This window comes from Nuphar pumila, chromosome 15, assembly GCF_984573655.1.
Source record: "Nuphar pumila chromosome 15, dmNupPumi1.hap1.1, whole genome shotgun sequence".
Taxonomy (NCBI): Eukaryota; Viridiplantae; Streptophyta; class Magnoliopsida; order Nymphaeales; family Nymphaeaceae; genus Nuphar; species Nuphar pumila.
The window spans coordinates 23,912,739-23,984,827 of record NC_143263.1 but is presented as its reverse complement, the minus strand read 5'-3'; the positions used below and the strand labels follow the sequence as shown (position 1 = coordinate 23,984,827).

Genomic DNA, 72,089 nt, shown 5'->3' with positions numbered 1-72,089 from the left:
GCACATCATAAACATATTTTGAATCATAGGCCAGGTCAACAAGACAACAACAGACCTGTTTCCAGTGTATTGTTGCCTTTCCAGCACGATCTGAAGAAAGACTGCAAAAGCAATGTAATTTTAGGCATGTAATTAGTGGAGATGTTTAATAGACTATCAACAATAAAGCTTTTGAACTTGATCCAAGTTCTATGACAAAAATGCCATTTTGAGATCAAGACAGAGAGCATACTTGAATTTTTCCATCAGTGATTGATAAAAGTTACAATCCAAAGGCCTCCCTCCAGCATCATGAAACAACTTCTCCATTTGCTCAATCTGAAAAGAAGCGAAATAAGAAAAGGAACAAAATTATTAAGAAATGGTTCTGTTGTCAGAGTAGCTCAATTGGAGCCAACATATTGAATTTCAGTTTTTAATGTGATTTAGTTGCTCCTTTCCTTCCGCATGTTCTTTATGGTAGTTCTGTTGTGTGCATGTTTACTTGGTAGTTGTTTTTTAATATAATATTGGTCTGTTAATTTGGAATTGCTCTTCTTCTATGCCATTAAAAATTTAACAGATGGGTTCCCATTTGGTCGTTTTCCCCCCTTGCTTGATAAAGTCTCTATATGGTGTTCTATTTAATTATCTGATGGCATCTGTCTTAGCAGATAGACTGTGATATGTGCAGAGCATATTCCTGTATTGGACACACATATTTATTTGCTAGATTAGATGGACAGTTCAATCTAAGGACTTGAAAAAATGGAAGAAAAGAACTGAGTTAGGATGGAATACCATTTTATTTTCACTGTGAAGTACTATGTAGGATTTGGGGGAATTGATCTTTCAAATGTTATTATAAAGAACTTTAGCATTTGATAGGAAAATATTCTCACACAATCACAAGGTTTGTTGCACCCTATGTCACATGGGTGAGGGTGCGGGGCTGCGGCAAAAAAATATATATATATATATATATATATATATATATATATATATATATATATATATAGTCCAAAAGTTGGACATAAATGACCCTGGGTGTGTTGACTGCACCCAGGGTCAGGTTGACTGCATCGGGTGCGGGTGCGACGCGGTTGCGGCACCTAGTTGGTGAGTCCCTGTGACATAGGTTGCACCCTATAACTACAATTGTCCGGGTAACACAGCAGTAATTTCTGATCTGGTATTCAGTAACCTAAATCATCAAAAAGGATTTTACTAGCAGATTGTATCAGCTGGTTTATCACCAAAATCTCTGTATTTAATTGTCTTGGTCCCTAGAAAACTAAAGGCCAGTGTCCACAATGCAGTTCATGAATCAGAAACTGCATAGGAACCGAGAATGCTATAATACCAGTAACACAGCAAGAATGTGAGGCAACCAAGAATACTTGTTTGTGCATGAGTCCATGTCTTGGTCATGGTCATGATATCATTTACATGTGACATACCAAATACTCCAAAGCACAAGGTTGCAACTCAAAAAGCTGTCATCTATGGTCCACTCATTACATTTACTAATCAAGCTGTATAATTGTATCAACATAGACTGACGACTGAAGTAGCGAGCAGCAATAAGCAAATATGGGGGAAGTATACATGATTTGCTTACATGAAATCATGTACAAAATTTCAATCACATAGTCCATTGGCAATGCAATCGCAAAATGTGTCCAACAAATCAGAGAGATGCAACACTCTGTTGTTTGTAACGTATTCAAGTCGTTTTCTGGTGCATGCATGCATCTCTTAAAAGCAATGTTTTTCTTTAACAGGATCCATTAGATTGAATTGATGATTGACTTAGATCCTCCAGTTCATTTTGAAAGCTTACCCAAAAATTCAAATTACGTAGATTTCTGGCATCAGCAGTTCAGTGATTCCATTAATTGAAGATCATTACATAAACGCATCTCACTGTGAGGCACCATCCCTGCCCCAAATCAAGATTTCTAATACTATAAGATGATGTTTGAACGCACCAACTAATCCAAAAAGGAGAGAGTTTAAGTATAAATATTGCATTATGCTCCATAGTTCAAAATCTCAACTTGTCCCACTTTTTCAGATACATGATCCCATTTACAGATACCAATTTTTCACAAAACGATAAGTTGGGATATTGCATTACAGCCCAGGATGCGATATCCCAACTTATCCCATTTTTGTGGATAACTGGGAGCATCAACGGCACCAAATCCGGATAAGTGGGGCATAAGTAGGTACATTGCAGTATGTTCCAGACTGCAGCATCCTAATTCATCACACTTTTTAAGATAAAAGGACTGCATTTACAGCATGGTAAACTTTCTCTCGCTTAATCGGTGTTTGGACGCACCCACTTTTCAAGAAAAAAAAAGAGGGACAAGTTGGGATTTTAGCATTAACACAAAACAAAATCCCACATTCAGGGACAAGTTGAAGCATCCAAAGACCGCCTTCGGAACGCGCCAAAGATATGCACTTCATCTTCCGAAAGACTAGGGTTTCACAGAGCCCATCGATTGAAACAAACAAGAACCCGATGACCAAAAAAAAAAAAATCCGAACCCCAACAATGAACAAACTCGCGAAATCGAAAAAACAACAAAAAACAAACTTTAACGAAAACGATCGACAAGAACCAAACAGGAAGAAGAGAAAACAATAAGGAAAAAGAAACTCCGTCGGAATTCCGATTCCTTGAAAGATGAAAAAAACGAAAAAGTGAATCTCCAAACCATCCTCACTCTTGTACAAGATTGACAAGGGAAAAGAACGGAAGAAGCAAGGGGTGGAGCGGAAAAGATGGAGGGTAGAATCAGAAACTCAAAGTACCTCCGAGGTCGTAAACAAGGATTTCTGCCCCATCTCCCCGAGACGACGGAAACAAACAAGGGAGAAGCCTTACTCAGGGCGCCACTATCGTTTTCGCCCGGAGCAACCTGAGAGAGAAAATGGGATGGGAGTTTCCAAAAGTATCTCTCTCTCTCTCTCTCTCTTCGGTGCTCTGTTTCAAGGAGAACTTTCCCCAAATAGGGGCTCGTATGTATGGTCTATTTACTATGCACTCCTCTAAAGCAAAAAAAATGCTGATTGCCCAATGAATCACGTTGCAAAGAAGTTCTTGCATTTCCTTTTCACGCCGTGTAAAGATTCAATACACACACGACATGACATGACTGAAATCTATTGTCTTAATCCTTTTATTATTATAATCCTTTTTATTTAGGATGAAGAAACCGTCGCTAATAGTTTGGACATCCTGATGCAGGCACGGTGACAAAATTTTTAAAAAACGGCAAAATATGGGCAGCCAAACACTCGTGAGAAATAAAATTGTTTGAAAGAACTGGTTTTTTAGCAGCAATAAAAAAAAATACAAATACAAATTATTTAAAAAATAAAAAATACATGTTTTTTTTACAGTAAATAGCTGATAAAAACATAATTGTCTTGTTTAAAACAAGATATTTATGTTTCTACAAAAATTTGTGATATTTTTGAATTTTTTTAGAGAATTTAAAGTTTAAACCTTTCAGGTAATTTCTCGTGATATTCTCAAGAGTTTTTCCATAAATCTCTCGATATTTGTGGCATTGGTTATAGGCAGAGAGGTATCAAGCTGATCATCGATATGAATGGGTATCTGCTATGTAAAGCTCCACCAGTACTCTCTCCACAGTCACTAGATTCATTTCTCAGTTGGCTTAGGCCTTGCAACAAAGCACCCACGTTAAGCTCTCAACCTCTTTCAACTTGGAGGTCTTTAGCTCTGTAGTTGTAGTCAGGTGTTAGAAGTCTTTGAATTATTTTACATATTAGACGTGTTTATAAAGTAACCTTTTTTGGTTCTCATAAAAACAAGTAAAAATATATTAATATCAATGTTGTGAAAAGCGTTGAGGGAGGCACTCCACAAAAAACTGAGGCGAGGGGTAAAGGGTAAGCCTCAATTTTTTTTTTGAAAACTTAAAAAAAAATTATGATGAAGCAACATACAATAAAAAATAAAAAATCTTAAATAAATAATAAAAAATATAAGATTAACATGTAAAAGTAGCTGAGAAACTGATTATATAACTTAGAAACAAATTATATAGCTGTGAAAAAAACTACACAGCATAACAGGATTAAAAAAATTATAACAAAAAAACTAATTATACAACTGAGAATTAAAAAAACTATAAAAAAGTAACTAAAAAACTGATTATATAATTGAGAAACTAAAAAAACTTATTATTATTATGAATGCCTTGAGGCATAGAGGGTCTCTCCTCAAGGTGAGGTGAGACTTAAAAGGCACGCTTTTAACAACACTAATTAATATACAACGATAACAACACTAAGGTACGGAGTTGCGTCAACTTAAGATATAGAAAAGGCTAAGGAACTGAGTAAGGGTTGTGGCTCGCACAACCAAGACATCGGTTCGAAACTGGTTTCATCTGCATTAAAATGCCTGTCCGTACGTCTTAGCTAATGACTTCTACATAGAACTGTAATATGTGAACAGGTTGTATTACAATGAATAATATATAACAGATTTGCCTTTTCTCTCAAAAAAAAAACAGAAGCTAATTGAAACTCTAGTTACACACCTACACACCCACATGCCATTTCAAACCAGGATTCTCTTACTACCCAGCCATCGAATTAAACCCTTCTCTGACCACTTTCTTTGGACTCTTCTCTTTACTTTCAATTTCAGCATAAAACCATTTTTTCTGAACTTTGATGTTTATCGTTGAACAGTCTATCATTCCTCTCTAACCGAACCAGTTTTTGTGTCGACAACCACCAAACTCTCCAAACAAACCTCCACTCCCCACCATGAAGCCAAAGATGTTCAACAATTAACACTCCCTCAGGAAAGTCTAAACTCCCCCAACCAATAGACAAATCATCACAAACCTGGTTCCTCGAGAAAATAATGAAAGAACACACACACCTTTTCTTCATGACATTGTCAAAGATTACACCTGCTTGCCAATTGATAGCCTTCCTTTTTCAACCAATTCTCAGTTTGCATTTTTACCATTAAGAATAAACCAACCTAACAATCATATTAAGCAGATTTTTAGAAAAATAAAAAAAAGGTGTTGAGATAATTGAGGAGATATGTGTATTTTTTGATGAAAGGCATCGGTTGAGTAGGATGGGTGAGTAACAATTTTTCTACCATCTTTGCAAGGGCCAAGCGAAGTAATGCTTATTTAACTGTAATGTCATTTTGAAATTGTTATAAAATAAGTAATTTTTATCACCAACGTCCTATGTTTTTTTTCTTTTATGTGATGTACGATATTGAAGTATAATAGAAGGGTAATTTAGTAAAGAGTAATTTACAAAAAATCTATCTAATTTATCACCTATACAAAAAGATGCTTAACGTTTGGTTATTTATGATTAGCCTGCTGATTTTATAGTTTATGTTTCAAAGACAGTTCGTCCTAAAATGATTCAATTAGCCTCTGTTTATTTAAACAAAAGTAATAAAAATGCACTCGTTTTTTTTCGGTTAACAAAAGACCATAAGATAACACAACACTCTGTTGTTTTATAAAAAAAATAACAAAATTGCTATTGTATGCCTCAACAGGTATTTTAAAGGTGTATAGATAGAATAGGCAATGGAACGTAATAATCCAAACATTAGGTGGGTTTTTGTAAATATCTGACACGTTAAGCATTCTTCTCTAAATTACTATTTAGTAAATCTCTTTTACGTAGAATGACACAATAGCAACCTCTTCACAAGCTGATATTTTCAAGCAGCCAATTATAGCCCCAGAAGGGGTTGGCTTGCTGGGTTGGGGCTCTGGCTAGGGATGCATAAAGAGCCGAGCTAGCTCAGGCTCAACTCGAACTCGTTCTAAAAAATAAATGAGCCGAGCTTGAACACAACTTCGGACTCGGTGTGGATAAAAGAGCCAAGTTTGATCAAGTCACTGAGCTAGATTAAGCTCAAAAGGCTCGCATAAGGTACATATGAAATATGTTTGCAAAGAAATTCTCAAGAATTATTGTTTCCAAAAGATGATGAGTCCAAATATCATGCCCTGTAACTTTTTTTTGTGTGCACTATTTTGAGAGATCAGGGATCGAATCTCACTTTTTCATGACCCTGGTAAAAATTTTTTGGAACAATAGTCAATCTCAGCTTGGCTCGAGCTCGGAACCAATCCAAGTCTGCCATAGCAAATTAGGATACTAACTCAGTAATGATAAAATATTATTAACTACGACCAGAGGTCTTAGTCAATGATGACTATTATATACGACCAGAGGCCGTAGCTAATGACAGTAGTCACTGATGACATCATTTTTTTTACATGTGCAGCTGAAAAATCTAGGACTAGTTCATAGTTATTCATATGACAAAATGCAATACAAACCAAATAAGAACTAAGAAAAACAAGAAGTCTCCAATATTTTAGAGCAATTGATACTTTTAGACTATTTAGCTCAAATAAAACTTATGCAGGAGGAACAATAAATCTCCAACATCAGTATATATCCTATATTCAAATGGTCATAAAATCCTATTTCAGTGTAAACAATATCATGATGAGATATTACTTTGATGTAACAATATAATTGAGTAAAACAGGCCAATGAATAAGTGCATTAGCAGAAAATTTAGCCGCAACTTGTTTACGGAAGAAAAGGGAATATCGCAGTCTTTCACAAAAGATAAACAAAAAAAAAAACAAATCCCCACTGTGCTGTCATGGCTACCACAGATTTTCAATGCCCCTAATCAAAACCCCTAACCAGATCGATAGGTTAGGGGTTTCTTTCTCTGTGGCCTTCTTGGAACCCTAGCACACAGAGAGAGAGAGAGAGAGAGAGAGAGAGACTCACTAAATGTCGAAAATGGTGATGAGAGTGACGAGAGGCGAGGCGAGAATGCGAGGTGAGGGGAGAGTCATGCATGCTCCGAGAGTTGAATGATTAGTAGAATGGGGATGGAAGCAAGAGACAAGGAGGGCTTGTATGCTTCGACACCATTGTCGCCGCTCTACAAAGAAAGAGAGAGAGAGAGAGAGAGTAGAGTTTGAGGAAGAACGAAAAAAGGAAAAAGGTGGAGAGGGTTTTTTTTACCTGCTCTGCAAAGTTTCGCGAGAGTGTTATGCTCATTTACTACAACTATATTCACTATGACTCGACCATAGTTAGTGGTTATTAAACATGGCACTATCCACTACGACCATTGGCCATAGTTAAATCTTATTTACTATGACTTTTTATCATTAACTACGGCCAACAACCATAGTTAATAGTATAAAATTTTGCAGTTCCCTCCCACTCTCTTTGTGTTCACTGACTATTAAAACCTCTAAAACTTTTGAAGTTGACAATTTAGAAGAAGGCTCGAAAGGTAGGTTCGAATTTTCAATGGATGAATATTGTAATTTGAGTCTGGTGAATTCAAGAGGAATGAACCTAAGATTTTTAGATCGTGGGACCTTAGGTACACGTGCCAGAGGTGTAGAACCATGCTGAACATGGCGGAGAAGAGGTTTGAGGTTTCTCATAGTTATGGATTGGGCAAAACAGTGAAAACCTGGTTAAACGGCTAAATCGAGTATGCACAGTCTGGACCTAGTAAGCGTTTCAGGTGTAGTTTTGGTCCAAAAATGAAAGGCTGTGGTCCAAGAGTTCTAGGGACATTCAAGAACGTGTGTGAGGGTCTGAGATATGACCTAAACATAAGGAGAGGTTGTTGATGGTCAGAAGTTAACCGTTTAAACAATTCAGGAGTTTCAGGCACCCAATAAGATGCAATTTTAGGTTTCGAGACCTAAGAAGTCAACACAAACTAATCTAAGGCTAATGAAGTGTAATAAAGGTACCTTGAGGTTTGTAGCAGACTGGGATGAAGTTTCTCATGTTTTAGAACTCAGATACACAATCTGCAACACGGATAGGCCACCTGACTCATTGGGAAGGAAAAATGCATAGGCTTGAGTGAAGGGACTAGACATTCATCCCTCGTATGATTGAAATGTTGGAGGGCTCATGGAGGACTAGAGGTCATGAAAAAAGAGGGAGAATAGAAAGATAAATGAGAAAGAGAGAAGAGAATTGAAAAAAAGTTCAATTCTTATTAAATTCAATAATGAAATAAGTTCCCTCAGACATCCTTATATAGAGAGAGCTGGGGTTGTCATAATTATCTAGTACTCCATCTAATTAGAAAAGTCAATAACTCATCTAAGTTTAGGATCTTACATAATTAAGAACTTTATACTAATTAATCAAACTAATTAAGGACTCTTAATTAAAAATAATTAATAAACTTCTAAAAGGGGGAGGGTGGGACGTCCTATTGGACTCTCTGAATTTATGCCTACTCATGTGGGACCTTTCTACTAATTGGCTTGTCTCCTAGTAATGCCATGTGTTCGGCATCTCCTCTTCATGACTAAGACTCTAAACAACTAGCTTTTCCTTAATTAGAAAAGCCACATTCGTTGCCATGTCATCACCCTAGGACCCACGCAATGTTGATCGACCCTCTCAGAGCTCTTAAGGTGGTGTCTGAATTCTGGGCAATAGATCTAGATCATCTTCTAAATTTTGGGTTCTAATAGACCACCACACTCTGCACCACTTTGCCTCCAAAGTGGAGACCACAACCCTATGAATAGCCACACCATTTGGGTCAGAGAGTATTGCCTATGCATCCTCCATCAAGTATTTGTGGATATGGCAATCGAAACATTCAACCCAATTAGTAGGAACATTGATGGCATTCAAGGAAAAAATCGGCTCTACCGCTTGGGCAGTGAATAAATATGCATAGTGGGTGCTCTGAGACAACTTCAATGGCCTTCTTGGTTGTACCTTCTTAGTTGTTGGAGGTTTGATGGCAACTAGTATGACCTCCTTTTCATTCTTACAGAATGACATCTCCATGGAAAAGAAGTTTTAAGCTAGTTCACCCAACATCTAAAGCCACTGCATATTGAAGATAATGTCCACACCATGGATGGGTAGGATGTATAGGTCTAACACATACTTTGGTCCTTGGAGCTGCATACATGCATCTGAGCAAACCTCCACACATTGAATGCATGATTCATTTTCAACTATAACATCAAAATTTAGGTGTTATTTAATTTTGCAACCCGATTTTCCAAACTACACCCTTAAGAAAGATGTTGTGGGTGTTCCACAGTGTCAACAAGCATGATCACCTCCTATCTGCCTTGCAAGCTAATTATCTGCATGTTATTGGGTGTAGTGGCACCCAAGGGTGCAAGGTAGGAGACCCCATGGCAAGGTCCCTCCTCGTCCAACAGATCTTCTTCTTTGGAGTCTGAATTTGCATTTATCATTGTAGTTGAAGCATAAACCTTTTTTAAGGTGGTCTTCATGTTGTGCACTCGTGATTCGTTGTTGCATTTTAGAAGTTGACGTGACCCCATTGGTTAGCTCTAGTTTGGGTGGTTCATCCGAAGAGCGATCACATAGATCAGTTGGCCGATTCGGCTTCTGCATCGCTTGGAGCCGGTGTTGCTTTTCTTCATGGAGCTTGGCCACCTTGTAAGACTCCTCCAGACTCCTCACGATTGTAGCTAGGACTTCTATAAGAAGGTCCTCATTCAGCTCACTGATGTAAGACCTGAGCAAGGTCTCATTGTCAACTTGGTGCCAAAGCTTGCAAAAATTCTCATTGCTTGAAATTTTTTGAGCTCTATATGGTGATTAACCAATACAGTGGGCCCAAGCCTCTCCATAATGCACTAAATAAACACTACAACAGAGCAGTAGATTAGCGACGACCACCTTCCGTCGCTAATCCGTCGCTAACCATGTTAGCGACGGATTAGCGACAACGCGGCGACAGTATGCTTACGTCGCGAATATTTCGACGCTAACTGGCGACAGAATAATTCCGTCGCCAAGTCCGTCGCTAATTGCGACGGAATAACGAGCGCTATATTCCGTCGCCAATCCGCCGGTACTAAACGGCGACCACAGCGTGGCGACGGATTTAATTCCGTCGCTAAGCCGTCGCTAGATTAATATGAATAGCGACGGAATCATCCGTCGCTAATCCGTCGCAAAAACGAAAAAAAATAAAAAAAAATTTATTTAAAAATTAATTACGGAGAACTGTACAATTTATATTTCCTGTACAATTTATATTTCCTGTAAATAAAAAACAAACCACACAAAAAAATTCATATAACAAGTATCTATAATAATTAATCGTTCCACCTTAAAACTAAGAAGTTTAATTATTTACAATTCAACAATTACAATTAGGAAAAATAAAAAAATAGAACTTCTTCAACACAGTCCTCTAATCATCGCCAAGATTTTGTGCGTCTTCTTGTTCATTGTCTTTATCTGTCCCTTCAGCTCCACTACCCTGATTATCGCTAGCAGCCTACACAAGAAAAGAACAGTCAGTATTGATAAACAAAATATAATGAAATAAATTACACACTATATGTGATTCTATCATGTGCTCATGTGTGATCTAAGGCAATAAAAAAACTCTATATGTGATTCTATCATGCTCATATGTGTGCTAAGGCAGTCAAAAAATTGAATATGTGATTATAGCATGTTCATATGTGTTCTAAGGCATATAAAAAAACTCTATATGTGATTCTACCATGCTCAGATGTGCTTTAAGGCAGGCAAAAAACTATATATGTGATTCGATCATGCTCGTATGTGTGCTAAGGCAGTAAAAAAATTGAATATGTGAATATAGCATGCTCATATGTGCTCTAAGGCAGGCAAAGCCAAAAATTTTATATGTGATTCTATCATAAATGATATATAACATGTTCATATGTGTTCTAAGGCAGTTAAAAAACTCTATATGTTATTATAGCATGTTCATATGTGTGCTAAGGCAGTCAAAAAACAGAATATGTGATTATAATATGCTCATATGTGTTCTTAGGCAGTAAAAAAACTGAATATGTGATTATAGCATGCTTATGTGTTCTAATGCAATCAAAAAAACTTTATATGTGATTCTATCATGCTCATATGTGCTCTAAGACAGACAAAAAGTTAAATATATATATATATGTGATTCTATCATGCTCATATGTGTGCTAAGGCAGTAAAAAAATTGAATATGTGATTATAGCATGTTCATATGTGTTCTAAGGCATCTAGAAAAACTCTATATGTGATTCTACCATGCTCAGATGTGCTTTAAGATAGTCAAAAAAACTATATATGTGATTATACCTGAGAGGGACCTGGAATCGAATATCCCCTATCCTGAACAGCGGCCTTGATCTCATTTCGGAGAAAGGGGGCGACGGTGTATTGGAAGTAGTTATTCAGTGATTCATTAATGATCTCGCGTACATCATCACCGGAAAGAATAGTCGGCTGCTTGGAGCTTATGTCGGCGCAAGAAGTTGGTGAGCCGTAACTGGAAGAACCAATAACTGGTGAAGTGTTCATATTACTCCCAAACCCGAACACGCGACCTTTTTTGGGTTCACCTGCTGCAGTCACCCATGCTGTAGGATCAAATGATGGATGCTGAGTAGCGTCTTCACCATATCGCTCTACCATTTGTTGCTCATATGCCTCCTACAAAATAATGTTTAAAGTATTCATTAATAATTAATGATAACATTATGATGACTTGCATATATATTGCAATGATTATTAATAGAATTAATACATACCGTTGTCGTTCTCGCCTTCTCTGATACGAAGACTCCCGTGGTCTTCCGTTTATGTGTTTCTACAAACACATCCTTATATGGTACACTGCCTCCTTTTTCTGCTTCCTGCGAAGTTAAATGACAAAAGATTTAGTACACAAATTTGCAACTATACTTATAAAATTAATATTATATATTGATGAGTTACCATTTTCTTTAGGTGGCTCCCAAATGTCTTAGATCCACCTGTGTGTAGATGGGCTTCGGGCATCTTCGATCGATTTTGTGAAGCCTTCGCAGAGCGATTTTTAAATGCATCTCCCGCCCACATATCGCACATTTCATCCCAGTAATCTCTCCTGATAGTAATAGGACCATGGCCCTTCCACAGTAATGGATCATCTACTACGCCAGATGCTTTTTTTGCTGCAGTCTTCATAGTGTGCAGCATATCTGCAAATCGATTGGCAGCCACCTTCTGCCACACCTTCCTTGCATCATTTTCTTCCACCGTAGTTGCAAAGCGATTCGAAGCCTACAAATATTTTCAGAAAGTTAGTAGACATTGTTTAAATAAATTAAATATGAAACACATTAACTATGAGGAACAACTGTATACCATGAATGAGGACCACAATCTGTCTAATACCTCCTTTGGGTACTCTTTCCATTGAGCAACTGGTCCTGGTAGATGTTGAAGAAGTGAATTCCTAATCTCCCGTACTACTTCTTGTGGCTCAAACCTCGTGCTGCACATGAATTGTTACACAGTAAATATCAATATAAAATATTTAAAAGATATGCAATAATTGAAAACAAAATACTTACGGTCGATTATCGATATACACTATTCGAATGAGTCTTCTTGTGCCAGCCTGTGAAGACCCTGTTTCCTGTGTTGGCTGTTGACTTGTGTGATCAACTGGTGTAGGTGGGTCGTGTACAGGCGCAACATCATCTGTAAAAAAATACACACCAAGTTCTCAGAATGTGCATTTGAACTAATCAAGTATCTAATTAGTTATATGATATACCTATCACAGGAGCCCGTGAAGATGAAGGTTGAGCCTGGCTACTACTGGATGAGCGACCACTATAACCTCCACGAACCATATTCTAACAAATAACATATGTCATACAATACATTCAAATAATTCACATCAAGTATTACAATGCATTCAAGTCATTCACATCAAGCATTGCAATGCATTCAAATAATTCAAATCATTGACATCAAGTATTGCACTAATTCAAATCATTCGTTAATTGCATAAATTATAATACATTCAGATGAATTACAATGCATTCGAATCATTCGTATCAAGTATTACAATACATTGAAATAAATTTTTTAATCATTCACACCAAGTATTGCAATACAACTCACATCAAGTATTACAATGCATTTAAATAGAGGTTTGTAGTATAAGATTTTTTTCACTAGCTTGAGAATTCTTCCTCGTCACTAGTTTGACTTTCTTCTTCTTCTTCTTCTTCTTCTTCTTCTTCTTCTTCTTCTTCATTGTTTGCCCATCCACTTGGTACATCATTTGGATCACATTCCTCTATGAATGTTTCATCAGCCAATGGAGATATGACATGCATATCATGCGCAACATCGTGACCATAAGCGAAGTCACAGACATCATCTGATTGATAGTAATCACTGTCTTCAGCTAACTCATCTTCTTGTAACTGATCATACTCGGGGTATAGTTTGGATTTCACCTTGCAAACTGCCCACCATTCATTTCTATCTGACTTTTTTATACTCGGATATGAAGTATAATAAACTTGTTGAGCTTGCGAGGCTAATATGAATGGTTCATATGTTCCAAACCTGGATTTATGATTCACCTCCACAATGCCTGAAGCTTTGTCGAGTCTTGTTGCAGTTGGATCAAACCAATGACACTTGAATACCGTAACCCTGTTATTCATGCCTAAGTAAGTCAACTCCATTATTTCCTCTATAACACCGTAGTAATCATGTTCATTTTCACCGTAGCTGCTACCCTTGACACACACGCCACTATTTATCGTTGATTTGTTTATACCGTAGTCTTTTGTATGAAATCGATAACCATTTACGATATACCCGTTGTAGCATTGCACAACTTTGGTCGGACCATTTTCTAAATCACATATTTCTTGATCTTTAACATCACCATGGCGAACCTACGCACAGACATAAACAATTATTGTGATCACGATCAATTAAGTAACTTAGTGTTGTTTATAAGTACAAAATTTATGTTAGCTTCTTTACCAACTGTTTCAACCACTCCACAAACTTAGTTTCACGTTCTTTTTGTACTATCGACACCATCCATATATTCATGCGATAACTCATTGTCCACTATCCTACGGTACATCCATTCACGGTTTGCAGTCATTCTGTCGTATGATGTTACGAATAGTATCCTAACGAATTAAGAAAAAAACAATCAGAATGCGACGATGAAGAAAATATCAAATTTATCATGCAATATACTATGTCAAACAATAACAAAAATTTTGATGCATGCATTGATAACTTAATATTTTCATGTGCAAACTATTAATGACATGATACAATCATTTGAAGCATGCTTTTATTATAAAATTTCACATGGAAGTCAAAATCAAATTGAAAGTAACTACATGCAAGCATGGATACAATTACATCAAACATTGCAATACATCATAATCATTCATATCAAATAAATGGCAAACATGTACCTGCAGCAAACACACTTCAATATCTCACTAACTACTACCATGCTTAGCATGGACTCCTTACTCCAAAAATAAGAACACTTCCATATTTCTACATTAAAATCATGCTCAGCATGATCTCCGAACTCCAACAAAGCAGTCCTAGATATCAACAACTAAGTGAGTGTGTGAACAATAAAGTGCTGCATTCAATAAATTAAATAACATGTGATACGTTTGCATCACTTACTCACCACGGGTATTTACCCGATTTGCATTGTTTTTGTCATTTACTTACCACAGGTGGCCGAGCACGAGTTGGTTCCGTTGAAAAATCTGCACAAAAACAAAACAAATTAAGTAACAAACTAACTAATCAAGAAAACAAATTGAAGTAAAACTAACTACCAGTAGACATTAACAAACTAACAAATTGAACAACATGGACAACTTGTATATATACATTACAAAAAAAATTTCAACTTAAAATCCATATGGACAACATATATGCAAACTACACTTAAAACCATATGGACATCTTATATACACATATTACAATTTTTTTTTCAAGCTAATCACATGGACAACATAGGGATCACATAATAACTTTTTTTTTTTTTAAAAAGAGATCACATGGGCAGCATAGGTATCCATAACAAAAATTCTTTTCAAAACAGATCACATAGGCAACGTAGGTATCTCATAACAAATTTTTGTTAAACCCAGCCGAGTGGAAGAGAAAGAGATAGACTAAGAAGGTTGGAGGCCTTGTGCTCAGCCAAGCTCCCTTCCACAGCCCCTTTTCGCGTTTTTCTCTCAAGGTACGGGTATTTTCTTATGTGAAACGTTTGAGAAATCGGGTAGAGGTAGGATTTCCATGCATGTTTTGATGGAAATCCATGGCGAATCAGTGGATCTACGAATCCACTATGTTATATTGATATTTTTCCTTGTTTTTCATTTTTTTTTTCAAAAAGAAATCCATGGCACGATCGATGTGGTATGGGTGTCGGCTGACAGACCAGCCGAAGTCAAGCCGTGAACCCTCGTTGTTGGCCCATCCGAGTGATCGGCTGGGTATGATCCCTTTATTTCAAAAAAAAAAATCTTTTTATTCACGTTGGTGGCTGTTGGCTGGCTGGCAGCCAGCCGAGTAGCACTCGGCTGACTGCCAGCATGCTGGCAGGTGCGCCAGGCCCAGCACCCAGTCGGCTGGGTGCTAGGCGAGCCTATGACAGGGCCATAGCCGGCCCAGCCGGCCCAGCCGACAAAAATTCTTTTCAAAACAGGGAAGGGGGTTAAACCCCCTGCCGGAAAGGCAGTTCCGGCATGGGGGGTTGACCCCCTGCCGTGCCTTTACGGCAAGGGGGTCGACCCCCCATGCGTTTCCGGCAGGGGGTCGACCCCCCTTGCCGGAAACGCAGGGGGTCGACCCCCCCTGCCGAAAAGCACGGCAGGGGGTTAAACCCCCTCCGTTTCCGGCAGGGAAGGGGCGTACCCCCTGCGTTTAGAAGAAGAAGAAGAAGAAGAAGAAGAAGAAGAAGAAGAAGAAGAAGAAGAAGAAGAAGAAGAAGAAGAAGAAGAAGAAGAAGAAGAAGAAGAAGAAGAAGAAGAAGAAGAAGAAGAAGAAGAATATTACCTGCGCTTCGCCGGACGGTGGCGGGAGGTTGACGGGGAGCGGCAGCTGGCGAGCGCCAGCTGGCGAGCGGTGGACGGGGAGCGGCGGCTGGCGAGCGGCGGTGGCCGGACGGTGGCGAGAGCCGACGGGCGGCGGGAGGGAGCAATACAGCGAAACAGGGAAAAGAGAAAGAGGGATGGGATTAGGGATTTACGCGACATTTAGCGACGGCTTAGCGACAGCAAAATTCCGTCACGAAGCCGTCGCGAAACCCAAATACCAAAAAAGCGACGGAAAATATTCTGTCGCTACTCCGTCGCTAATTAGCGACGGAGTAGCGACGGCAGAGTTCCCTCTCTAAATCCGTCGCTAAAATGGTGTTCTTGTAATCAAAAGTAGCGACAAAAACATGCAGTCGCTAATCCGTCGCTAAGTAGCGACAGATTAGCGATAAAAATCGTTTCCTCGCTAATCCGTCGCAAATTAGCGACAGATTCTATCTCTAGCTAATCTGTCGCTAAGTAGCGACGGGAAAAATCCGTCGCTAATTTCCGTCGCTAATTAACAATTTTCTTGTAGTGAAACTCCTTCCAATATGGCTTCTTGTGTATGATGTCCAACCATTCGTACTATCGAAGGGTGCCACCTTCAAGACAGGCGATCGGTTTGGCAACCTTGCCTCTAGGGGGACATTGTGACAAGTGAAAAAGTGCTCGAGTTTAAAAACCTCTTGTGCGTTCTCACCCACAAAGGAAGGTATTTCAAAATGAGGTTTTTTACCCGTACCTTATACAAAGTTGTGAGTCAACTACTCAAGAATCGAGTCATTTGGTCCTTTTATGCGTTCATCAATGAATACAAAGCCCTAGGGTCCTGGTTGCACCAGTATGTTGAGTGTGAAAGCCTCAATGAGTCCTACAAGATCCACCATTGATCGATGTATATGCTTCAAGCGGTTGTCGTGTTTCATGCTCGCTTACCCTTGCCAAAAAAGTTTGGCTTGTATTTGCTTGATAATCGTCTGAGCTTGTTACACATGATTGCAAATTTCTTCCATTTTATCAAAGTTAGAGTGGTGGATCTATTTACATATGTTCGCTCTGATACCACTCTGTTAGAACTTTCAAAACTTTTGAAGTTAACAGTTTGAAAGAAGGCTCGAAAGATAGGTTCAAATTTTCAACAGACAAATATTGCAATTTAAGCTCAATAGACTCAAACGAATCGAAACTAAGATTTTTAGATCGTGGGACCTTGGGTACACGTGTCAAGGTGTATAACCTTGCTGGACACGGTGGGAAAGAGGACTGAGGTTTCTTGTGGTTACAGATTTGGTAAAACAGTAAAAAATGGTTAAATGGTGAAATCAGGTAAGAGTGGTTTAGACCATGTAAGTGTTTCAAGTATAGTTTTTAGGTATAATTTTAGTTCAAAAATGAAAGTCTCTAGTCCAAGGGTTTTAGGGACACCTAGCGACATGTGAGGGTTTGAGATATAACTTAAATACATAGAGAAATTACTGATGGTCAGAGTTTATTGGTTTAGGGAATTCAAGAGTTTTGGATATCTGACAAGTTACAGTTTTTTATTTTGAGACCTAAGAAGTCAATGAAAGTGAATCTAAGCTAAAGAAGTGTAATAGAGGTACCTTGGAAGTCGATAGCAGGTTGAGATGGAGTTTCTCATATTCTCAAACTTGAACACATGATCTACAATGTGGAGAGGCCACTTGTCTCATCGAGAAGGCAAAATGCACAGTCCAGGCATTGGGGGAACTCAGGCTCAAGTGAAGGGGCTGGGCATTCAACCCTTGTGTGACTAAGATGTTGCAGGGTTCAGGGAGTACCAGAGGTTGTGACAGAAGAGGGAGAATAGAGAGAGAAATGAAAGAGTTGAGAAAACTTCAATTCTTATTCAATTCTATAATAAAATAAGCTCCCTCAAACCTCCTTATATAGAGAGAGCCTCAATGCATCCTATGAGGTCCACCATTAACCGATCTATACACTCCAAGTGGTTTTCTTTATCCATATTTGCTTGCCGTTGCTGAAAAATTTGGCTTGTGTTTGCTTGACAATCGTTCAAGCTTATTTTGCATGCTTGCAGATTTCTTCTGTCTTATCAAAGTTGGAGGGTGGAGAATCCATTTGCATGCTTTCGCTATGATATCACTCTCTTAGAACCTTCAAAACTTTTGAAGTTGACGGTTTGAAAGAAGGTCCAGAAGGTAGGTGCAAATTTTTAATGGAAGAATATTGCAATTTGAGAATGAGAGGATCAAACATGAGATTTTTAGATCGTGGGACATTGGGTACATGTGTCGAAGGTGCAAAACCCTACTAGAACCTCTATAAGAAGGTCCTCATATAGCATACCGATGTAAGACCTGAGCAAGGTCTCATCGTTGACTCGAAGCAAAAGCATGCAAAGATTTTTAAATATTGCTTGGTACTCATCTAAACTACTCCATTGAGATTTTTTGAGCTCTACATGGTTATTAACTAATACAGTGGGTCCAAGCCTTTTCACAATGCACTCAACAAACTCTTCTCAAGAGGGTTTCTCTTGTACGATGTTCAACCATTCGTACCATCGAAGGTCGCCACCTTTAAGGTGGGTGACTGCTTCGATAGCTCATACCTCTGGGGACACGTTGTGATAAGTGAAAAAGTGATTGCGTTTGAAAACCCATTCTCAGATGTTCTCACCCACAAAGGAAGGTTCTTTGAAATGAGGTTCATTACTTGTATCTTGTGTAAAGTTGTCAGGCAACTCCCCGAGAATCGAGTTGTTCGGTCTTTCCATGTATCCACCGGCGAATACAAAGCCTTGGGGCCCTGGTTGCACCAATATATTAAGTGTGAGAGCCTCAATGCATCCTACGATATCCACCATTGACTGGTCTATATGCTCAAAGTGGTTGCTTCCATGCTCGCTTGTAGTTGCCGAAAAAGTTTTGGCTTGCATTTGCTCGATAATCATCCTAGCTTGTTCTACATGCTTGCGAAATTCTTACGTCTTATCAAAGTTGGAGGGTAGATCTCCATTTGCACATATTCACTTTGATAATGCTCTATTAGAACCTTCAAAACTTCTGAAGTTGATCGGTTGGAAGAAGGCTTAGAAAGTAAGTCTGAATTTTTAATGGACGGATATTGCAATTTGAGCCTAACAAACTCAAGAAGATCGAACCTGATATTTTTAGATCGTGAGACCTTGGGTACATGTGTTAGAGTGTAGACCTCTATTGGACATGGTGGGAAAGAGGCCTGAGGTTTCACATGGTTACAAATTGGTCAAAATAGTAAAAACAGGGTTAAAGGACTAAATTGAGTAAGAGCAATTTGGACTTGGTAAGTGTTTTAGGTGTAGCTTTGGTCTAGAAATAAAAGGCTCTAGTCCAGAGGTTCTAGGGATACCTAGGGATGTGTGAGGGTTTGAGATATGACCTAAACATAGGGAAATGTTACTGATGGTCAGGGGTTATTGGTTTAGGGAATTTAGGAGTTTCTAGCACCCAACATGATACAATTTTGGGTTTCGAGACCTAGAAAGTCAATGAAAGCTAATTTAAGGCTAAAAAAGCGTAATAGAGGTACCTTGGAGATCTATAGTTGGTTGAGATTGAATTCTTCACGTTCTAGAACTTGGGTACACAATCTATAATATGGAGAGGCCATCTGGCTTGCCAGGAAGGAAAAACACATGGTCTAGGTGTTGGGGGAGCTCGAGCTTGAGTGAAGGGGCTGAACGTCCATCCCTTGTATAACTGAGATGCTGCAGTGTCCAAGGAGGACCAAAGGTTATGAGAGAGGAGGGAGAATAGAGAGAGAAATGAGAAAGATACGTTAATTAAGAAAACTTTAATTCTTATTAAATTCAATAATAAAATAATTTCCCCCATACCTCCTTATATAGAGAGAGTTGGGGGTTGAGTCCTAATTATTCAGTACTTCATATAATTTAAAAAGTCAATAACCCATCTAAACTAGGACTCCTACCTAATTAAGAACTCTACACTAATTAATGACTCTTAATTAAAAAATAATTAACGAACTTCTTGACAGAGGAACGTCTCCTGAGACTCTCTAGATTCACAGCCCCCTCACGTGGTCCCTTCTGCTAATTGGTCGGTCTCCTAGTGATGTCATGTGTTTGGCTTCTCCTTTTCCTTACTAGGACTCTGAACAATTAGCCTTTTCTTAATTAGAGAAGCCACCTTCGGTGCAATGTCATCACCCTAGGACCCACAAACTATTGGTCGACCCTTCTGGGGCTCTAGAGATGGTATAAGGATCCTGAGCATTGGATCTGGATTATCTTCTGAATTTTGAGATGTAATACTGATCACCATTGTGTTCATTGACGCCTTGTCTAACTGTCTGTCCTCCATCACTGTCAGCATTGTCTTTGTGCTCAACTGCCACCACCATAGTCGGCGCCTTATCCGATTGCTTGCCACCACCACCTCACCCAAGGTATATTTCTCAATTTTTTTGTAATTTATAATTTTAAGGGTTTTATATTTTAATTGCTAATTTTGTAATTTATAATTTTAAGGGTTTTATATTTTAATTGCTAATTTTGTAATTTATTTAGTGAATGCATGATAAACCTGATTCTTTTACTTATGTATGATTTAAATTCAAGGGGTTTTATATTTTAATTACTAATTTTATAATTTATTTAGTTAATGCTTGCTAAATCTAAATTTTTTCTCATGTATTATTTAGATTTTAAGGGTTTTAGATTTTAATTACTAATTTTATAATTTATCGAGTGAATGCATGCTAAATCCAAATTTTTTTCTCATGTATGATTTAGATTTTTAGAGTTTTTTGTTTTAATCTATAATTTTTTTATTTATTGAGTGAATGCATGCTAAATATAAATTTTTTTCTTATGTATGATTTATATTTTAAGGTTTTTATATTTTAATTGCTAATTTTGTTATTTATTAAGTGAATGCATGCTAAATCTGATTTTTTCTGGTGTATGATTTAGATTTTAGGGATTTTATAGTTTAATTGCTAGTTTTATAATTTATTGAGTGAATGCATGTTAAATCTAATTTTTTTCTCATGTATGATTTAGATGTTAGGGGTTTTGCATTTTAATTGCTAATTTTATAATTTATTTAGTGATTGCATGTTAAATCTGTTTTTTTTTAATTATGATTTAGATATTAGGGGTTTTACATTTTAATTATTAATTTTGTAATTTATTTATTTAAAACATGCTTAATCTGATTATTTTCTCATATATATCTTAGAATTTGTGGGCTTTGTATTTTAATCCATATTTTTATAATTAATTTAATATATATAACTAAATTTTCAAGATTTTCTAATTAATTTAATATATGTGTATATAGTACTTTAATATTGTTTACATGATATCTAGTTAGACAATACTCTTTGAAATTGCGTATATTTGAAGAAGTGTGCAAGCATTATGAATGACAGAAGTTGGATCCAAATTGGAAGGTAATTTTAAGTATTTTTTTAGTTGCCTTATTTGCAAGTTAATATAGAATTTCCATGCAATAGTTGATGGCGAGTTTTAGGGAGAGCAGATGAGAACAAATCAGCTCCAAGGCACTATGGACAGAAAAACATACAAGGATGAACAACAACCAAAAGCCTACAAATAAGATGTCCTTGAAACATATCTGAATTGTTTATTTACAACCACTGATGCCCTTCATCTGGAAGATGTATATCATGAGATTTTTTTTTGGGACCCATCTGGGTTGGGCCTTCTTTTTGGTTGTCATTCATCTTAGTGATGAACTGTATCCAAGGAACCTTTGATGCTTTTCTGTCCAAGGTCTCTTGGGCATGATCTGCTGTTAAAGTGGATGATGAAGTCCATGAAACCTTGAACAAAAACCTATCCAAGGCTCCCTCATCACCATTCATCCTCAAGATAAACATCCAAAACCTACCGAGCTGAAACCCCTCACATGGATGGGCTCCGCCAGCTTTTGCAATGTTGTTCATTGTTTAGATCACAAAATTATGTCATGTATTAACTCTCTAGATTATGTTAGAATCACATTATGATCGGTGAGATACTTGGGCCGATTAGACTCACACCATCTTTGTTGAGGGATCTTAGGTTCAAATCTCGTTGGCAGCAAAGCTCATCTTACAAATATGAAAAAATTAAACCTTTCATAATGTTGGTAGGTTGTGTACCATATAACAATGTGTAGATAACTTAGTTGAATATGTGTAGCCTATGTATAGGAGGTAGGAGTTCAATTCTTATTTTTAATCCCTTGTTGAAAAAATGCTATTTACTTAATTTGAATTTTGGAGTTCAGTTCTTCTCCTTGCCCTCTTTTAGCGAAAACATTCTTTACTCAAGTGAGTCTGTTCAGATTCAGCTCAAACTCTTGACATGCCAGCTTGGGCTTGGTTTGAGATTCGATTAAGCACATATTGATCAACAAATATGCCAAGCTTAAGCAAGGGAACCCCTTTGATCAATTTGTTTGTCAGTCATAATTTTATGATGTTTGTGACCGCTAAGCATGAACCAAAATGCAATTGAAAAATCTTAATTTTATGGTGTAAGTGACACATTTCACTTAGAAACATAGTCAAAGCTGAAAGTGGTATTTTTTTCTAGAATCTTCAACAAGAAAAAAACTGCATATTATAACTTATGCTAACATGATAGTGTTCATGATAGGAAATTAGTGCATGAAGATATAATCATTACAAAAATATTAATGATACTACATATGTTTATGTTAAAGAGACCCAGTCAAACAAATTTGAGATCAAGTTAGGATAAGTTGGATCAAACTAAATTATATTTGGTTAAACCTAATGGTATTATGATCGGATCCAGGTGAACCAGTGAATTTGATGGGCACATAAAATGAGTGGTTTCTTTTACGAGAGTGGCTTTCATTCGTATACTTTATTTCAAGTTTTTCATAAATAACAAGTGATAAACCATTGCTTACAACCATTTTGTTACTAAAATTTAAAAATTCATTTATACATCCATCTTATAAATAAGAAGCAGTAAAATAAGTTGAGATTTTTTAAAAGAATTCACTGAGTACACGAGAGTTATCCAAGCAATGGAAATCTAGAGACTGAGAAATCTCTTTCTCGATTTTTCCTTGCAATGTGAATTTACTTTTTTATGAGAAATTCTCTCTCAAAGTATCCAAACACACTCTTGGTTACTCTAGAACCTAAGGACAAATATGACAGAATTGGTGTTCTTGTTGGCATGCATGAGATAAGTGGAGATACCCCTACCCAGTTTGGTTAGAACATGTTAACTGTCAATTACCATTTTATCAACATTTCAATCTCATCATAATGTAGGTATGCATTATGCTCATGTTAAGACATTCTTTTGACTAATCATTGAAGATGTATGTTTGCTTGCTTGTTTTTCAAACACTCTACAAGTGCCCAAAAAAGTAGGATGAAAACCTTTTGAAAGGAATAAGGACGCACAAAGAGGAAACCTTACTTGCACACTTGTCCACCATGAGTGTAAGGCATTATATTATATTGAGAATGTAAAGGTAACCTGTATAGAGTTACAAAATTTACAAAGATACACATAAAAGGTAATTACAATAGTTAAGATAACAACCAATAGGGAAAGGTGATGATCATTTTCCCTTTACAAGTTGACTGAGATATCTTGGCAGGATCGACTAGCACAAATGAAGGGATCGGCCAACACAACTGTAACAAATAAGATCTATTCAGATGGATTCACGTTGGAGTCAATCTTTGCATTTGGTAAGTTGTTTGGATTCTATCTTTTCTATAGGCAAGTTGTTGATCTTCTTTTCTTCTTTTTTTCCCCTTCCTTAGTAGCAATAGTTTCATGGTAGGTTGCTGCATAGTTTTGAAGCCTTAACAAAATAAATTAATATGCGCAGAACCAACAAGTAGGTGTAAAAAAGAGAAGTGATCTTGTTTGAAAGTTGACTATTTGCTTTTTAATAGTTACATGTGCTATTGAATTTATGATTCAATTATGTATTGTTTAATGGTAAATCCTGTGCTTGAAAATATTGGACACCATATTTATGATTTTAGACCACTGGTTCCAGTACGACAATCAAGATTTGAAAGCTATGATAAGAGAAAGTGCATAGTCGGCATGCCAAGTGAAATAACTATCATAACCCAAGAGTCTCAGGTTTGCATCCACAGGGTCATCTCCCAATTAAATAAATATAAAGAAGAAGAAAAAAGGTCTAGTGGAACATTTTTTTTTACTCGGAGAAACCGCTCCAAGTGCAGAGACCTAGCCACGCTGGCTCAGCCTGCCATACTTACAATCACTGTCCTGTCAGCATAAAACTCCCAGGGCTTACCCTAGTGGAAGAATTGCTACACATGACAACCTACGTTCTGTGTTGACTTGCTGCATATTGATATGTTTGTCCCTTTGAAAGGAGGGGGGAATTCAAACTTTAATTAGTTTTCCATGTAAACAAGTTAATATACAAACTGGAGTATTGACAATTAGGTTTATAGTCCCAGCCTGTCTTAAGGCATTTTCCAAGAGAAAATGTAGTGCTGGCAGAAAAGTGTGCATACCTTTTCCACCAATCATAAAATAAACACTGAAAGGTGAGTGTAGAAAGTCCACACTACACTAGCATACCGTGAGCCCCCAACTTTCCTCACCTACCACACTTTTCGTACGTAGATCTATTTTATCCATCCTCCGTATTTCATGAGAAAAGCAACATCTCAGGACGTTTTAGGAAGTGCCAATCTCATGAAAAGTGGTTTCCTTACATGGGAATGAAACAAACGGTTCCCTAATGTTATCAAACAGCCAATTTCTTACATGTCATCATGCTGCCAAGTGTGAAAATGTAAGTTATATCTGTAGTTAGCATAAAAAGGTGCAAAATATTTTTGGGAGAACTGCAAGGTTTGTTTGGAAGGTGTTATTAGAGATGAATTTAGGCTATATTTGGGTACTAGCAGTAGTAGGTAGCTGGGATGGTTTTATGCATTTGGTAAAAATTTAGTCAAAACTAACTATGTTTGGAAAGTTGTAACTAGGATGCATATGTATTTTGTAAAAAAATTGTTAAACTACTTTGGTGGTGGATGTTTGAAAAATAGGAGCTAGGATGGGAGTTTATGCATTTGGGAAAGGAAGTGAGACCAACTCCTTTTGTTATTTGCATGAAATCTTGGATTTGGTAACTACTGCCTCTCACCACCAAATCCAGGAAGCTACCACTTCTCCAAATGCGTAATCTCTCTTGGACTGCCAATTTCCAAATAGAGCTCTAATATGAGGGAAATGGACATGAAAGGAATTGAGATCAATCCTCTTATTTGCCAGCACTTGGTTGGAGGAATCAAACCTATACAAGGATTTAAAGGTTAACTCTTGTTTGTGAAAAAATCTAGAGCAACGTTTATAAGGAATTTCACAAAAAATGGATTCCCTTCATATTTTCGCCATTTCATTTTATTTTTGTTTTAAACAACTAGATTTAGAATTCAAAAAGTTCTTCGTTTGCTGTAACTACTACAAATTTCTCAGGTTTCTTCAGCCCCTACTTCCCAAATAGGCCCTTAATAACTTTACATGAGGTTGCAAGAATGATCACAAATATTAACAATATTTTAAGAACATCATTAGTTTTTTATGATATTGTCAACAACCAATAAAATCTCAACAATTGTGTTTTTTTTTTTTCAAAAATATGCTTATTTTGTAAATATCATGTTAATTTTGATAGAAACATATCCTTTTCTTTTCATTTTTGAAAGATTTTCTTAAAGGCACACAATTGATTTATAGGCTTATTCACAAGAGTGGATCAACTTATGGGCTCGTGCTAGTAGGATGCTTCTCTTCTAAAATTTATCATTAGATGTTTCTCTATCGGAAAATCTCGAGAACAAGACAATTGTCAAGACTTATTTTTTGAACTCATAGGCAATTGTACATGTCCACTAAAAAAATAATTGAAGTATTGGTTGGAAAAGATCCAAAAAGGGAAAAAGTACTCTATTTACAATTTTTAATAATAGATAGGGGATAACCATCATATGATTTAAACCCAAGAAGCCTTAGTTACAGTAGTGACCTAACCATTCAGCTATTCCTTTCGAACCCCTCTACTCACACCTTAGATCACATATATATCTCATAGGAATCTAAAATCAAAATAGGTGATAGAACAACTTGCATAAATGAAAACAGAATGGTGTGTGCGTGTATAAGGTTTATCTAACAATCACATTCAATTAACTGGAATGATCAAAACACTCTTAAACTGAGCTTATATGTACATCTTGCGAGAGTGATTTATGGCATTTTTAGCAGGCAATTTTCAAGACTTAATTTTTTAGCTCATAGTAATTATACATATCCACCATAAAAAGAATTCGCTTGAAGTAGCCTATAAGTGAAAGAGGTTAAAAAAGAGAAAATCTCTAATCACAATCTTTTTTATCTTTACTTTTATTTTTAATTTGAAGGCAAGCTAAAGGAAAACCACCATAAGACTTGAAACCAACAAGCCTTGGTTGCGGTAGTGTGACCTAACAATTCAACGATTTCATTTGACCTCCTCTAATTACAACTTAGACCATCTACATGTCATATACGACATGAAATCATGTCAAGACCTGATACCCAGCGGGGTCGGTCCTGCGGATCTGTTTTGCAGAATGCGGATCAAGCTTAGGAAGAATCTTCACTTGTTTGGCTAAGGGCCAACCGTAGTCCGGGCAGTGAGCAGGTATGCTGCAGCAACAGGAAGGGCACGGTAGTAGCAACAGTGGTGCTGGGTCAGGAAGCCGACAGGTGCATGTCGCAAGAGGAGGACATGACTAGAGAGGACATGGATGGGGCGTGTAGCAAGGGCATGTCCAAGGATAGGGGGCACGACCAAGGGAAAAACGACACGGGGAGAGATATACTTCTTCCTTCAATTGGCTGAAAGGGAGAAATACGTTCTCGATGAGCTGACGACGAGCGGAGATGGACAGACGAGTGAGGGATCACAATATTTTTCTCAGAGAGCAATCACACAAACCAGAACGAATAATAGAGAAGAATCTCAGTATGCTTCATTAAATAAATAAACTAAGTTATACACGACAAAAAGGTAAAAGTATAGTCACAATCCCACCATTGGTGAAATTCTAAGGGGTGTCCCACAAGAGTCCTAGCTTGGGCAAGACTGGTACTCACAGAGTCTTGGGAGAAGTGGGAGACTCTCTCTGTCTCTCTCTTTGCGCAATCACAAATGGTCGGGTCTTGGATGAGACAAATCTAGCCTGTCAGACATGGAGCTCGTGTGGGTCCGTAACAATCCACCTCTCTTAAACACTCCTTGTCCTCAAGGCGGAAACTCCGGATACTAAGCAACTATTTGGTGTTTCTCTTCTCATGTCATTTCGTCAACTCCATTGCCGGTTCACTGGACTAATATCTCTGTAACCAGAGGATTGTCTTCTCTTTTCAAGAACCCTAACTGGCTAGGGTGAGGTATCACCAAGGTCAGGCAGGGTCGGGCACTCGTTGTATGGTTCTCCTTTGTATGGCTTAAGGCACGAGATATGGAGCACAAGGTGTACTTGATCTCCTATAGGGAGATCCAAATGATAAGCCACCATTCTGACCCTTTCCAACACAAGAAAATGCTCGTAGAAGCAGGGTGCCAATTTGTGTTGATGTACGCATCATATTGTCCTTTGTCGGTAGGGCAACAACTTAAGGAATACAAGGTCATCCACCTGAAACTATCGCAATTGATGTCTCTGATCATAGGTTTGCTTCATTAACTCTTGAGCAACAACCATATTCTTACGCAACAAACATAAGAAGTCTTTCTCTAGCAAGGCCAACTCAGCTGCATTTGCTTGCACAACTCTACCAACATATTCGGCTATGGTCGGAGGGGGTCGTCCGTACATAACCTGGAATGGGATTGCCTGTATGGAGGAGTAGTAGGTTGTGTTGTAGGACCACTCGGCTGAAGGAGCCTTACCCACACCTTAGGTTTGTCACCAACAAAGGCATGAAGTTAGTCCTCTAAGCACTTATTCAATACCTCAGTTTGTCAGTCTGTTTGGGGATGATAGGTAGTATTCATGGATAACTTTATATCTTGTAACTAAAAAAACTCCACCCATAAGATACTGATGAACATCAGGACTATCACTGCCAATAGTACCAGGCATCCCACACTTGGATAGATGGTCCACCACAACCCTAACTATGGACAAAAAACTCTGCGATGGACGTGGTAGTGTGCGGGTGAAACACGACTAAGAAGTGCCCACACTTGGATAGATGATCCACCACAACCATAACTATGGACTTTCACTGCACGGAGAAAAGCCTATTGATATGTCCTCTCAAGCGTGGTCCGACACCAGAAGAGGTTGCAACAATCGAACGAGGGAGGTCAGCTTGTACTTGATCTTCTGACATACATCACAATGCCCCACAAACATCAAACTTGTTTCTTCGTACCCCTCCATGCAAACTCCCTACTCAAACACTGATAGGTCAGTTGGACCCCTTCATGACCCCCGTGTAGGAGTCACGTGGTATTGCTCTATAAAAAGAATAATCAAATCATACTTGGGAGAAACTACTATCTTCCCATGGTACATCACCAATTTTTTCTGCATCTCGAGTCTGGGAGCCTCTTCCTTTTGAATTTGTGCTATATAAAGAGGAAGTCGTTCACCGCATACTCCTGCTTGAGGTCGTCTAGGAAGAGAAAAGTGATGGTGGTCATGCTGATAGACACGTCAACTTGTCCTCGTATCGCCACCATGAGAGGCCGGTGGCTACTTGATTGTTGACACCTTGCCGTACTAGATCTCAAAACCATACCTTCCACTTCTGTTGTGTAGGGGTGCTTGTCTTTTGCTTAAGCATGAACTTGAGATGATCTATCCATGTGACTTTAATTTTGATTTTTGAAAAAAAAATGCATGCACACACAGTGATGAGAGTGCGCAAACCAATCATGTGAACTGAATATTTCCACGTTTTTGAAGATCCAACACAGTAGATGTGTTTGTCATGATTGATTTACAAGGAATAGACACCTATATCATGTTTTCCCAACGAAAAAATGTGATTCTTTCAGCATTAAAAAATGTTTATAAAAATTGCATGTGGTGTTAATTTAAAAAAAACACTACGAAAACATGTCGACATGTCAAAATAAACGATCCAAGAGCCAATCCCTCCTCTCCTTGTAGAAACTGCATATCAAGGCGGGTGGGGATGGGCTTAAAAAGGAAAAAGATGGGAGAATTCAGAGCAACACAACAAGAGGATCCACAGACGCTGGTGGATTTGATTTAGCTTCCTGGGTTTCTCACCTCGATTCCCTAGATCCGGGCTCTGGCCGAGCCAGTGGGAAGAGGGAAAGAGAGAGTTGCCCTTAGGCAAAATAATATATAACAATAAAGAAAACAGTCTAAGAACTCAGAACAACGCAACGACAAGGGGGATGGGCCATTAATCTGAGGTCTGTTTGCCGGTTTTCGGCTGGGAATCCACAAATCCTGAGTTTGGCCGAGCTGGGATTTTGTTTTCACAGAGAGAAATCTAGAGAGAGTCTCTGGTTGGGGGTAGGGGAGTGTTAATGGTGGGTTGGTGGTTGGGTATTTGCAGGTATCTTGTTGGGCAGGGGATTCCGTCCCCTTAACCTAATTGTATTATGATCGGATCACATAAAATGAGTGGTTTCTTTTACTAGAGTGGCTTCCATTCATATACTTATTTCAAGTTTTCACAAATAACAAGTGATAAGCCATTGCTTACGCCCATTTTGTTACTAAATTTTAAAATTCATTCATACATCCATTTTATAAATAAGAAGCCATAAAATAAGTTGAGATTTTTTAAAAGAATCCATTGAAGTTATCCAAGCAATGTAAATCTACCTCTTTCTTGACTTTTCCTTGGAATGAAAATTTACTTTTCTATGAAAAATTCTCTTTCAGAGTATCCAAACACACCCTTAATTACACTAAGAACCTGAGGACAAATATGATATGATTGGTGTTCTTGTTGACATGCATGAGATAAGATGAGATACCCTTGACCCAGTTTGGTTAGAATATCCTAACTGCCAATTACTATTTTCTCAACATTTCATGCTCATCATAATGTAGACATGCATTATGCTCATGTTAAGACATCCTTTTGACAAAGTGAATGTTTGCGTGCTTGGTTTTCAAACATTTTAAAGGTGCCTAAAAATGTAGGATAAACTGTCACAACCTTTTCTTTTCTTCTTTTTTTCCTTCCTTAGTAACAATAATTTCATCCTAAGTTGCTGCATAATTTTGAAGCCTTAACAAAAATAAATTAATAGGTGCATAACTAGCAAGTAGGTGTAAAAAGAGAAGTGATTCTATTTGAAAGTGATCCCCACAGTCAATTGAACGACTGGGGTACTGGCCAACTCTGCATAGCCTCAACTTTCTTGAAGTCTACCTCTACACCCTGTCTTAAGATAACATGTATAAATAATGAACACAAGACTGATCAAAGCTGCACTTTATCTACATAGTATATAATTGATGCTCGGTGAGGGTCTTCAGGCAATCTACAGGTGGCTCATATGGTCTTCTCAAGAGGGATTGTAGATTAGAATATCGATGAAGAAGACTAATATGAATCGTCATAGGTAAGGCCAAAAAACATCATGTATCATGCTCTGAAAAGTTACAGTATTGGTGAGATCGAAAGACATCACCAGGAACTCGTAGTTGTCATCGTGGGTCTGAAACACTATCTTCGGGGTCATGCAGATCTGATGATAATGGACTTGAGGTTCAACTTTAAAAAATAATGCGCTCATATAATTCATCCAGCAACTCATCGATTACCGAAATCAGGTACTTGTCCTTAATTCTAATATGGTTAAGGGCATGATAATCGATTTAGAACAACAATGATTCATCATTCTTCTTCACAAACAGATCAAGAGAAGAATACAGACCCTTGCTAGCCCAAATGATCCTGTCAGATATCATCTCTCTGACTAATCACTCAAATTCTAGCTTCTGAGTGTGCACATACCTATAGTGTCTCTCTCAAATTTAACAACTACCGACATTCAAAGAATTACCAAAACAATGAAACTCTCTCAATCAATAAAAAATAGCAACTCTACAATATGGTTCAACAATAAAAGCTAATAAAAAATACTTGAATCAATCTAGCACAAGATTAGCATATACATGTACTCTCATAGACACACACCCGAGGGCATTGAAGAGAGAGAGAGAGCTAGGCTTGAGGGCATTGAAGAGAGCGAGAGAGACAGCTAGGGTTGCATAGAGGTCTCTCTCTCTCTCTCTCTATATATATATATATATATATATAGAGAGAGAGAGAGAGAGAGAGAGAGAGGTAGACCTCGCGGGTGTGATGTCATGACGATAGTCTGATGATGACAGTTTTTCGACAATGGGGTAGGGTAGGGCTGAAGAGAGGGTGGGGGAGGGAGAGCTCGAGAGAGGAAAACCGAGAGGGAAGAGAGAAGGCTTACAATTTTATTTTTTTAATTAGGCTAATGCTAATCGTTGAATCCAAATAAAATCCAATGGCCAGCTTCATTGAGTAGGTAACCATTTGGTAGCTACACATATCTCTCTCTCTCTCTCTCTCTCTCTCTATATATATATATATATATACAACTTTCCTTGACAAGTTGGTGGGTCCGAAGACCCAAATCTCTCATCAAAACGTGATACAACGGGCAAATAACTTGTAATGAAAGGCAAGCAAATATAAAAAGCAAAATGGGGTTTCAGCTCTACCACAGCTTTCAGTAAAGAGGTGAGATTCCATTGACACGTCATAACCTCCGCAACAACACAAAAGACATCGCTTGGTTGAGTAAAAGGACTGTGACAGCGGATTGAGCCCATAACTCAATCCCTGCAAACCAATGTTGACAGCCCTGAATCGTTGGGCCACCGATACTCAGCTGAATAGCTCTGTATCAGTTAAAAAATAATAATAAATTATTACATGCCAATCATAACATATGATACTTGTTAGAATTATTAAAATAATATTAAAAAAATTGGTAATATTTTTTATTTATTAAAAATAACCGATTCAAGACTGCAAGAGTTGGGCTTGATTGGGGTTTTAGATCTATAATCTACCTGTTCCCAAGCCTTGAGTTTCTCTGCATAACTAAATAAAAAAAACTTTATTTTTAAATTTTATACGGAACCGAGTATTACCACACAGTTCAGATTCAAATTCAACCTTACTTCATTGGATTTTTATAAAAAATTGGATCTATTGTTCACAAGCCCGAGTCCAATCCGTTTGCACCCCATACGCCGACATTGTTTGCGTTGCTGCTGCAATGTCTGGACCAAACCCCATTTCAATACCGGTTCACTTTTCTGGAGTCTTATCCGTATCCATATCCATCTTATGCAGACGAATAGGGGTGTCAACAGGTCAGGTTTGGTTCGGACCCAGGTGAAACAAGACTTGGAATCAGATTTTTCAGATATGGTAATGCCTCTGGACCCGGGTCTAATCGGATCCAACTATAAAAAGACCATAACTGAACCCAATAAAAACTACATGAACCAAACCTGGACCATAACCAGTAAAACCATATTTTTTATTATTTTTATATTGAAAAATTGCAGGTCTTAATTAGAACTCGGGTCATGTATAAAATTTCACAAACTATACCCGAGTCCATGTATTAATCGGACCTTCGAGTCAAGACCCGAGTCTTAATCGGGTTTTCTTATTTATCACCGTACCGGGACCCTATAGGGTCTGGTTTGGTTTGGGTCACAGGGGCCTCAGTTCAACAACCAACGGGGTCCCACATCAGACCAGGAGAGGGGAGGAGCGTTTGGAGTTGAGATAAAAGGAGCGGCAAAGTGCCATGGCTATGTGACACAAGCCAAAATCACATTACACTTTTGTGTGGGCCTACAGTTACAGAGTACAGGCCCCACATCAAATGCTGTCATATGATTTGCTGTGTCAAATAGCCATGTCACTTAGCCGCTCTCGGAGTGTCGCAACTTTGAAAATTGAAAAACTTTTAAGTCGGCGATCCGATGGGTTCGCTACGGCGAGGAATTGGCCAGACCGATGGCGGGACGTCTCAAAAGGAAAAAGGGGGCAAGTTTTGGCCCTCACGTTGCCCCGTCTCGACGTGCCGGCAGATCGTCTTCCCTTCTCCTTTTTCCTCCTTTGTTTTCGGGCGATTCGAAGCGGTGTGGGCGTTCGTCTTTGCTGCGGGAGTGCGAATTTAACGGCGTTATTTTGCCAGCCGGAGTTCCGTCCCAACCCTCAGCTCGCCGGTGGGGTGGTGTCCGAGCGGGGGCGGCAACATCAGCAGCAGCAGCAGCGTCGGCACTGAGAATCGGGGGGAGGAGAAGCGTATTAATAGAAGATCCGAGCCTCTCTTTCTCTCTCTCTCTCTCTGTGGCCTTCTTCGGTCTCGTCTTATCCATTCCGGTGATGCATCTCTCTCTCTCTCTCCCGATCGTTTCCGGTTTTGTGTTTTCCTTCCTTTGATCTTTTCTGGAGGCCAGTTTCGAGCTGCATTTCGATCGGAAGTGGTCGAGTTAGTGTCTTCTTTTGATTTTATGTTGGAAAAGGACGATTTTTCTTGTCGGGTTCGGGTTTGAGATTTAAGCGGCATCTCTTTTTAATCTTTTATGGAGGCTGGATCGAGCTGCATTTCGGCCGGAAGTGGTCGAATCAGGGTTTTCGTTTTGATTTTTTTTTTTTTGGAAAGAACGATCTTTCTTGGCGGTTCGGGTTTGAGATTTGAGCGGCATTTCCTTCCGAAATGGTGGAATTAGTTTTTTTTGTTTTGCTTTCTATTTTTTATTTTGATTTTTCGAGTTGATTTGAAAGTGAAAGCTCTGATTTTTGCGTTTATTTTCACTCTGTGTTGATTTTTAGGTTCAATCGAAGCTGCAGCATTGGATCAGAAATGGTTAACCTTGGGGGTTCCCTTTCTTTCCTTTGTCCCCTTTCTCTTTTCCTCACATTTCCTTCTTTTTTTAAATAGAAAGGAGGGGAATATTTGCTGTATTCTTCATCCGAATTGTGTTTCTTTTTCTTTTCCGTTGTTTCTTTTTCATCTTTATTTGAATACCTAATGGCGGAATTAGGTTTTCTACAGGATAAAACTGAAGCATTTGATGTACTTTTCACGTAATCTTGATTTTCCCCCCCTTTCGAGTGGGGTTTGCTTTAATTTAAGTAGCATTTTAACCTGGAATGAGAAAATTAAGGCCTTTTTTTTAAGTTATTCAAATTCTTTTATCTTGAGATTTTTCGATAAAAAAAAAGGAATAATTGATACGTTCTTCAAATGGTTTATGTTTTTCGAGAAATTTTAGGGTTTGCTTTTTCAATTTTCCCTTTGACACAAGAGCTTGATGTCTTTAGGTAGAAGTCATTGAGAATTGTGCTTTTCTCCTTTTATTTATGCTTGCTTTTTTGTATTTTCTTTTTGTGTGATTCTATGAAATTTCTTTCTTACTGATTTCTTTGTCAGAATGTGCTTACATCGTTTTATGTTGTGTTCCCTAGAGCTACGGATCTACATTTTTTCATTGACCGCTAATGTTGTGAAAATCAAGCTGGAAGCAGCGGTTTAGAAAGGCAGGGACTTCAATTAACAGTCACAGGTAAATTTGTTCCTTTCATACATACTAATGAGAATATTGCAACTGCTTTCTTTTATATATTGATCGCCTCATTCCTGGTCCTAATCGTGAAGATGCTAGTTGAGGTTTTCTTATGAAATGCGACTGCAGTTTCTGCATGATGTATGAGGATTTTGTTGTTGCATGTTGGGGGAGAATTCTCTTTTGTTGGAATAGCCAATCGGCATCCACTACAAATCTCGGATCAGCTGCATTAATTTGAAGTTGAAGGACTTGCAGGCGGAATCCTCATTCCATAGAGACTCTTATGAACCCTCAAGTCGATAACGCCTCCTTTGCTGGTCATCTTGGTATATCATTCGAAGATGGGGAAATTGGTAGCCCTAGAGTTTTTAGCCCAAGGGTTGCTAGCCCCAGATTTGGTAGCCCTAGAATGGGTGCTAACGGCAACTTATTTGGACCAACATCTTTGAGACGATTCACCAATTCAGGTTTCAGTTTTTAGCATTTTCTATATTTGTTTCTCTTTCTTTTTTTATCATTCAAAGGTCAATTTCCACAGTCATGATATCCGTTCTAAGTCTCATAGAAAAATGATCTTAAATCACAGTGATGGGAACTAATGCCAAGCAGTGGGCGGAAGTAGTGGAGTGGTTGAATGAAATGTTTCATACGTTGAGGATACCAGCAGATGCTTCTGAAGAAGATTTGAGAAGGCACTTGGTTGATGGGACTGTCTTGTGTGTCGTTATGAAGAAACTGAATCCTGGCTTTGTAGTGGAGGTTGAATTCTTGCATGTGCTTGGCTCCATTGCGTTTACAAACCATGATTTTTATGCTTTCCAATTGAATTTTTGAATGAGTTTCAAGTTCTGTCGAACTTTCAAAAAATATGGTTCTTCATGTTGATCTCCGTTAATGCTCTTAGATGAAAACATTTCCTTGGGTGAATATGTACATTTTTCTACTCATCATTCTATTTGGTTACACAGGGAAACCTGAATGTGGAGTCAGAGTTGCCAAGAGATGTTGATTCTCCGCAGTTTGCTGGTCTCTCCGCCAAGCAGCAATCTGAGAATGTTAAGAAGTTTCTTTTGGCATTGGATGACCTTGGGTTACCAAAGTTTGAACCTTCAGATTTGGAACAGGCATTTTGAATATGTCCTATTTCTCTTCACGTTTTCATGCCTCATAGACCATGATATGGGTATCTCATTCTTGTTGGCTCATTGTCGCATATACTGTGGTTTGTCTAGGGACCAATTACAGCTGTCGTGGAGTGCCTTCTGAGACTTAAGGATTACTTCACATCTGATGGTAATGCAGAAATCCATCTACTTCACATGATATTTTATTAGATGATGTCATCCTCTTACTTGTGGTTATTTTATATATGCTTTACCAAAAGGTGGTGGTCAGCTGCATAAAAGGCCGCCACTTTCAGAAGTTGAAGACGGTGGTCATGGAGACCAGGCTGATGGCCAGAGTTTGCTACCCAACGGAGAAGAAAGACAACAGAGTTATACAGGTTCGAGATTTCAGAATCTTTTGAAGGTCCTGTCATGTCACATACGTTTGTATATTAGCTATAAGGATTAACTGTCTGTGCAGTTGATGGAATACCAAGTGCTTTCAGAAAGAAACAGCCATTATTTTTTTTGGTGCATGCCCATACTGCACAAAGGAATGCAATCAACTTAAGGTTGCTTGCTGAAATACACACATAAACTAAAAGTGGTATAAATAAGTCCAGAAAGCCATATCATCTTTTATACAATCTGATATCAAATATTATTGTAACTCATGCTGGTAATTAGTTTGAGGCATTGAGTTCCCATTCTAGCTCTGTCAATGGGTAGGACCGTGACTTGGGAAGGCTTTGGGCTATGTCACAGGGATTCGGCTAGCAGGGTGTCGCACCCGCGTCGATGCGACTCGACGCGGGTGCGGTCAACCCGACCCTGGGTGCGTTGACCGCACCCAGGGTCATTTTTGTCTTTTTTTTGGATTTTTAATTTTTTTTTTGCCCTATGAAATGGGCTGCGGAATTAAAAAAAAAATCTTTGGGGGGGGGGGCGCTGCCCCCCTATAATCCCCCGCCAGGGGCGGCCCCCCTTGGACCACTGACCGCGCAGCGGGACCCGCGCCGGGGGAAGCCCCCGGACCCCCCTTCCTGCAAGGGCAAAAACAATGACCATAAAATACACCCTTGAAGTTTAAAAATGACTTGGCGGTTCCATGCATTAATGAACACCAGTAGCTATTTTTGCAATTTTGTGTAAAAATAAGTTACACACTTATTAGCTGTGCATTCAAAATGTACAATTATTAATATGTTTTCCTAATAAAAATTACTAAAATTTCCATAATTGTGACAATTAATACACCTAATCACCATATCAATTTTTAAATTTGTTAGGGGCATAAAATTGTGGTGAACGTGCTAACATGCATAAATGTCATGGACCTTAACAGCTACCAGCCTACCATACATTCATACATATACACTATATATATATACACTATATATATATATATATATATATATATATATATATATATATATATATATATATATATATATATATATATATATATATATATTACATTTTTGCCCCTGCCGCATCCCCGCACCCGGGTTTTTTGGAAGTGCCAAATCCCCGCACCCGCACCCATGTGACATAGGCTTTGGGTGATATAGGCCAGATTCAGTGGCAGGATATCTATCAGAAGCTGTGTTTTGGCTTGGTAATATAGGTCCAAGTAGAGGTGGCAAAATCTGACACGACCCGCCAAACTGACCCGCCAACCCGCTTCTTATCCGGGTTCGGGTTGGGCTTAAATGGGTTCGTGTCATAAATGGGTCGACCTGCCTAACCCGTTTATTAAACGGGTCGGGTTCGTGTTTGGGGTATGCCAACCCGGCTGACCCGTTTAATAAACGGGTTAGGTGGGCGGGTCAACCCTTTTACCCGACCCGCCCGCCAACCCCTTTACCCGACTCTGACCCGCCAACCTGAACCCGACCCACCAACCCGTTTACCCGACCCGACCCGTTTATTAAACGGGTTAACCGTGTCGTGTCGGGTTACCCGTTTAATAAATGGGTCGGGTTCGTGTTGAGGTATGCTGACCCGCCGACCCGACCCGCCAACCCGACCCGATTGCCACCCCTAGGTCCAAGACAGGATCAGTACAGTAATCTAACCAGGTTCTGATCTTGCTTATGTCTTGCTAGCATAAAGGTTGATGTAAATCAAATATGTTAGCACTACCCGATGTTTAGAAGTTCTTGGCTCTATATGGATTTGAACCCAGACTTGTGCCCAGCTGAAAGTTTAAATGTTACACTGTTGGTAGCAGTTCTTGGAATTTTTCTAACGAAGAACAGTCATGTAGTGTTTGATTATTTATGGCATGTACTTCACATTTAATGTCTAATTCTGATGGAATGGTTTGGTTGTTCCCTCTAATAATGGATGTTGCGCTGCTAAAAACTTATTGCCTTTTTGTCACATGATATATGGCCGTGCAAGATGCCTGCGGGTGTGTAACTAAACATATCAATCATGGATTCATGGTCCTACAGTCTGTTGTGGCCAAACTGCATTTACACCAGATGGTCCATGCACTATGTGCTGGCTTTGCTTCCTGCTTGCATGACTAGCGCAAGTGTGCAACCGCCACACAGCCTTGTTGGCTGACCAGTGGGCCATGAACAATTGGCATGCTTTCTATAGGTGTCTTGGCTGAGAACCCACTGCAGGCTGGAATGATCCAAATGATGAAACTGTTTTCATGGCTATCCACCAAAGTGACCTTGATTGTTTCAAAAATGAAATGCCGCTAACAATATGTTTCATGGTGTCCATTTCATAAATATACTAAATATCCAGCAATGTTATTTATAAAGTCAGTGGAAAAACAGGTTTAAGTTAAGAAAATGCCACTTTGTTATGTCATGCTAATTTTTCATAGAATGTACAGTTTTCTTAGAATAGTAAATTGCCTATAAGATAAAAACCCAGGCCAATTTTTAAATGAACCTACCCAATACACAATTTTAATTCAATGATACAGCTTTCCAAACCCCTGAGTACTTTGTACCCATGCATAAGATCATTTTCTTCATGGAAACTATGAAGCAATATTTAGCAAATTGGACCTATGGTCGGCTTCTTTTATATGCTTTTGTTCTTTATTGATGCTAATTTTAAACCATTCACCAGCTTGGGTTGATTGTCAAGTTCCCCAGTTTCCCTGCAAAATCGAATATTTATGATGCAATAGTTTTTAACTATCTTAACCGGACTCTCTTTTAGTAACAGTTGATTTGATACAACTGCCTTTATTTGCCCTCCCATTTAGACATATGCATGAATTCCTTTTTCTAGGGAACTGTATACTGATTACATCTCAATATGATTTTTATTCCCTTCTTTTTTCTTGTTAACTATTATGCAGAACCATCTTCTGCATGGCTAAATCATGTTGGGCAAAAATTCAATGAAGTATTTCAACTAAATGAAGGACGACATTTAGAAGCTTCTGCAATGAAAAGCTTTGGAGTGATGAACTTGAAGAGTTTAGATGTAAGTTCTTTCATGAAGATTGGAAGAGGGCTAGCATCTCTTGTTTGCTCTTTTTTTTCTTGTTTGTTTAATGTTTCTCTGAATATGCTTTCTGCAGAGTGCTCCAACACAGTCTCTTTTAAGTCTTGTAAATGCAATTATAGGAGAAAAACACAATGGGGAAGTTCCTTCGGTATGCTTGTGAAAGCAAGAAATATTTATAAAGAATTGATTGATACCTTTTTATCTTATATTGCTTTTGTCGTGCAAGACTGTAGATAGTAATGAATAATGATAAAATATACTGTACCATCCTTAGATAGTTATAATTGGTTGACCTGTTATTGTGCTTCAGCGAGTAGAAATTATGCTGAGAAAAGTTATGCAAGAGATTGAACGACGGTTGTCAACTCAAGGGGAACATATAAAAAAAGTAAATATTCAAACTTTATTGTTACTGAGCCTAGAATAATTTCAGAGGTGCAAGTTTTGTGTTTCTCCTGCTTTTCGCTTATAGTTTCCATTTTGCAGCTAAAATTTGCCCTTAAGGAGGTTCTTGCACGTGAAGAAAGATTGGTTTCCAGAGCTGGTGTGCTTGAGACTCTGGCCACTGGGACGAGTGAAGAAATTAAGGTATAGATTGAATGCAAATATAATCTGGTTCTGTTTTTTGTGCTAGTTATTTTGTTGCATGTTTTTTTATCATTCCTTGGTGGTGTGTCAGTATTACCACATTTTTTGAAAGTGCATCTGTTTCATTTGCAGATTGTCACTGACCAGCTTCAGAAGATAAAGGTGCATTCTTGTTCTGTCTACTTATATCATGATAGAGAAAAGGATTTTGCTCATCTTTCTTTAATTTTGATGATACTTTTGGTTTTTGGTGTAAGATGTTCAGGGACATTTTTTGACATTCTGCTGGTATTTTTTCCTTGGGATTATATGGTTACTGTACTCATTTTAACTTGGTTTTAACATCTAGATTTACGTTGATAAACATGCAATTGGATAGCTTTCTAGACATGATGGGATGACCTTATCATATGATCTCCTTATGTACCTTGGAAAATACTGTTAGTAATTGATTTTTTGGTTTTAAGATGGTGTACTTAGTACTGGTAATACTTAAAATTGCTACTGTTTTATATTTTCAACCGTCAAATAACTTTTGAACATTTAGTGCTCAGGTAGAGAAAAGCAGTATGGAGGATAAGCGGAAGCTTGAGGAACAGGATGTGCTTAGACTAATGAAGGAGAAAGAGGACATCGAACTTGCGATTTCATCTTTGAACGAAGAACTTGAAACAACTAAAAAAACATATGAGCAGCGTTGCTTGCACATAGAAATGCAGGGGAAAGAGGCTATACATGAGATGGAGGAGAAGATAAAGCAACTTGAGTGCTGCCTAGAAGAGTCTAAAAGGAAAACAGAAGAGCTTGTAGCACTTTCAGAATCAAGAGCTCAGAAATGGAAATTGAAAAAATTTAGCTGTCAAAGGTTTATCAACAACCATCTTCAAGCCCTTGAGGTATGACTTTGGCCATTCTCTTGCCAGGCCCTTTAAACATGTCTGCTGTGATGCGTTTGAAAGTTATGATGCTAGGAACTGGTGATTTATGCAGGAAATAAAGTTGTTTTCTCAAGCTGCGAAGACAGAGATTCTTGATGCACGGAAGGGCTGGTTGGAAGAAATTGATAACCTAGGTATGACATCACTTACCTGGTTTTTTGGTCATATGAAATGTCTTCTGTGGTGTTCTAACGCCCCAATTTCTGTGAAATTCTATTTTTGACAGGTGTAAATCTCAAGGGATTGGCTGATGCAGCACAGAACTATCATATTGTTCTTGATGAGAATAGAAGGCTTTACAATGAAGTTCAAGATCTAAAAGGTGCTTATTCTTTTGATCATAGCAATACTTAGTTGCATTGTGTCTCTTTGATGTTCCTAATGCTTGGATTTACTTTGCCAAATAGGAAATATTAGGGTATATTGTAGAGTGAGGCCATTCCTTCCTGGCCAGGGAGGAAAGCAAGGCACCATAGAATATATTGGAGAAGATGGTGAATTGCTTGTCTCAAATCCTTCCAAAAAAGATGGCCAACGGATGTTCAAGTTCAACAAAGTCTTTGGGCCAACAGCTACTCAAGGTCTGTTTCAGGCATCCATTATTTGAACATTTTCTCTTTTAGTTGTTCTTTCTTGCAGCTGCCATTTGTAACTCGTTTGCTGTAAAACATCTATGCCAAGGCCGCTAAATATATTGGTATAACAAAATTTCTTCTAAGATTCTCTCAATTTCATGTTATTTGCCACAATATTGTGATTCACAATATCTTCAGGAAGACTTCCATCTCCTTCATTTGGTTGTATTCGTTATTAGCATGTGCACATGCACACACAAAAGCAATGATCATTTCTGGTGCTTGGTTTTGTGCTTGTTTGAATGTCTGACCTATTAGCTGTATGCAGAGGAGGTATTTATGGACACACAGCCACTTATACGATCCGTTCTTGATGGCTTTAATGTTTGCATTTTTGCATATGGTCAAACTGGTTCTGGTAAAACCTTTACAATGGTATGCATTTCGATACAGTTGATTTTGGTTTCTCTCACCAAGTTTTTTTAGTTGGCACCAACAAATCCTCTCATTATTGAACAAGATACTGAAAACTATTAGTAGATTCCCCTTTGTTTCACATGTATGTCTTTTGTTTGGCCAGAGTGGACCAGATCCATCTTCACAGGAGTCCTGGGGAGTCAACTATAGAGCGTTAAATGACCTTTTCTTCATTTCTCAGAGAAGGAAAACCACATATACATATGAAGTTGTAGTTCAAATGGTTGAAATATACAACGAACAAGTGCGTGATCTACTTGCAAGTGACGGTCCTCAGAAGAGATATCCTTTTAAACTCCATGTCATATGATGCATGCTCTATTCTTTTGCATTACAAGTCTTCTTAAGAGTAAAATTGAATCTTGTGTTCATTATTTCATAATCTGATTTAGCTGATCTGGTTTATAATGAGTAGGCTTTCTCTGAGTTTTATATTTCATAGTGGTTTTGCATATAAGCACTGTTTTTATTAATTCCTTTGTCCTGACTCCACACTAGAATTTTTAATTTTTTGTGATTCTTTTCATTTGTAATTTTTGTAAGTGTTTTCTTTAACTTGCACACACTTGGGATTTGGAGCACATCACAACCGAATGGATTAAGTGTCCCTGATGCAAGCATGCATCGCGTGGATTCAACCAGTGATGTGCTTGTTCTAATGCAGATTGGCCAGATGAATAGGGCTGTAGGTGCAACTGCCTTGAATGAGAGGAGTAGCCGCTCACACAGGTTTTACTTCATGACCAGTGCTATTGTAGTGTGGGGTTCGAGGGGTTGGGTTTTTGCATTCAACAGTTAAGGACACTACAGTTTTTAATGTAGTGTCTCTCTGCAGTGTCCTTACGGTACATGTTCGAGGTACAAACTTGGAGACTGGTGTTGCTTTACGTGGATCACTTCATTTGATAGATCTTGCTGGCAGTGAAAGGGTTGAACGCTCTGAAGCTACAGGAGACAGGCTTAGGGAAGCACAGCATATTAACAAATCCTTGTCTGCTCTGGGAGATGTTATATATGCTCTAGCTCAAAAGAGTCCACATATACCATATAGAAACAGCAAGCTTACTCAAATCCTACAGGGTTCCCTAGGTATCGCTTGTCACTTATTGATCTTCTTTGTGTTTGTCATGGTTAGCATTCCATGCCCTTTAAGTGATTTAAAAAAAAAATCATAACTTCATGTTCTATTTCTTTAATTGAAATTCACATTTTGTCTTGCATTTTTTTTCTTTGGCAGGTGGTCAGGCAAAGACTCTTATGTTTGTGCAACTTAATCCTGACATTGATTCATATTCTGAAACTACAAGTACCTTGAAATTTGCGGAAAGGGTATCAGGGGTTGAGTTAGGAGCTGCAAAGAGCAACAAAGAGAGCAAAGATATTAGAGATTTAATGGAACAGGTTTCTTTGTTTCCTTTGCATTTCTCTTTTCATCTTTCTTGTACCATTTCATGTTTCAAAATGAGACCAGATCTAGTTTCATGTAACTGTGTCCGAAGTGCATGACAGTCAAAGCTATACAGTCTGTCATTTGCTGCAATACTTCATGATCCTCTTCATCACCAGATTTCAGGATTTGGTCCTTTTTTTTTCATAGTTTGGTTCTTATTCTGTTAACACTAAGGCATCATTTAGTTTGTCATTGTGTTTGTTTGTTGCCTAAGAATAAGTCTTCATGTATGTGTCCATGTAATTCTGTTCTATTGTTAATAAATGTCATCCTTAGTATGTAAATCGATTAATGTTTATTTATTTATAGATGAAATCTTTCGTTTCAGTTGAGTTTTTATAGAATACAACCTTGCAACCTCTCACCAGTAAATTTTGTTGGTTTCAGGTGGCACAGCTGAAGGAGCTGGTTGCAAAGAAGAACACAGAAATTGAACAGTTGCAGTCTCTCAAAGATCAGAGAGTACTTTCTCCTGGGGTAACCCTAGGGAAGCGAAACACAAGCTCTCCAAAGCATGCTTCTTCTTTGTCTCCTAATAGGCCATCTCTAGGAGGTTCAAATAATTGGGTTCGAAGATCTTCCACTGGAAACCTAAACAGGCCTTCATCGAATTCCTCTCTATGTGATGCAGCCACAGGGCACAGAAAAACAGCTTCTGATTTGGATAACTATTCCGAGCACAGTGACAGGCACTCAGAGGCTAGTTCTCAGCGGTCTTTTGATGATTTTAGATGCCAGAAGGAATATTACCAACAATCCAAATGTGTTGACGTGGATCCAAACCACAATGCTCAATCAGCTGATGTCGAGCTTTTGGGATTTGGAGATGGTGATTCAGAGGAAAGATTGAGCGACATATCTGATGGAGTTCTTTCTATGGGTACAGAGACTGATGGCTCAATTTCAAGCATAGTGGAGCTTACTCTTTTCCCAGAAGCTGCTAAAAATTCAAATACTGTGGAGAAGCAGTAAGGACACTAATAACTTATATATCTTTGATTTCATTACAACTGGGTCATGGTTTCAAATGAATGACAGCCTTTTTAACTGATGGTTTCCCTCTTGAAAAAAAAGCTGATCATTAACCAGCAGACTTCAATCTGATTTTCTTTTTCTGGTGACATTGGATGGGACTTCCTAACTCCTATTGCATGCATCATAAATGAAAAAGCAACAAAGCTTAAAAAATGTGGTTTCTGTCTTATAGATATAAAGAATGTTGGAAGTTTTAGTTTAAATTTGGCAGCTTTTTGCATGTAAAGATTCAATAGCATGGGCCTGGTCTGAGATAGGCAGTGAAATGATACTTCATATTGCTTGTCATGAAATTCTATTTAGCATACACTCAAGAGATGGCCCTACATAGAAAACGTGACATCTCACTGATTGAAAATGGATATGATCAAGGCCATCTCCTAAAGGGGATAAAAGCTTTACACTTATCAGTTTGAATGTGTGCTGGTTCATATTTCTTTAACAAGGTGTTAAAAGTACTTTTTTCCTTTTTCTCCTATGCATCTCGGAAGTAGATATTTTAGTTGTAACCTTTGATATGTTTCAGTTTCACAGAACTGATTTTATTCTAGAAATGTTTGTTATGAACTATGCTGGATAAACTTGTACCAGAAATCTCTTGAGCTCTCCCATTCTAATTGCAGGTCAAAAGTCCCATCACGCATTCCTCGTCCACCATCAAAACCAGAGCAGTCAATAGCTGCTCAGCCACAATCTGGAGCCAAGGATTCTTTGAGGCCATCAACCAGTATGCTGATTTCAATTTTGTTGAACGGAGTACTGTTTCTTCTCTTCATGCATTTGTTGATCCGTTGTTTTTTGTCACTGCCTCAGGTTTGCGGCGACCAATTGTTAGCCAGAAATCAGCATCAACCACAAAGCTGCCTCCTCCTAGAAGATGGCAATGATGGGTCTTATTTCATGGGTGATCTGGTGAAAGTGAGCCCTTTTGTAATATCAGATAGTGGTGGAGTTTTTCTTACATCGCTTCTTAGTCTGCATATTCCCATGTTCAAGGAAACCAAACATCACGTTTTCAAGACCTGTAACCTGTCTGGGGCTTGAATCGTATATGCAAAATACCTTATATCTATAAGATCTCACGCCGTATCGTCTTAGTTCTTTCATCTGTATTTTTCATGGGAGGCTGTTCTGTCTCCTGTTTCAATGGGAAAACCCTGTTTTTGGGTAATGGATTCTCCATGCTGATCAAGCTTCTCCATTTTGCTTCTTATGTGATGTGTTCCTGTGCCATTCATCTCCATATGTTCCTGTAGCTTCTCTTTGTTTTCTCCTGTGATACTGCACGTTTTGCTAAATTAGCAGCTGTGTCGGGTATTCAGTTATATATAAAGTAGTACCCACAAAATTCAGAAATTGTTGAGGTGCTTCTGCAGCTTAGTCCTTTAAATAGTACAAGTTTCTCACTGTCTAATTCTTGTTACTTTTGCAGGCTCATGATTGCAAATCAAGTTCTATATGCATGGTTACAACGCTTGCATTATTATTTCATAATTACTGTGTTTGATTTAGTAAGCAAAAGTTGGGAATTTTTGTCGATTCTCATGTGGAAATATATCCAAGATGAACTGTTAAAACCTTCGGGACCCTCGTAGTTTCTACTGGTCTCTGTTCAGATTGACTGCAACTAGGGCTTGTAAACAAGCGGAAGAACCCATGCTTGGTATGTTTTGGCTCAATACGACCTTGACTCCAAGCTGGTTGCTCATCACGAGTTTGAGTGAGCCTGGCCTTGCTCATCACAATCTTGCACTGAGGTCGAGCTAGCTAGCTAGTTTGGATGAAAAGCATCTTATTAAATGAGGAGAATTGAATTCTACAACTCGCTTGAACGGAGGATGATTCAACTTGCATACGACGCATGAGGATGTGCATTATATATATATATATATATGCGTTCCTTTGTCCCTTTTCCGGTAGGCCCATTCAAAAATTGTAGTTTTAAGTATTTTTTTTTCGCACCTCTAACACTATAGGTGTAATCTATAGGTTTTGTTTAGTGGTAATCTGCTTTTGGATCGCCAGAATTTGACTTGTATACAGGCTTTTTCAGTGATCCAAAATCAATGGTTATGAAGGTACCAGTTTTTTTCGACTCATAAAAACATATATTTTTGTCAAAAAAAACATGTCTATCATGCTTAACACATCTAACAGTTCAGATCTATCATAGAACACTTAAAACCTATAGGGAAGACAACGATAAATGTGGCCTAATATTTTCAGTTTCATATAGAGTAATGCGTCCTTAGGCCCCTTTTTCGTTAGGTCTTGTCTGGCTCATTCAAAAATTATAGTTTTAAGTATTTTTTTAATCACCTTATGGATGCATTGAGTCAAATTTTTTTGACAGAAATCATGATTTGAGTCAATTTTTTTGATAGATCTCAACTGTTAGATTATTTTCCGTTTTCATAGTTTATTTGATAGAAATCATGATTTGAGTCAAATTTTTTTGACATAAAATTAAGATTTTTTAAGTCATGAAATTTTTAATCATTGATTTTTAAAGGTTTTAAAAGATCTACAATTATGCTATAATTACATGATCCAAAACTTGTTTTCCTGAATAATGCTTATAGATCATATCTATAGTTGATCAACAAAAAAAGTTCAATAAATTTGAAAATCTAAAGCTTCTATTAGGTGGGAGTAGGTACTCCGAGAGCACCCACCCTATCATTACTAATATATATATATATATATATATATATATATATATATATATATATATATATATATATATATATATATATATATATATATATATATTGAGAGAGAGAGAGAGAGAGAGAGAGAGAGAGAGTAATGCTACAACGCTCCAAGTACTACTCCCACATACTAGAAATCATGGTTACAGGTTGTAGCTTTTCAATAAAACCTTATGGATGTACTCAACATAGTTTATTTGATAAGAATCATGCTTTGGATAATGTTTTTGGACATAAAACTAGGATTTTTTAAGAAACAAATTTTTTAAAGTTCTTAAAAACACATAGTCTATACTATATTCACATGATCCAAAACTTGTTTTCCAGTAAATAATGCTTATAGATCATATTTAGAGGGTCCGATCAACAAAAAAAGTTTAAGAAATTTGAAAATCTAAAGCTTGTATTAGGTGAGAGTAGGTATTCTGTGAGCACCCTATATATATATATATAATATGAGAACTAGAAATATGGGCATTTTCAACACTTTTTTGAATGTTTGAATATTTATAAAGATTATGAGTCATTGATTTTAAAGCCTTAAAAAATTCTCGTTTATGCATCGAAATCGAATGATTCAAGAGTGGGTTTTTTATAAAACCAAGCATGTAGATCACATATGTACAACTAGATTCAAGAGAAAATAAGAAAAAAATTCATGAAAATCTTTGTTCACACATTAGTTCTCATATTCTAGTCACTATATATATATATATATATATATATATATATATATAGAGAGAGAGAGAGAGAGAGAGAGAGAGAGAGAGAGAGAGAGACCCATGATCACTTTCAAATATGACCAAAATGAACTTTTGGCCCGTGATGGATGCTCAGCGAAAGGGTTTCGGTGCTAAGACTTTTAGAGGCGACAAAGTTGTCGCTAAAAGTCTCAAACCTTTAACAATGACTTTTGTCATCGCTAAAAGTCTTATTACGACACCTTTAGCGGTGACAAAAATCGCCGCTAAAGGTCCAATACCTTTAGTCACATTTTCCTATATATATATATATATATATATATATATATATATATATATATATATATATATATATATATATATATATGAAAAGTGGTAGTTGCATGATCGCTTTTCGAACATGACACGCTCCGCGTGATGTTTTGCCAAATAACACCTTTAGCGGCAACAAAAGTCGTTGGTAAAGGTCCTATACATTTAACGGTGACTTTTGTCATCACTAAAAGTTCTGCCAAATGACATTTTTAGTAGCAACTTTTGTCGTCGCTAAAAGTCCCAATGCGCAAACACTTCCGTCGAGGCGGAAGTTCATTTTATTAATGTTTGAAAGTGATCTCTCTCTCTCTCTCACACACACACATCACTTTTGAACATGATCGAAACAAACTCACGTGGGGCGTTCATCACATGTGCGATGGATGCTCAACGTGAGTTTAAGTCAAATAATAGCTTTAGTGGCAACCGTCGCCGCTAAAGGGCCCTGCTGAGACTTTTAGTGGCGACAAAAATTATTGCTAAAAATCTTTTTGCACAAACAATGTTGTTGAGCGTCCATCACGTGCAAGTCCGTTTTGGTCACGTTCGAAAGTGATTATGCACCTATGCACTAATATATATATATATATATATATATATATATATATATATATATATATATATATATATATATATATATATATATATATAAGGAGTAGGTGCTCAACGTTTTTTTGTGCCTACCACATGCCTACCTAGCTTTGAAAAGATTGTTTCTATTTTTTTTCTAAAATATGACCATACAAATGTGATCTACATGCTTGATTTTGTAGGAATCGACTTTTGGTTCATGGGATTCAAACACCAAGTTAGGTTTTTATAAGATTGAAAAATCAATGGTCTACAGCTTCAAAAAATAGTCAATGCTTAAAAAATTATTTTTTTCTCAAAAAGATATGATCCAAGGGTGATTTCCTAGTAAATCAATCATGGAGAATACTTTTGTAGGGTCAAATTTTTAAAAAACAACCTGAAAACCCTTATCCAAGTTTGGTAGGTACGTAGTAGGTACAAAAAGGGTCAGACACTACCTTTTTTCCTATATATATATATATATATATATATATATATATATATATATATATATATATATATATATATATATATATATATAGACAGAGCGAGAGAGAGTAATGGGTTCGTGTTAAACCCATTTAGTGCTAAAGCACATGCTAAACAGGTTTTTTAGCTTTTTTGGTGCTTTTTATGCAGTTCCGACCCTATAAATGTGTTGGACATGGTCGATTTAGTAAGAATCCATACTTGGATCATGTGTTTTTCATGAAAAAAATGGTATTTGGAGCCTCAAAAATTTTGGACCATTGATTTTTTGAACTTTATAAAAACCCACCCATGTGTTGGAATCAAACTCTTCAAGAGCTGATCCCTATAAAATCAAGTACATAGATCACATATCTACGTTTAGAATTTAAAAATAAAATAAAAAACCCCAAAAACCTATTTAATACACAGTTTAGCACCGACTCATTACTCTCTCTCTCTCTCTCTCTCTCTCTCTCTATATATATATATATATATATATATATATATATATATATATAGGAAGGTCCAACTGCTCTCAACACCGATCGGATGGCTGCCCTTCTATAATACTGAGTATCTCATTGATCATACTTCGTATATTTGTTCTTTATAATTTATTTAGTAAAAATTATGCTTTACACAGACTTCATGACATATAGGCATGTTTTTCGAAAAATAAAAAATTGATGATGGCTCACAATGCATTTAAAACTTTACAATACAATACTGTATTGTGGCCCATTGATTTTTAATGCTTTCAAAAACACATATAAACATCTATAATTCATAATTTAAAACATGTCGCTCACTAAGTGAATGATAAAAATCCAATGTATAAATTCTAATCGAAAAAAAAACTCAATCAAAGGAACGACGTTGATTACCATTGGTTGTAGTTTTGTGGTATGTGACAAGCACATGCGTAACATGAGATACACCATTTTTGTTCAATTTTGTATTAAAAAAAATACACAGATGAGGGCAAGTTGAATCCCTCGACATAAGTTTCGTGCCTTTAATAGCACCACAACTACCAGGCTCTTAAAGGGTTCCTTTTCATGTTTTCTACAAATGCTTCTGCGTGCTTGATTTTATGAGAATCAACTTTTGGATAATCCTATTTCAAAGTGTGGATAGGTTTATAAGGTTGGAAAATTGACAGTTTAAAATTTTATAACTATTGAAGGCTTAAAAGAATATATATTTTTTATCAAAAAAGCATGATCTAAGTGTCGCTTCTTAGCAAATTGTTAAAAATTGAACACATTTGCAGGGTCTATAAGGATCCATTTGCATTTTGGATATATTTTTTTTGTATTTAGATCATTATATCAGATCAACACATATTATGATAGATTTTTATAAGGTTATCTTAAACGGTAGTTTATTTTTTATCAAAATTAGGAAATTTTATTTTTTAAAAGGATGGGGACTCTAAATGTAAAATAAGAGATGAGTTAGATTTAATAATTTGTTATTTTCATTTTATCCAGATAATTTTATGTTAATTTCTTACAATTTCTGTTATATTTCCTGCTTTTTCCCTAGATAATCTTGTAAATCGGGCTACCAATTTCCATCACATTCTTTCATTTGCATGAAATCCTGAATCTCATGAGAGGTTACCAAAACATGCCCCAAGTGAGAAAACACCATGAGGAAGGTCTACGGTGAAGTCTGTTGGAGAGAAAGCCCTAAAGAAGTTATTGACAGAAACCTTAAGCTCGCACTAAAATACATTGGTTGGCAGAATCCCTCTGACACATGGGGTTGCTGTTGTTCTGGTTAGGGGTCTGCCTAACCCAGTTTGCCTTTCAAAAATGACCCAGGCGAGGGAGGATCAGGTGATTTGCACACTTTAAGTATGTGTCTGCACCTAATTACCCACCATCTGCTGTTGAGTCTCACAGCTTAAGATCGGATTATCTTAAAAGATGGAGGGTGCTAAGGGAAGCAGCAAACTAAAAGTGTGCAATGAGACTTGGCTTCAATAATATTGTGCATGTGCATTCAGGTCCAATAAAGTAGACCATTGCACCTACTTTGGGAGGTGTGACCATCCATCTCTTGCCAGGTATACCGCGCCACATGCCACAGACACATCTCCCATGTGCCCTCCCCCGTGACACACATGGTACCCCAAAATTGAGCCTTTACCCAGCCAATGCTACACGACGCACACAAGGACACAAACCTGCCCCCACCAAATTTCCAGAAAAAAAAACAAAAAAGGTAGTCCGCTGGATAGGAAACCTTTCTAGCCCCCACCAGCAAGAAAAAGATGACACCTTTTTCACTCTGAATTGAAGGCTCACCGTTCTGTTAATTGCACACCAAAATTTACAAGCGTAACAACTCAAAATTTACAAGCCTACCAACTGAAGGAAAATAAGGAAAACAAAAAAAAAATGAGAAAAAAAAGCAAAGAATCAGTTCCTGATCCAGCTGCAGCAGCCGAACCATTTCTTATCTTTCCTTTTATCGATCTCCCCTAACTGAGCACCCCCTTAGATTCATATCTTTATGTACACATAAACAAGAGACAAACTGGAGGAAGAGAAGAAATAAGCAGCAAGGCACCCTTAAAGAAGAGCCCTCCCCTCCCCCTCCATTTTAGCTTTTGCACGTTATCCACTGTAATTATAAAAGATTCAGAAGCCACTTCCTACGAATGCACCAGAGAAAGGCCGAGTTGGTGCCCCCAATCTATGATCAGAAGCAAGTTGCTGGCATTCGTACACATATTCAGGTGGTTGTATGTCCTCGATCAAGAGAGGGCCTTCCTCCTCCTCCTCCTCCTCCTCTTCCCATGCCACTTGCTTGCTTATTCTCTGCATCCCCACTTCATTATCTCCCATAGGGAACATCTCACAAGACTTGGACAAGGACGGGGAGTCAGAATTCACTTCAACCTCTCCATCCCCATCCCCATCCCCATACCCATACCCATACCCATACCCATACCCATACCCAAAACCAGCACCACCCACCAACATCACGTCCTTCTTCTCTGCACCACCAACCGACGGCAGAGGAGGGTTCTCTTCAATTTCTAGTATCATCTTTCGTTTCTTGCTTGGACCTTCTTCTATCAATTGCTTCGGTTCCTTGTTCAGGCGCGAGAGGATGCTGGGGTTCTCAATCACCTTGGCCAGGAAGGCCATCATCTGCTGAGGCCGCTTCTCTGTGACCTGCAGGCGCTTATTCATCGCTTCCACCTCCTCATCCATGGCCTCCTGGCTCTGCTGCAGATCTGCCAAGTCCAATACTATGGCGTTCCTCTCATGCTTCAGCCTCTCCACCTGCCCAGTGAGCTCCATCTCTGCCATGGCCCCGCCTATGCTCTGGTGGTTCTTCCTCCTTATGATGTTCATCAGTAGGTGCCTCTGACCACGCAAGAAGTGCTCGTTTGCAAACTCCCACCTATCAGGATCGACTTTCCTGAAGCCCTGAGAGGAAAACGCACAACAACCCAATTTCTTATTCTACCAAGAGCATGCATTTGTTAAGAGCCTAAAAAGTACGGGTTGTAATTGAGTTTCATCAGCATGGTTGTTGAGTTCTATTCAAATCAGGAAGAAAAGAAGCACAATCTGCTCAACACTTCAATCTCTTATACTCTGCTAAATCATGCATGCATGAAGAGCCTAAGTATGGTTTTTCTTGAGTTTTGTCAGTATGCTTTGTTGAGTTCTATTCAATATGGGCTAAGAGATTAGAGTAGCAGAGAGGTGTTGGTGGTGATACTCACATATGTGTTGAGCTGCCGGACGAAGCTGGAGAAGTTGTTGTGCTTGAAGTATTTGGGGAGGAGCTTCTGTGAGAAGTCGAAGAGGTTGAGCACCACGAAGCTGTTATTGGCAGGGCCCCATGAGACGAGGGCGTCGGTAGCAGGGTCGCTCACCATCTCGTATGTCTTTAGGACGAAAGGGGCAACCGAGATGTGCTCCATGGTTTTCCTTCAATGCTCTCTGGTTTTTGATTAAGCCCCCCACATCTCTGCTTTCCCCTCTTATCTCTCTCTTTCTCTTATCTCTCCCTCTCTCTCTCTCTCTTCAAACGTGTCAGTACGGTAGCCAATTCTCTTGTATTACGTGGCAACCTGTCTTATGCAGTGGCGAAATTTTGTGCCCCCACGTCTCTCTCGTTAAAAACACCAAAAGCAAAAAAAAAAAAGTCTCTCTCTAAAAAAAAATTGAAAAAAGAACAAAAATATGAATATTAAATTCAAGTTTGAATGAGAGAGAAGATAGATTTGAAGGGAGCGCCGACATCAAATTGTGTGAAAGAGAATAGTGAGGAGATGGGGATAGGTGCAAACGGCAGAAGCTCATTAGGCCAGAGCATGTGGTTGGTAGTTGGCATGAAGTTGTGCCATGTGTCTCCTACTGTCTGGAAGCTGGGGAGCAAATGCCATCTTGGTAACTCACTCCTGGTTTTTTGGTGCAGTACTGCAGTTCACTATGCAGCTTCTAAATGGTATTATTGGCAGCAAACCAGTAGCAAATTGCTACGATAAGTGGTTGCTCATTCCATTGATTATTTTCGTCATCCCTAAGTTTCACATATTGATTCTCTTGGTGTTGGTTTGGTGCTGCTGCTGTGTTCCTTAATCCGTCGGGCAGATGATTGTAAGGATTAAAACAATAGCACTATTGCAATCACAGTCAATTCTTCATTCATTACTTGCCCTCATAAACCAGATTCATCTAATAGAATCAATTTGGTTACTGGGTAAGAAAATTCTGAAACAAAAGTACATATATCAATTAGCTGGTGGATTATTCTCTCACTGAAGTTAATCACACATGCCATATGTTCGAAGTAACTGGGTCTGGAATTCGGATTTGAGTTGGTCTTGACTTGCTAAATATAGGTGGCCGATTTTAATCCATAAAAAAATATTTTTTTATATTTTAATATAAAAGGTATTTTTATTAAAATAAAACCATTAAAAAATAGTAAATTAATATTAAAATATTGGTCATACGTGTCAGTGTCTGTGCACTCTTGTCGTGGGGCATGTCCCTGTGACATAGGCTGAGGCTAATCGACCCAACTTAAAATCTCTGGCTCTTAAAATGTTGTCTTCTAAATCAAGACGGGCATGTTTTATGGTGCCAGAGATTTAAGATTATGTGGGCTTTCTGCTTGTCTGGCAGGAGCAGCTAGTGCAGGTCACCTTGGGTTGGGACGTCGCAAGTTCAAAACCCAATGGTATATAGTTGTATAACTGGTAGGGGTCTGCCTAACCCGAGCTTGCCTTTAAAAAAAAAAAAGATTGTGGCCTTTCAGATAGGCATCTCGGGGATCTTATGCATGAAAAAGGCGTAGTCTAGGGTTGGTCTCCATATGGCTCAGACTCCTGAAGACCCCAGATCTCTCACTCAGGAGATCGAAGCTCAGTTTGGAAGGCTTTCTATATCAAACAGGGTGAGGCAGGGTGGAGGCCCATTTCTCCTCGGTCTACTGTCATCTCTAAAGAATGATGAGGGACGGGGCGGGGCGAGGATCAAGGATGGGGATGGGGCGGGGAGAGGATCAAGGACGGGGATGGGTCGGGGAAAGCGTAAGTCTATCCCTGCACGGGTTTTGATTTTAACCTTCATCCCCACCTCCATCACCGTTTCATGGCCTCCATCCCCAATTCAAACAGGGCGAGGCGGGCAGGGCCTGTCTCCCCCCAATCCACTTCCATGCCTCCATCCCCAATTCAAACAGGGCGAGGCTGGCAGGGCCTGTCTCCCCCCAATCCACGGTCATCCCTAGGTGTCTCTGCTTATTACTCTACCATCCACTTAAAATCTTGCTGTTGAGATGGGAGCTCCCCCCAATCCACTGCCATCCCTAGGTGTCTCTGCTTATTACTCTACCATCCACTTAAAATCTTGCTGTTGAGATGGGAGCATAGAAATGTGACCCATTACATACATGTGCAACCTTGTGTATATTTAGTTTGGCCAGCTCATTCATAGAAATGTGCTCCACGGTTTAATGACCCACCAATGATTCCAGCAAGTTTGCTTGAGTTGTGTTCGTCCGGGATGTGACTTGAATAGAGTGGGTGGCTCACGAAAGACTTTGGGCAACCTTACTAACATCGTAGTGGGTCCATGTCCTAATGATTGAGGTGCATTGATCATGGTTGATCCAGATCCAGATCCAGGTTGGCCCATTATTCAAGGGACTTAACATATTGCTCTAATTGTCTAAAATTCAATGGTCCATTTGTTTCATGCAGGAAATTGCTGTGCTCGCATCCTTTTCCCTCTCTTACCACTAACATCTATGCATCATGATAGGAAAGTGCTATGACAGTACCAGTGAACCCAGTTTTTCTCACCACTTTTCTATTTTCATGTGTAAATCCCTTTTCTCCTCCCTCCTATGAAACAACTTTCATGGAAATGCTGAGCTGCGTGAGCTGACTTTTAGAAATTCATGAAAACCTACAAAATACAAAATTTACTAAATGAAACATGTTATTGGATTTTTACTATTTTTTGGTATTTTTTTGAAATCCTGATGGTATGCGATTTATATACTTGTTTGTATAAGAATCACTTCTTGGAACATTTGATTTCGATGCATGGATAAATTTTTATAAGGTTTCAAAAATCAACAACCTACAATTTTTATAAAATTTTGAGGCTTCAAATACCATTTTTTTCATTCAAAATGCATTATCCAAGTGTCGATTTCTAGTAAATCAATGGTGTTGAACACATCGATGATGACAGAATTAAAAAAAATAAACACTGAAAATCCACTATCATGTTTCATTAAGTAGGTTGTTATTTTCCTATATACTAAGAAACTTATTACATAACTGAAATAACTGGAAAATATATGAGATTAACCTACAAAAACTTTGCTGATTATGTCTCAGAAATCTTGTTGTAAAGTATTTTTTTTTTTGCGCCTTGAGGCGTGATTATGTCTCAGAAATCTTGTTGTAAAGTAAAAAAATTTTTTGCGCCTTGAGGCACAGAGGGCCCCGCCTCAAGGCGAGGCATGCCTTTTGCGCCTCAAGGCGCGTTTTTGATAACACTGCTTCAGATCAACAAAATAATTAAAAGAAAAAGAACAACCTTTCAGCCTCTGCAAATAAATATGTAATCATCATATTATAAAGAAAGAACAAAGTACGATATACCAGCAGCACTCCCCCATGAATCTGGTCCACTATACATTCCTCCAGAAAACGCCTATGTTTGGAACTTCCTTCTTTCCTTTCAAAAGCTAATGGCAATGGTGATATTACCATGTGCTTAAACGAAAAATGGTCAAGTTAATATACTGTGAGAACATCCATACCATGCACAAAGTACCAAAACTTGAAAACTTCTTTATTGAGTAAGAAAGAAACTAAGCTTGCAAATTCAGAAAACCAAACTGATCCAACACACGAAATATACTTTATAAAGATCTGCTTCAACAAGCTAATTGAGTCAGCTGATGACTTGAGAGTAGATATCTGAGAGACACTGTGGATGTGTTGGCTCTCTTTATTGCTAGAGCTGTAGTGCATGATATACTTCCACCTGCTTTCTTGACAAAGTAATAAAGTTCCCTACCAAAGGAATCAAAAGGGATGAAAGTCATTAGCAATAGGATCAGACAATTTTGGGTCAACACAATCTAGTATCAACTTGTTTGCATGCCAAGAAAGAGTTCCATTTTCAAGGTTTTATCCTCGATTGAAATGAACTTGTGCATCTTTGAAGAGATTCATTTTGAAGCAGAGATTGTTCATCATCATCATACGTATATGTATGCATGTATGTATGTATGTGTGTGTGTGTGTGTGTGTGAGAGAGAGAGAGAGAGAGAGAGAGAGAGAGAGAGAGAGAGAGAGAGAGAGAGAGGACTTGATGTTGTTGCTAACATGCGACTAAGCATCCATTTATTGGAAAAATATGCAATACCTAAATATAATAAAATGGAAGAAACATGATACAAAAGCTAACAAGAGAGACCTGCATCCATTTATTAGGATGAATATGCAGATGTGTGACAGTATCTGAATGAATAGATTGCAGATTTTTCACCTAGGACATTGCCATCACAGTGGAGGCTGTATCACTGGCTGTAGAATCCCTTTTTATGCCAGAATTATAATCCACAAATCCTATCCATAGTCATCCATCCATCAAAGTGAGCATATATTTGCTCTATCCTACATGAAAATGTTGAAATGCTCTCATTGAACATGCTTCTAATCAACCACTAAAACACAGCTCATAAACAAGGAACAGAGGAACCAAGTGTGGATACTCAACAACCAAAACAAGCCCTAAAACTTTGCAATTTTACATAAACCAAACAGGCTCAAACACCACCCTCTTACTGAAAGTATCAGACCTCAGGACTAGAACTTTTTAGAACAATTTACACAACCAGGAAAAGTTTACCTTCTCAACAGAACACATCAAGGACCCACCTGTTCACCTCCTTTATTCTGCATGAACCACCTTTGCAAATTAGCAATTAGTAGATAAAAAGTAGACATGAAATATGAGGATGCTAAAGGCCCCCTCTCGAATTCAAGCACCTTCATAAGAACCATCATTAAAGCAATCACAACACTTATTAATGAAACTTCCCTGATTTCTATGATGCTAACATGTTAATTTGACATAAGGATTTCTAAACTTTGAAGAAAAACATTAATCATGATGTAGTAGACATGATGCAGGAGGAAACCCAGTAGGAAATCAAACATCTGAAGTTAGTGTTTTCAAAATGTAGATGATCAAAGACACATCCAAAACCACTAAATGTTTCTCACCCACCAAAACAACGAAGAAAACCCCAAAAATCAACGCAGCAGTACTCAAGAAGAAGCATCAAGCATAAACCCTAAATCTAAAAGCATCACTTCACAACCAACGGATGCTATTATTCCAAATGAATCCCTCACAAGTCGCAACACATATTTGAAGTCCAAAAAATAATCAGCTCACAAAAAAATTAACTCCTGAAACATTATAAAAAATGGCAGATAAACGGGGGCAGCAAGAAGACCGACGAGAAGAGGACGGCAGCCCAAAGATGAGGAAGACAATGCACATGTGGCCGAGAACCCACCAAGCAAAACCCTAATTTATCAACCAAACACCCAATTGCAAAGAAATTGTAAATCAAGAACAAATGCATATGAAACCCTTACGAAATCACCAAAAATAAGAGAGAAAAACACAATTTAAAAGGAAAATTGTATCTTTCATCCTCTTTCCCAACACAAAAGAGAGAGGAAGAAGCGGTGGCCGTTGGTGATTTATCGAGAAAAGAGCGAGAGAGTGAACGCACGAGCGTTGTCAACGAGAGAGTCGAAGCAACTACGAGACTCCAATCCAACCAATCAGAAAATAAAATAAACAAAGAGTCAATAAAAATCACAGGAAATAAAAAAATATCGAAGAAGAAAAGGCCTTCCAAATATCTATTTCCCACAAAAACGAGATGATCAACGAAGCAACCAAAAGAATGCAAAAAGAAAGACAGCAAATTTGTGGTTCACATCCACCAACCAATTCAGAAACCGGGAAAAGATTGCATCTTTGAGAAAAAAATCAGAGGAAGAAGAAGCAGAAAACTAAAAGGGAGCCCTAGATCTATCTGGATTCCTCCTCGGGAGGAACCGAAACCGACCTTGAGCGACAAGAATGCGAAGCTGCCTCTGCCGACGAAGGAACCTCTATGAGGGCGGAGCGACGACAGATCGGAGGAGAGCCCAATCGAAACGAGGAGCCAAGAAGGACGTGAGCTTTGTAGGAGGAAAAAAGAAAAAGAAAAAGGAGGAAGAATAAAATTTTAACATCATATTTATCGTCAGTTTTTTTATTAAGGCTGATGATAATTATTAGATTTATACATATGATGACGATAATTACCGTCAGTTTTATATTTATCTTGACTATGATAATTATCTTCGATTTTAGATTAATAATAACAATAATAATTACCATCAATTTTAGATATATTAAGGCTGATAATTATCATAAATTTTAAATTAAACTAGTTAATCAACTTATTGACAACAATAATTATCGTCAGTTTTAAATTAATATTGATTATGATAATTATCGATGATTTTAGATATATTGATGATGATAATTATTGTCGATTTTAGATTAAACTAGTTAATCAATATATTGACAACCATAATTATTATTGATTTTAAATTAATAATAACAATAATAATTATTATCGATTTTACATTAGTAATGATGATAATAATTATCATCATTTTTAGATTACAAATAATCGGATATTGACGATGATAATTATCGTCGTCAATATGCTGATTATTTGTAATCTATTGATGACGATAACTATCGTTATCAATATGATGAGTTTTTAATAGATTATAAATAATTGGCATATTGATGAGATTTTTGTAGTTTTTTTTATCTAAATTTATACGGATGGATCTAGATACATGGTTTTATAAAAACAGACTCTTGGATCATCTGATTACGATGTATAAGAAAGATCTTTTAAGGCTAGACAATCAACGACTCAAAATTTTCGTAAATATATAAGCATAAAAAATCACATTTCTTGATCTGATAACGATGATCCAATAGTCGATTCCAAGCAAATGGATCACGCCGAATGCATCTTCAAAGTTAGATTTGCAAAAAAAAAATAAAAATAAAAATCTCGGTTGAAATAGTTTCCCATGATCCAGCGTACCTAAAACATGTAAACGAGTCAAATATGTAAATTGGTATGCACTGAATTTTTTATAGGTTTTTTTATTTTTTCTAAAATTTCACCGTACGGATGTGATCTAGATGCATGGTTTTCGATTACAATATATAAAAAGGATCTTTTAATGCTTGAAAATCAATGACTCAAAATTTTCATAAATATACAAGCATAAAAAACCATATTTCTTGATCAAATTACAATAATCTAATAGTTGATTCCAAGTAAATAGACCATGTCAAATGCATCTACAGGGTTAGATATGCAAAAAAAACCTATAAAAATCTTGATTGAAATAGTTTCCCTTTATCCAGGGTAACTAAAATATGTAAACTAGTCAAATATGTAAATTGGTATGCAACAAAATTTTCAGTGTTTTCTTTTTCTAAAATTTCACCATACGGATGCTATCTAGACGCATTGTTTTATAGAAACAGACTCTTGAATCATCTGATTACACTGTATAAGAAGGATCTTTTAAGGCTTAAAAATCAACAACTCAAAATTTTCGTAAATATGCAAGCATAAATAATCACATTTCTTTATCCGAGATGATCCAATAGTCAATTTCAAGTAAATAGATTACGCTGAATGCATTTGCAGAGTTAGATTTATAAAAAAACCTATAAAATCTTAATTGAAATAGTTTTCCTTGATCCAGGATAACTAAAGTAAGTAAACTAGTCAAATATGTAAACTGGTATGCACTACTAAGACTTTCATAGTTTTTTTTAAAAAATTTCTAAAATTTTACCGTACAGATGCGATTTGGATGCATGGCTTTTTAGAAACTGACTCTTAAATCATCTGATTACAATGTATAAAAAGGATCTTTTAAGAATTGAAAATCAACTGCGCAGAATCTTTTGTTAGAGATATAATATTGATGATTATAATTATCATCAATTTTAGATTAAACTAGTACACAAATAATCAACATATTGACGATGATAAATATCATCGGAGATATAATATTGACAATGATACTTATTGCCGGGTTTAGAAGCATATTGACGACGATAATTATCATAGATTTTATATTAAACAAATAATCAACATATTGACGATTATAATTATCGTTGATTTTAGAAGTATATTAACAAGATGATTATCTTCAGTTTAAGAAGGATATTAATGACAATAATTATTTCCAATTTTGGATGAAACTAGTACACAAAATAATCAGCATATAGATGATGAAAATTATCGTCGGTTTTAGAAGTATATTGATGACGATAATTATTGTCGATTTTAGATTATATTGACGATGATAAATATCATTGGTGATATAATATTGATGACGATAATTATGGTCACTAATAAACATCTTAACGATGATAAATATCATCGAAGATATATTTAAGTTTGACGATAATTATCATCGATTTTAGATTAAACTAGCACATAAATAATTAACATATTGATGACAATAATTATCATTAGTTTTAGATTATATTGACGATGATAAATATCATCGGAGATATAATATTAATGATGATAATTATTGTCAATTTTAGATTAAACTAGTACACTAATCAACATATTCATGATAATAAATATCGTCAGAGAGATAATATTGATGACGATAATTATTGTCGGTTTTAGATTAAACTAAAACACATAATCAGTACATTGACGATAATAAATATTGTTAGAGATATAATATTGTCGACGATAATGATCATCTATCTAGATAGCTTAATGGGCAACGATTAATTATCGCCGTAAGATAAAGTCAACGATAATATCGTCGGCAATATCTAGTGTCGACCATCTTTCACATCTTTCTACTTATATTATCGACGGGATAAGAGCGACAATATTTTATCGTCGGCTATATATATGTTTACTACCACTATAAGAAAATCATGGATTTGTGATGGATGATATCCATCGCTAATCCGTCACTAATTCATCGCTAAACTGTTTAGCGACGGATTGGTGACGGATTAGCGATGGATATCGCCCACCACAAATTTTTGGTCGCTAATTAGTGACAAAACTTATATGTCGTTACCTCCGTCGCTAATTTGCGACAGATTAGAGATAGACATGAACCGTCTTTAGTCCGCCGCTAAATAAGCAACACAAATTTTATTTTGCGACATATATTATCCGTCGCTAAATTTAAAAAAAAAATGCTCCTTGTCGGGCGGTATTCCAGCAGCAATAAGCCAGACTTGTACCACACCCGACAGGCGTTGCTCAGGGTCTTAGACCCGAGCAGACCGGCCCGCCAATGCGGAGTCTTCTGCACAGAACCGGCGTGCTCTCCGGCGTCACCATCCTTCGATATCAGCCCTGCCGTCCTCCATGAAACTTTTGTCCAGTGGCCGCTCTGCCTCATTGCCGTTCTCCGATATCAGCCCTTCGCTTTTCTGCTTTCCTTTTCCCTGCCACTTGGCCAGGGATGCTTTGATATGCTTCATCGATGATGGTCGAGGAAATGGCCACCGGAAGAACCTCTGCAGCGTCAATGACCTCGTCGACGATGGCGTCAACCCGGCCACAATGAACTGCTTTGCACCCTCCACGAAAAAGTTGTTCGAACTTCGTCGCCCTCCACGAAGAAGTCAGTTTAAATCGAGCGATGGAGAGGTCGGTTTAAATTTCGAACGAGGAAAGATGAAAAATTTCACGCTCTAGATGAGTCGGTTTAAATCGATAATTAGTGACGGATTTAGCGAGGGAATTTTTCCATCCCTAATCCATCGCTAATTAGTGACGGATTAGCGAGGAAAAAATTCCCTTGCTAAATTCATCGCTAAAATGTTTTTTCTGTATTGAGAATTAGCGACAAAAAAAACTATCGCCGCTAATCCATCGTTAAATAGCGACAGATTAACAATGATTTTTTTTCCGTCGCTAATTTAACAAATCATACGAATGTTAGCAATGTATAGTTTTCTCTAGCTAATCTATCACAAATTTGCGAAAAAAAAAATCTGTCACAAATTTTCGTCGCTAATTAAGATTTTTCTTGTAGTGTACGACATTTTATATTGTCAGGATTAATTAATTTATTATTGGCGATGATAATTTATCGTCATAATATCTATGGTTGGTAATGATGTGTTTTCTTGTAGTGTATGTTATTCTCATGCTATGCAAACAAGCAAAAAAAATCAATTGAAAAAGTTGTCATATCAAAACTTTTCATAGGCAAAGTTTTCTTTTTCTATGTGAGTTTTTCTTGCTTCCAAACGTGCCCTTAGAGAGGGATTTTTTCTCACCACTCAACTCCTCACCCATGGTTTCCATGACTTTCTTTATTATTTTTCTCATCAAATACTCCTTGTTGTCTGGGTTGGATTTTTCTTTCATGGGACTTCTTCCTTCTCAGAGTCTTCTCTCTCATATTCCATGATCTTTTTTTCCTTTTGGTTTATCTCTTTTCTTATTTTACTAGGTTTTATTTTTCTTGGACACCTCTTCTAGTGCTTCTTTCTCACTCTCATCCTCATCTAGGTAGTTGGACCTTTTTTGATCTTTTGGGGTATCTCTTGAACCTCATATCTTATCATCTTTGTTTTTTGAGCCCAAGTGAGTACCCTAAATGTGGTAAGTTTTGGTATATCCTCTTTTATTTCAAACTCCTTATCCATGTCACTCATATTCTTCCTAGATCTACCCATGGATTAGGACAACAAACACGGTGTCACATAAGTGCATCCTGCACACAACTTCAAAAAATATGGGTGCCCTAATAAAGGGTTATTCCAACAAGTCACTTTAGAGTTCTAGGGTCTGGGTTCTCTTCTAAGCCTTTCATGATATGCCTAACCTTAAGGCTTTTTAGTATGACGATCAAGGGTACTAGCAATCTGGCTTCGCTTACCGATATTCCCAAGTTTAGGCCTTTGGTACATGGTAGGGGGATCTTGCGATCTAATAAAATAAGATAAGGGAGTTCAAAAAGTTTTAACACAAAAAATCAGAGTGGCTCTAATCCAATGCATAAGAGGATAAAAACAAGAGAGCAAACACAATGCATATAGTTTTCCACACAATTTTGTGAAATTGCTTGGGGGTGAGAAATTCAATTTCGAAGATCTAAGTTTCAAGTAGATCCCTAGCAAAGTGAGTATGTGAGAAAAGTGTTTAGAATTCAAGAATTCTTAAGAATGAACTTTCTTATGAAAAATCTCAACAATGGAGGAGAGCAAGTTCCATCATAGGCGCCAAAATGATTTGTTGATGGAAAAGTTCACCAAAAAAGGAAATTTTGGTTTTTTTAAATGATTTTAGAAAAACTCACCTCAGCTTAAAAGGTGATAGAATCCATCAACTCTGTACAAGACCCAGCCATTTCCTTTCAAGTGGTAGGGTGTAATCAAGTTAAGGTTGAGATCTTTACTTGAGAAACACCTATCTTTAGCTTTCTTGAAATCCTTGGCGCACCTGTGGGATAAGCTCGGATGGTGGGCCCACCTAGACAAGATCTAAGACAAGAAAGACATGTACGTTAGGGAAAACAAATGTTCAATCAAGATTCCAAAAAAAAAAATGAAATAATACTAAGAAAAAATCAAGAATCCAAAGAAAATTCAAGAAATGAGATAAGAAAGTAGGAGAGAGAACTTACAGGAGTTTTGAACAAACTGTAACCCCTTCTTGGAGTGATTCCAATAGTGCTTCTGTGTTCCGTCCACGATCAGCTGGATGAAATTCTGGCAAAGTTTCTGGGTTCCGACCAAATAGATTCTTATGAGAAAAGGGACTTTCCCATAAAGAAGAGTGAATCTTGGAATAAGATTCTACGAAAGATGGTTTCTTGGCATAAAGATTCCAAGAAAGCCCAAATCTATGGAAAAAGAACCCATGAACAACAAAATATTTTAAAAAGAATTCCAAGAAAGCCCAAATCTATGGAAAAAGAACCCAAGAACAACAAAATATTTTAAAAAGAATTTCCAAGAAAGCAAGAAAATTAAATGTAAATTGAATGAAATTTTAGAAGAAATGAGATTACCTCGGAGCCCCTCCCCAAATCCGATGGCTGCGTAGGTTGGCTTGATCCGAGCTTTAGGTAGAAAAATGGGCAAAGGGGGGGGACAAAGAGAAGAAGATGAGGTTTTGAGAACCCAAGAGATGAAAGATCGTCTCTCTGCCTATTCGATATATAGGGTTGCCTTTATTTCAAGAAAGGCTTTCTCCATCCTTATGTTGTCCACTTATTAACAAGTTTCAACAAGCTTTAGAATCCTGGAGTGCACGCTTACTATCGGTTGCAGGCAGAGTCACTCTTATTAATTTGGCACTAGTAGAGGCTTTCCCAATCCATTGGATGTCATGCTTTCGCTTGCCTTCCAAGGTGATTAAATCCATGGAGAACATGATGGTGTAACTTTTTATGGGATATCATGTCTGGGCAAAGAATCCACCTCTTTCCATTTTCCATTCTGAAAAGTTTGAATGAGAGCCTTGATTCTCAAGCTTGCAAGCAATTTCACTTCCAATATTAATCGCTATTTGAAGTTTGTAGTAATTAATCTGTGGCATAGTATCTTTAGCTCTTCCAATCTTTCTTCTTAGCTTTAACGAGGCATTCTCAACCTTATTCCAAGCTCTATAAAATTTTCAAGTGCGCCAGATGTTCTAACATGGCAAGGGAGTCCTAAATTTACCTGCAGGATGGCATGGAATGAGGTAAGGTCATCTGCCCCCCTTCTCATTTGCTTCTTTCCTTTGGGTTCCTGGCCATCGTCCTCGTGTGGCTTTCACTCTCAGATTGGCTTTGGAGTCTTAAGTTACTAACTCAGGATAGACTCCAGACTTACGGTCACAGTAGTTTGGCAAATATCGATCGTTGTTGCTTGTGCTTAAATCAGACTGAGAATCATGATCATTTATTTATCTCTTGCAAAGCGGTGATTCCACAATGGATGAACATCGCACACTACTTCAACAAGAAGCCGGTCACTCGTACAAATTTGCCTTCTGTCCGATCAAAACTTCCATTCTAAGCTGTTGTTTCTCTTGGCTGGTCGTATATCAAATAACTGCATGTGCACTATATTTGGGAGACCCGCAACAACATTCTTTTTCTGCAATTTCAGTTCTCCCAAATATTCTTTTTGATGAATGTACTTAATGTAGTTAAGAGCATCTGGCCCAATTTCCCTACGGTGGTTGTATGCTAGCCGATGTCAAGGATACCTTTCAGTCACTTTTTTTACTACTTATCAGGCTCAACACTGTGTAGGCTTTGCATTTAGTTCGTGATCATCTTGGCCACTGAGTTGGATGGTAGATAATGGAAATTCCTTCAAACACGAGTTGCAATGTTGGAATCAGGTTTTGCAGCAGATTCCACCTCACCATTCAATAATTCTTGAATTATCAAGCAAGGATATAGTACAATTCTCATTAAACGGGCTCTTGAGGGGCGAGGAAGACTATTTTCGATCGATTTGTCCCTCTGATGGAAACCTTCGTCTCCTTCCAAGCAGTCGACTGCAAGTTTCTTCCTAGATCATGTCATTATATCAGTCACAAGTTGTCTCTCTTTACTAGCAAAGATGTGAAAGGATAAACCACTGGACTGATTTTCTCCCATTTCTTCACTGTTTCTTTCTCTTTTATCTTTGTACTGGGGTCTGCCCAACCCCAGCTTGCTACTAAAAAAACAAGCAGTTCAACATCTATTGTTAGTTTGTCTAGTACACCATTAGACTTTGTCAACACGTGATAAATATACATCTGATGGAAATGTTCAAAAGTCTTGTTGCTTTTAGAGTGCATCTTGTGCTCAAAAGAAGGTATTGTTGGAGAAAAAATATAAAGGGAGTGCGCCACTCACCGGAAGTGGTCATTATCGATCCGAAGGAAGTTTCACTGGATGTGGGTTGTCGACGTTCTCCTTAGTCAATCTACGCCCTCGATGAGCCCAGACCTTGAAGTTGAGAAGAGAGTTGGACCCTTGAACCCCCGAGAGAGAGAGAGAGAGAGAAACTCTCATCAAACTTCTGTGGTCTCTAAATAGTGAGAAATGTTATAGGTAACCATAACTACCATGCAATTCAAAATGGTAACCGATCCCATCACAATGAAAACTTTATGTTTCTCTGAATAAAATCATGCCAAACCAGGTCACATCATAGTCCAACATTCTTGTACTTGACTCATTGACATGAGAAAACACTTTATCAAGGTTCTATTGTTATCTCGATTCAATTTTCATGTAGGTTCACATGCTATACTGAATCACAAGAATGAATTATACAAGTCTTAGAGATAAACACCTCTTTATGCGATGTCATGTTTCCATGTATTATAATATCATTCATTTTAAGTGTTTAGCATATTGATAATATTTTTATGAATAGGTCAGTCTCTAACTCATTCTTTTGGTCATTTTTTAATATTGTTATTCTACTATTTTTTTTTTCAAAATAAGAGACACTTTACACATAATCAACAATGCATAAAACCATAAAGAATCAATTTAGTTTTAGAAATGTGATTACATAAAACTATAATGTATTATCATACATTAAAAGAAATCAAATAAACCCATCTTCATTAAATGTTAGGAATACAATCCCAGTGCTAGCCCTTTAGTAAGAGAACTCACAATCATTTTCTTTGTGCTGATATTTTCAACACATACTAAATGATTCTTTGTTCTTTCTTTAACAACAAAGTACCCTAACTTCATGTGTCTGCATGGAGTAGAAGTCTTGTTGTTATTAGAGAAAGACAACAAATTCATTATCATAAAAGATCTTTAGTGACATCTTAATAGATTCTATAATACCAAGACCCGAAATGAAGTTTTTGATCCATATTTTTTGAGATGAAGTCTCGTATAGAGCAATAAATTCTGCCTTCATAGTGTGAGCTATAGTTGTAGATTGTTTTTCGCTTTTCCACGAGACAACACTACCTGCTAACAAGAAGACATATCCCATAGTAAACTTCTTACTGTCAAGACATCCTTCTAAATTCACATCTGAGTATCCAACAACCTCGAGGTGGTTCATCTTTCTGTAGGTCAACATATAATCCTTCATTCCTTGAAAATAGCGCATGACCTTCTTCATAGCTTTCTAGTGTGCAATGTCTAGATTAGACTGATATTTACCATGCATCTCAATAGTAAATGCGATGTCAAATCGTGTAAAGGTCAAGACATATTGTAAACTCCCAACTGTCGAAGCATACAAGATTCTTACCATCTGATCATTTTCATTATCATCCTGAAGACAGTTCTTTAAGCTCAGTTTATCTCCTTTTACTATAGGCACCGATCTAGGAGAATAATTTTACATTCTATAGTTTTTAAAAACCTTAATGATATAAGATTTTTTAGAGCGGCCAAAGACACACTTAGTTTCGTCACAATGAATCTCAATTTTAAGAACATAAGCGGCCTCACCCATGTCTTTCATATCAAAAGGAGATGAAATAAAAACTTTTGTCTCATATAGTATACTCAAATCATTAGTTGCAAGAAGAATGTCATCAACATCTAAAACTAGAATTATGAACTTACTCCTACTAGCCTTAAGGTATGTGCATCGATTAACAATGTTTTTAGTGAATCCAAAGTTCAAAATCACTTTATTGAACTTTTTATACCAGTGGCGAGATGCTTTTCTAAGTTCATAGATTGATTCATTCAATTTGCAAACTAAATTATTTGAGTTATCGACACTAAAACTAGGAGGTTGTTGCATATATACCTCATCTTTCAGGTCCCCATTTAGAAAAATTGTTTTCACATCCATTTGATGTAGCTTTAAATCAAAATGAACTACAAAAGTCAGGATTATTCTCAACGATTTCTTAGTTGAGACAGGAGAATTTTTTTTTATTATAATCAATGCTTTCCATTTAAGTGAAACTCTTTGCTACAAGCCTAGATTTGTACTTCCTCACGCACCCTTTAGAGCTTGTTTTGGTCTTAAAGAACCACTTATAACCAATAGGTCTAACTCCATCAGGTTGAGGTACAAGATCTCACACTTGGTTCTTTGCCATAGAGTCAAGCTCTTCTTTCATGTCATTGATCCAGTGTATCGATATGTCACTTTTAATGGCTTCTGCAAAGGTTAAGGGATCATCATCAATATCTATAAAATTATTGGGTTCTTCCAAATACACAACACAATATGGATAAATAGCAGATTTATTGGTGCTCGTGGACCTTCATACATGTATAATTGGTGATTTAATTTGAAGCTCTATATTCTTTTGTTGTAGTATATCCTCATCAACAACTTGTTTTACTTGGGGTTGCTTATCATTGACCGATTTTTCCTAACATCACCCAAAGGAACAATGATAAAAAAAACCAAGTCTCTTTCTATTGTAGGTAAAACAACATAATCTTGTAATTTTTCAAATATAAAACTTTGAGAAGCATTTACCCTAATAAAATTATTTTCAAGAAATCTTGCTTTATCTATTTTCACTATTTGTGGTGTATGAGATGAATAATAAAACCTAAGGCCCTTTGATCTTTTTGGATAACTAATAAAAAAATCACTCATCGTCCTAAGATAAAAAGCTTTTATGTATGGGTTATATAGTTTTGCTTTAGCCGGACATCTCCATATGCACATATGTGATAAGTAAGGTTACATATCTGTCTATAAATCATAAAGAGTCTTATGAATAATCTTCGTAGGAACTTTGTTTGATATGTGCATTGTTGTCTTAAGAACTTTACCCCATAAGGTCAAGAGAAGTGTCGAGTGATTAAACATCGCTCAAACCATTTTTTTAAGCGTATGATTTTTTCTTTCAGTTATACCATTCTGGTAGGAACTATCAAGTGTGGTATATTGAGGTACAATGCCTTCATCTTTTAAAAACTGTGTTAATGACCCTTTCTTTTATTTCATCTCAACAAAATAACCATAATATTTTGCACCTCTATCAGACCTTACTACTTTTATAACTTCACAGATCTGTTTTTCTATTTCTTTCTTGAAATGCTTAAAAACCTCAAAGACTTTAGATTTTTTAAACAATAAGTAAAGATACATGTAACACAAGTAGTCATCTATAAAGGTGACAAAATACTTCTCACCCGTATAATACGGGGTAAAATGTAATATAAACAATTTTTTTTGAATATATATAAAAAGAAAAATTTCTTGTTTTAACAAATTTCTTTTATTATATATATACACACACTCACAATTACGAAGGAAAAATGAGTTAAGGGAAAAATCATAATTTTATTGATATATTTTTGGAGTTTTAAATATTGGGTTCCATTCGTATTGAACGGTCTTGATTTCATAAAAAATGGAGTTATAACACATTCGAAATGTTCCCGACAGTTTTGAGGGCATAGTGGTAATTTTTATCAAAATTCAAGGACAAAATTGACCTAAGGGTCATAGTCATTCCTGCACTTAGGCTCAGTTAACCCCATAAAATTTTTCTTTATTCAAAACCATACCCTGAGTTTAAGATTAAGCCTTTAAATGAAATTAATTTTTCATTTAGGAGTTTAATTAGAAAAGAAAACTAGTGTAAGAACTATACTAAACCTAACCAAACTAGGAACTAACCTAGTTGGGTGTTAGTTGGACCTTAAAGGACTGGACCTGGGTTCTTACCCAAAATCTAAACCCATATACGCCCCACCATGAGCTAGCCATGATTTTGGTACATGGTATTCCAAAAGGGAACAAGACACCCCCTTGGTCTCTCCACTTGGCCCAAGGCCAAGGCCTAGTGGCATGTGGTTCTTGCCACTTGGCTGCCTGTCCTCCCTCTCTACCCTCTATAAATACCCCCTCTTCTCCATTTTCTTTCATTCTAATTCCTCTCTCCCTCTCCCCCCCCCCAACATGGTATTCCAAAATGAAACAAGACACCCCCTTGGTCTCTACGTCAGAGAGTGCGTCGGAGAGCATGCTAGAGAGCGCGTTGGAGAGCGCACTGGAGAGCATGTCGGTTTTGTGCAAAAGACCCCGCAGTGGCGGGCCGGGCCACTCAAGTGCAATGCATGTGTTGTGTGGTACAAGTCCGGCCTAATGCTGCATGCAGGGAGCAATTTTTTTTTATTTTTTATTTTTTAAATTTAGCAACGGATATTATCCATCGCTAATTTAAAATAGCGATGGACTCGCGACGGATATTATCCGTCGCTAATTTAAAATAACGACGAACTCACGACAGATCATGTCTGTCGCTAATCTGTTGTAAATTAGCGACAGAAGTAGCAATAGATAAGTTTTATCGCTAATTATCGGCCAGGATTATGCGACGAATGCTATCTGTCGTTAATCTATCGCCAATCCATCGCTAAACTGTTTAGCGACGGATAGCGTCCGTCGCTAATCCACATTTTTCTTATAGTGTATCTCATATATACAATTGGAATTTTGATGAAACATATCACGTATATCATGAATTCAGTCATAATTCATGCTTAAATATCATGGATAATACAAATCAATATAAAATGCATGCAATGTCATGTAAGAGTCATGCATCCATGATAAAATTACACAAAAAACATGAAAAATTTGATAAAAGCATATTGTTATAGGTAATACCTGAGGTCCTAGTGTTGAAACTGACTATAAAATACCCTGAACTTGTCTAAAACGGTCTTGAACCGATCAAGAAAGACCTTGAACCAGTCTAAAACATGCACAAAAGCCTCTAAACCCCTAAAAACCTAATGAGAAAACCCATGTTCTTTCACTGATACATGAAAATAGGATCTCTTATTGCAAGAATTGGTGAAAGACTATTTGAAACTAATCAGAAAAGGCTCTAAACCAATTTTAGAATCCACCAAATCGATCACCGATCTAATTCTACTCCTTAAAGGAGTCAAACAATGCATGGATCTTGTCACAGGAACCTATTTCAGACTTGATCCAACCTGAAACTGTACATGAGTCAAATCCCATAATCCAGACCCAGTTTAGATCCAGACCAGGTCTTAATGGATCCTGGGTTGGATCCCATGATCTAGACCCAATCCAACTAGATCTCGGGTCAAATACCATAGATCTTGATGTGTTCGGATCCTAATCTGATCCATCCAAAACTTGGTGTGGGTCTGGATCTTAGATCAGATACCACTGAATCAGGTTCGAACCTAAACCAACTTGGACTGAGTCCCTTCGAATCAGGTGCAAACCCGATCCACCTAAAACCATATTAATTAGTAAAAGGTTCTAGAACCAGTCCCACCTAGGTCGGGTTCTACTATAACTATAGTGCTACAGTGGACACCTGACAACCCCCAGAGGTAACCTAATTTCTTTTAGGGTTACGACCATGATGGTTATCGGCAACGGCCGACCTCCGACAACCGGCC

General features: G+C 37.5%; 4 protein-coding genes and 1 long non-coding RNA gene across 6 annotated transcripts in view; 1 reads left to right on the top strand and 4 right to left on the bottom strand.

Moving 5' to 3' along the window:
* LOC149814827 (protein SAWADEE HOMEODOMAIN HOMOLOG 2-like) overlaps nt 1-2,970 on the bottom strand; it is a 10,265-nt gene extending 7,295 nt beyond the window's left edge. Inside the window, exons 1-3 of the mRNA XM_089988644.1 lie at nt 2,806-2,970; nt 233-318; nt 56-101 (exon numbers count right to left, since the gene is read on the bottom strand). Of these exons, the coding sequence (XP_089844770.1) occupies nt 56-101; nt 233-318; nt 2,806-2,838 (165 nt within the window). The 5' untranslated portion in view covers nt 2,839-2,970. The remainder of the gene's footprint in view (nt 1-55; nt 102-232; nt 319-2,805) is intronic.
* Nucleotides 2,971-10,073: 7,103 nt separating this feature from the next.
* LOC149814826 (uncharacterized) lies at nt 10,074-11,444 on the bottom strand. Its single transcript, XM_089990043.1, has 2 exons — nt 11,197-11,444; nt 10,074-10,372 (listed from the first exon to the last, which is right to left on the bottom strand). The coding sequence occupies exons 1-2, from the start codon at nt 11,416-11,418 to the stop codon at nt 10,286-10,288; spliced, it is 309 nt and encodes a 102-aa protein (XP_089846169.1). The 5' UTR covers nt 11,419-11,444; the 3' UTR covers nt 10,074-10,285.
* A 21,692-nt stretch (nt 11,445-33,136) lies between these two features.
* Nucleotides 33,137-45,688, top strand: LOC149814825 (kinesin-like protein KIN-14C). Its single transcript, XM_089990430.1, has 24 exons — nt 33,137-33,459; nt 34,549-34,646; nt 34,776-35,116; nt 35,236-35,408; nt 35,618-35,773; nt 35,882-35,942; nt 36,034-36,153; nt 39,090-39,217; nt 39,315-39,389; nt 39,552-39,629; nt 39,728-39,829; nt 39,962-39,991; nt 40,384-40,725; nt 40,820-40,901; nt 40,994-41,089; nt 41,175-41,348; nt 41,671-41,777; nt 41,923-42,101; nt 42,384-42,548; nt 42,655-42,908; nt 43,057-43,220; nt 43,657-44,237; nt 44,928-45,031; nt 45,118-45,688. Exons 3-24 carry the CDS (start codon nt 34,933-34,935, stop codon nt 45,189-45,191), a joined length of 3,429 nt encoding a protein of 1,142 aa, XP_089846556.1. The 5' UTR covers nt 33,137-33,459; nt 34,549-34,646; nt 34,776-34,932; the 3' UTR covers nt 45,192-45,688.
* Nucleotides 45,689-51,364: 5,676 nt separating this feature from the next.
* LOC149814824 (heat stress transcription factor C-2b-like) lies at nt 51,365-53,087 on the bottom strand. The gene is made up of 2 exons (XM_089989458.1): nt 52,827-53,087; nt 51,365-52,524 (listed from the first exon to the last, which is right to left on the bottom strand). Exons 1-2 carry the CDS (start codon nt 53,025-53,027, stop codon nt 51,727-51,729), a joined length of 999 nt encoding a protein of 332 aa, XP_089845584.1. The 5' UTR covers nt 53,028-53,087; the 3' UTR covers nt 51,365-51,726.
* A 1,666-nt stretch (nt 53,088-54,753) lies between these two features.
* On the bottom strand, nt 54,754-57,529 carry LOC149814823 (uncharacterized). Of its 2 annotated transcripts, none has more exons than XR_016428079.1 (4): nt 57,490-57,529; nt 56,494-56,648; nt 56,232-56,345; nt 54,754-55,524 (listed from the first exon to the last, which is right to left on the bottom strand). It is a non-coding gene; the product is annotated as an uncharacterized LOC149814823 (long non-coding RNA). The 2 variants fall into 2 exon arrangements; XR_016428078.1 differs by lacking the exon at nt 57,490-57,529 and adding an exon at nt 57,127-57,471.
* Nucleotides 57,530-72,089: the final 14,560 nt, after the last annotated feature.

What these genes read in the sequence shown, in the direction of transcription:
- LOC149814824 (XM_089989458.1), bottom strand. Translation starts at nt 53,027, where the DNA reads ATGGAGCACATCTCGGTTGCCCCTTTCGTCCTAAAGACATACGAGATG. An exon ending in TCCGGCAGCTCAACACATAT is followed by an intron (nt 52,525 to 52,826) that starts GTGAGTATCACC and finishes TTTTCCTCTCAG; the next exon opens with GGCTTCAGGAAAGTCGATCC.
- LOC149814826 (XM_089990043.1), bottom strand. Translation starts at nt 11,418, where the DNA reads ATGAACACTTCACCAGTTATTGGTTCTTCCAGTTACGGCTCACCAACT. An exon ending in CGATTCCAGGTCCCTCTCAG is followed by an intron (nt 10,373 to 11,196) that starts GTATAATCACAT and finishes TTTCTTGTGTAG; the next exon opens with GCTGCTAGCGATAATCAGGG.
- LOC149814825 (XM_089990430.1), top strand. Translation starts at nt 34,933, where the DNA reads ATGAACCCTCAAGTCGATAACGCCTCCTTTGCTGGTCATCTTGGTATA. An exon ending in TGGGCCAACAGCTACTCAAG is followed by an intron (nt 41,349 to 41,670) that starts GTCTGTTTCAGG and finishes AGCTGTATGCAG; the next exon opens with AGGAGGTATTTATGGACACA. An exon ending in TTCTTTGAGGCCATCAACCA is followed by an intron (nt 45,032 to 45,117) that starts GTATGCTGATTT and finishes TCACTGCCTCAG; the next exon opens with GTTTGCGGCGACCAATTGTT.